This window comes from Enhydra lutris, unplaced genomic scaffold (genome assembly GCF_002288905.1).
Source record: "Enhydra lutris kenyoni isolate GAN:26980312 unplaced genomic scaffold, ASM228890v2 scaffoldscaffold86, whole genome shotgun sequence".
NCBI lineage: Eukaryota > Metazoa > Chordata > Mammalia > Carnivora > Mustelidae > Enhydra > Enhydra lutris.
In genome coordinates, this window is record NW_019154170.1 from 6,062,088 (window position 1) to 6,128,798 (window position 66,711).

Consider the following 66,711-nt stretch of genomic DNA (forward strand, 5'->3'; position numbering starts at 1 on the left):
TGAGCGCCATGTCCTCGGGGTCCCTCCGCATCGTGGCAGGGGTCAGGGGCCCCCCTCCGAGGCTGGACCGTGTTCCTGCCTGGGGACGACGGCACCGTGTGTGTCTTCCATCTGTGGACGGACGCTGGGTGCTTCTCCCTGTAGGTTGCTGTGTCTCGTGCTAGCGTGAGCACAGGTGGGCACGTATCTCTCCCGGTCCCTGATTCCTGCTCTCTTGGGGACACACCCAGTACTGGAATCTCTGGGTCACACGGTTGTTCTATGTTTCATTTTTTGAGGAACTTGTTGGTTGTGTAAAGGTGACTGGTCATACTGAATACAGAAAGGACTGTTGTGCTCCTGTGACTGCTCTGTCTGCTCCCCCGTCCACATCCAGGGACACTTACAGGTGGCCCTGGCACCCTGGCAGGGGGCAGGGTGGGAGGGGATGTGGCCATTATGTGCCCATGGGACATGCAAGTCTCCCCTCCACCTGGTGGCCCGGCAGAGGGGGCGGTGCAGGAAACACCGTCCCTTGTTCTTGGCCGGGGGAGCTGGCCGTGTCTGGCCTGCTCAGCAACCCCTGCCTTGGGTTCGGGCAACCGGCAGGCGCCCCAGCGGCCAAAACAATCCCAGCACCTCGCATGGCACGGGCCCAGGGGCTCCGGACCCCGTGTCCCCGACTGAGTCCCTCTGGGGACAGACTGGCACACGACAGAGCTGCGCGGGTTGCAGAGCCCAGAACTGGAGGAACTGGGGGTGGATGTCACGTGGCCCCAAGAACCTGTGCCTCAGAGCCCAGTCTGGGTGACAGGCGGGTGGCCCTGTGGATGTGACCTGCCGGCCCCTTCTCCCCCAGGCAATAGGGCCAGACCACAAGGGCCCCTTTCAGACTCAGGCTGGGGAAGCTGCTTCCTGTTTCTGAGGGTTGCACCGGACAGAGCAGGGATCAAGGACAGAGAGGAGTGTGTGTGGGGGAGAGAGACAGAGGAAGACAAAGTTGGGGGAGGACGTCACTGTGCTGCAGTCACTCTGTGTTTTGGGGGAACCTTCACAGGCCACAGGGCTGGAGACATTCTGGGCTCCGAAGACAGTCTACTGAGACCACGAGAGCTGGTCCCATCATGGGACGGTCTCAATCCTGGGACAATGGTGGGGGGGGGTGTCTTCCAACCCAGATGACTCATGAATATGCCCCTCGGGGCCACGACCCATATGCAAAGAAGTGTAGCAGGATTGGGAAGGGTGACAGAAGGGGTCACAGGGGAGCCCAGACCTTCTGCACCTCAGCTGGGTGCCTAGTACATGACCTGTGCAACAGTCCCAGGCAGCCCTGAGCAGAGGCAAAAGAAGGTTAGCTGAAGAGGGGGACCAGGAGACTGTGTAGTGTGCAGAGTAACAGTCCCATAGACATCCCCATCCTGGTCCTGGGATATGCCACCTCCTGCGGCAGAGAGGACTTTGTCACTGCCCCGAGGTGAGGGTGACCTTGGGTTCCCATAGAGGCCGGCGTCCTCGCCAGATTCTCACGAGAGGGAGGCAGAGTACGGGGGTCCCAGAGACGGGCAGACCCTGTGCGGCGGGGGGGGGGGGGGGGGGGGGGGCGTGGGCCAGGAAAGGGCAGGAGCCGGGTCTTCCTGGGACCCCAGGGGGCACTAGCCCTGCCCACGCCGGGGTTTTAGGACTCCCAAGCCCAGAACTGTGAGAGAATCGGTGTGAGAGGTCATCTGTCACAGCAGCTGTGCGAGGCTCTCACATCCTGAGCTCGGGGATGGAGGTACAGGCCTTATTGGCACTGGTGAGCTGACATGACAGGAAATGGTGGGGGAGCCCATGAGACTCATCACAGGGCTGTGTTTGAGGCCCTGAAACTGCCTTCCTGAGGGTGGACGGGGCCCACATCTGGTTCTCAGAACCAGGTCAGAGCTGCAGAAGTCCCAAAGGAAGCTCTGGTCAGTGAGGTGCACTCTGCAGGGCTCAGACAATTCCTGTGGACACAGACCTTGCCTCCCCCCTCAGACTGGGGCTGTGCCTCTTCTCTCGGCCTGTCTCTGTTCTGCCCTGCAGCAGCACCCCCCGCCAGCCCTGCCCTGGGGGGCCACCACAGTCCTGCTCCTGCCCTGCTGCCCCAGGCCCTCGCCCACCGCACCCGCCTCGCCCACCGCACCCGCCTCGCCTGCCTGCGTGGGCCGTCTGAAGCTGGATCTCGTGAAACAGCTGCCTCAGTTTCCAGCAGCAGCTGCGCAGAGCAGTAGTGGGAGAGGCCTGGAGGCTGAGGCGGGGAGTGAGCTGAGAGCCGGGTCCCATTGCTCTCCCTGGGTGTGGAGGGGAAGGCCACGCAGAGGGCCGCAGCAGAGCTGGGACCGGGGCCCAGCATCCACAGCCTTGCCCAGAATGACCATGTCCCAGGAGTGAGCCCCACACCACAGAGCCAGAGCCGCACCCCTGCACCATCCCCTGGCGCTGGGAGGCTCACACCTGCTGCGCATACGACCGGCATTGTGGCTGACGCTGGGGGGCCAGCCAGGCAAGGGACCGGCGGCCTCACCCATGTGACACGCACTGAGGCTGGGGTGGTCAGGACAGGCCGGGTGCCCACCCAGACATCACTCCACAGTGGGCAGGCTCCAGGCATTTGGGGTATGGAGCAGACGGCCCTTTTCTCCACCAGGTACGGGGCCATCCCCACGGGGCCCCATGATGTCCGCATCTTGCTGGGCAAGCCTCGGGGCTGGGGCTCAGGGGTGGGTGGCACAGAGACCCTCAGATTGGGTGCTCCCCCCTCAGACCCGCAGCTCCTGAGGGGCCAGGACCCGGGTCTCCTTCCTCACCAGCCTCACCGCAGTGGACGAGCAGGAACACTCACATCGGCACCAGGGGCTGCCGTCCTCCCCTTCTGGACCAGGGGTGTTCAGTCTGAGAAGCACCGTGGACACAGGTCCTCTTTCATCCCCAGCTTTAGATACAGAAAGCAGAGCAACTGCTCCAGGACGATAAAAACAGGAAAGAAAACCCTCCATCTGAAAACACAACCACCCTTGGGACTGGCAGCTTGGGACCCGTGCTTGACCAGTGGTGGGTTTCAACAGGGACCTATATCCTGAGGGACAGGGGCTCTGGGGACGGTCCCAGCAGCACCCATGGGGCAGGGTGCGGGCAAGGGTGTCCCGTCCCCTGCTCAGTCCTGGCTCTCGCTGGCATAGATGCCCGCTTCCCAGCGCCTCGCCATGGCACTCTTGTGGTGGGTCACCCGCGTGGTTTCTAGGACCTGTAAGAGGAGACACAGAATCTCCATCGGGATCCCGAACCCCCAGAAGTCTTCCCCCACTGCCAGCTTGGAGGAGGGATCTAGAGCAGGGCAAAGCAGGCCCACTCCCCTCCTCCGTTTCAGACCCTCTACCTCTGGGAACAGAGCCAAGGAATGTGCTAACCCACGCTGAGACCCACAGCAGCTCAGCTGCTGGGGTCTGGCATTCTGGACCCAGTACAAACACAGATTCCACAAATCCACAGACAGGCTGTCTCCGAGGAGTCCCTCTCTCAGAGAACATGCCTTTGTCCCCGGCCGGACCCACCCCAAGCCTTCACTGTGGGGTAAAGGGGTGGCATGCAGAGCTTGCTCACACTCTGTGCCCACGGCCCCCAAGGCAGGTCCCAGCAAAGCCCACCCCAGGCGGCCACAAAGGACCCGCGTGCAGAAGAAAAGCTGGGGGGCTGCACGCCCCAGGCAGGGGCCCTGTCCCCAGAGGCACACTCACCTCCAAGTCGATGAGGTCTGAGGCGCTGATGCCGGCATACTGCAGGAAGGGGACACGCATCAGCCTTGGCCCCACGCCCCGCCCCAGAGCCTGCTGGGTGGCACAGTCCCGCGAGTGCCCGCCATCACCCCAAACTCAACGTGGTGTGCCACGCACTCCCCCTCAGTGATGGCCTGAAGCCCCATTCCCAACCCTTTTCTCTCTGGAAACGTTGCCATTGTGATAAAGACGGTCACGGTCAGCTGAGCTGTCGTGCCCAAGCCCCGTGCCCAGGCTCACAGGGGGGCCTTCTTACCGTCCTGTGCACTTTACAGCAGGGAGCCCACGGTTCAGAGAGGGGCAAGGGTTGGCCCAGTGTCTGGCACCAGCAAGCGGCAGAACTGGGACTGGAGCCTGGACTAGGGGACCAGGCTGTGAGCCTTGGCGGGGGCTAGAGCTGGTGGTGTTCTCCGCGGGCCAGAGATCCCACCCAGGGAGGCCGTGGCCTCAGCCCTGGGAGGGCGATGCCTTGAGACCACTGCCGTGGACACAGGCGATAGGAAGGATGGCGGCGCTGCTACATCTCATCCCCTGCTGCAGACTGACCTGGGGCCGCGTGCGTAGGCGGCCCCTGGCGGTGGAAGCCTGGGTGTGTGGAGACACCCATTATACCCAGTCTGCGGCACTTCCAGGCGCGGGAGACTGAGGCACAGCCTCCCACAGGGCAGTGAGGGAGGCCGGCTTCAACCCAGGTCACACCTGAGGCTCCCTCAAGCGACCTGTGGTCCTAATGGGGTGCCAGACTTCCGCCAGGCCTGGGGGGCTGGCCGGGGCTCGAGACTCACCCGCTGCTCCTTCCTTCTCCTCTGCTCTGGACCCCTGTCGGTGGGGTCCTCCGCTGTCCACACCAGGCCCGAGTGCAGGTGCACGGGGCTGAAGAAGTGGGTCCCCGACACTGCGTAGCTGCCCGAGATGCCTGCGGGGAAAGAAGAGCCATCAGGGAGGGTCCTCGGGCCGTGAAGGCACAAGGCCTGGGAGACTCAGGGTCTCTGGCCAAGGACCCGCGTCAGGAGACAGGCAAGCCGACAGACAGACAAAGCGACAGCGAGCCTGGGAAAGGTACAGACTGACCAGAATAAGCGGTCAGGAGACACTGGGTGGACAGACAGGCCCCCTGCCGCACGAACACAGACCGCGACCCAGAGGGCACGGCGTCCGCAGACCGTCTGCCCCGAGAGACCCGCATCCACTCTGACAAAGCCAGACCCCAGGCAAAGCTGGCGTCTCCGGCGGAGTCCAGGGCGTCGGCACCCACCAGCATGCAGAGTGGGCTGGGGGAGTGGACGCGACCCCCGGCCCCGGGACTCCCCACGCCACGCCCCTCCCGACGCGCCCACCCGCGCCCTCCAGCCTCCCAGGCAGGAGCAGAGCCGCCGCTGCCCGCGCCGCCGTCCTCACCCGAGGCCGCGGAGGAGCTCCCGGAGTCCTGGTCGTCGCCGTGGACGGGGGGCGGGGAGAACACCTCTGGGCACAGGGCAGGGCGCCGCTCCTCCGCCGCCTCCCGCTCGCGCTGCAGGACGCTCTCCACCTCCCGCTGCAGCAGCTCCGACGACCGGGGCCTTGGCCGCCCCGGCGCTGGGGTGCCCCCCGTCTCCCAGCCTCGGCCCTCGGCCCGCGGGGGCACATCAGGGACCCGGAACCGCAGCGGGCTCAGGTGGAAATACTCCCAGCGGACGACACCCCCGTACGCTCGCCCGCGCCCCTGGGGGGGCCGTGGGCACTCGCGCTGCGTGCCGGGGGGGGTTCCAGGGGCCTCCAAGGGCCGCCTCGGAGACCCCGCGGCCCCGACGGAGCCCGCAGCCTCGGCCTCGTCCGCAGAGAGATCGCGGGGCTGGGCGCGCGCCTGGACGGCGGGGACGCCCCGGCTGCCGGCGCGCAGGAACGGCTGGTAGGCGTCCGCCGGGATGCGGTTCACCTTCCTCACCTGGGGGCCGGGGTCAGCCGCGCGGCCGGCCGAGGCCAGGTCCAGGATGGAATCCGAGCTGAAGGCTCTCCGGAGCCCAGACTGGGTGGCCGCCGGCCCCTCCCGCCGCCGGTGGTCCTCCTCCCGCCGCGTCCCCTGCGCCAAGTCCCACTGCACGTAGAGGGACGGGCGCCCTCGCTCCCGCCGTGGGGCCGCGGTCAGGTTCACCGTGGTCAGCAGCAGCGGCCGCGTGGGGATCTCCACCAGCTCCTGCTGGCTGCTCGCCTGTCGCAGCCCCCTCTGCTCTCTCAGGTCCGCTTCCCGCTCCTGGGCTAGCCGGATCTCCCGCTCGATGGGGGTCTCCTTGGCGAGCTGCGGGGACCCCGCCTGGGCCACGGAGGCTGCGTCATGCGCAGCCTGGACGCCAGATGCAGCCGGAAGGCCCCCGACCCTCTTCTCTGGAGGGAGCACCTCCCTCTCCCGGGGGTGCGGCGGGACAGCGCACAAGCTGCCCTGGAGTGGCCCACTTGAGGCCCTGGGGGCCTGGCCGCCGCCAGGTGGAGCACGAGCAGGGGCCACGCGAGCTGCAGGGTGCAGAGGGCCCCCGGCGCTGGCCTGCTCTAGGTTCAGAAACTGCTGCCTCGCCGCCCGGAAGTCAATCTGCCCCCTGTCCACGGCGCTCTCCTCCAGGGGCCCAGGCTGCGGCTGGGGGCTTCTGGGCTCCGGGAGGCCAGGGGTGCCATGGAGCGTGGCCACCGTGCTGCTCTTCCTGAGGGCCTGGCCCTGGATGACCACCCAGCGTTCCTGCTCCAGGTCCCCTGGCCGCCAAGGCTGGGCGTCCCTGGCGTCCAGGTGGCAGGCCTTCGCCTCCTCATCCTTGTCGCCCTCCCGCCAGAGCGTCCACGGGGATGGCCGGCCAGCGAAGGCACGTGAGCTAGAGGACGCCCCCGTCCTGGCCTCATTCAGCCGGGCCTCTTGGTGGGCGGGCCACGCCTGTGGCTTGTCCTGGCCCCAGCCGCTGGCCTCTGGCCCCGCATCCACCACCTCAAACGTGCAGCTGGTGTCCCCACTGGGGTCCAAGCCAGCCAGGCGAGTTGAGCGAGCAATGCTGAAGATGGGGTATCTGGTCACTCGGTCCATGTCCTGGCGGTCTCAGCTCCCCGAGGCTCCCAGGGGCGGAGGTGCTCTGGGCTCGCTGAGGAAGAAGAAGGAAACAAGGGCCAACAGGTCAGGAGACAGAACTTCTCTTGGGGAGAGGCTCGATTTCCAGTCCCTTCAAGGGCAAAGTCCTGGCCAAGGGGCCTCTGTGATTGGTTCCGGGATGGGTGAATGAGCCGGCCTCGCCAATCAGAGCGCTCTACCCTCTGGCCTCTGTGATTGGCTCAGGGATGGACATATGACCCAAACTGTCCTAGACCTGAAATCCTCATCTGAACCTTGGCAATTACCATGGAAAACAGGACCCTGACCCACCCTGGCTTGGGGCACTGGGAATGTTTAAGCTCGGGGATCCAGCCACACCTGGATCCCACTCCTGTACTGACTCGCCCGTCTGCCCCCGAGTGTCTGATGTTTGTGGGTGCCCCACTCCTGCCACTGCCCTCCCCGCCCAGCTCGCCATGGCCAGACCCAAAGCCGTCCCTAGGCGGCCTCCCCGGGCCCCTGCGGGCACACGCTCTGCCTCTCTTCCAGACGCACACTGTGAGGCTTCTTCTTGATGTGATGCTTAGTAAGAGGGCCTGCCCCTTACTAAGAGATGTCAGGGGAATCTGAGACTCAGAGAGATGTGGTCGGTAGCGGGGACTCCCGCTCCCGGTTCCTCCCCCTACCCTGCTTAGAAGGACACTTTGTCCAGTCCCACTCAGTCCCCCACCTCCGTGCCATAAAGCTGGGACAAGCTAGTGAACACCTTGGACCTTGTCCTGCTGGACCGGGAAGGCCTGGAGCCTCTGGGCCACACCCCAATCCAGTGCCCCAGGGGGGACTGCACCCCTTCCAGCATTGGAGTTCTGCTGAGCACAGCTCCAGGAGCCCTGTCCGCCAAGGTCACGCACATGCTCTCAAAGCTCTGGGGCTCCTGGCCTCTCCTGCAATTCTCGAGACCTTTGTCTGGCCCCCGCACGAACCCCCAAACTTTACAGGCATTCCTACCCCACATCCGACCCGCCTCCTCCCACAACTCCCTCTGCCTGGAAGGCTTCATTTCTATTCCTCTACAGCCTTCTTACTGGCAGCCTGCAGGACACCTCCTCCAGGGAGCCCCCCCACCCCGGATTGCCCCAGCAGAGGGGCAGAGGCAGAGCATGTGCCCTTGGAGCCTGTTGTCTGAACATCATCTGCAGCCTGGCTCAGCACCAAGTTAGGCATCCCCTTCCGCAGCTGAGGAGAGAAGACTGGCCGTTCCCAGCTCTCCGAGCAGCCCTGTCCTTGCGCCCACCCTCGGTTCTGTCAGAGCTGCTCTGGCATCGGCTGTCTCTTGGCCAACTTGCTTGTAAAGGCTGTGGTTCTAAAAAGGAAAACGCAGCCCCTCCCTGAGCTGGAGAAGTGGCATTAAGCACCAGGAAATCCATCCTGGGAACGATGTTGGAACTGGCACGCATCACATCGGCTTTTGTGTGTATCAAATACTGAAACTATACTTGGAAAACCAGTAGTTAGAGACAAGCAGGCCTGGGTCATAAGCCCCAGCCAAGGGGACGGAGCCCCTGCCCCCACAAGCACACAGCCCCCATGGAGGTATGCTCCCTGCAACTCACAGGGTGGGTACACCTCTGAAAGGGGGTAAGCTTCTTCGAGTTTTGTCTTCTCCCGCTGGAGGCCATCAGCCCAGGTCCCTCCCGCTAGTGGACCAGACGAGCCTTTCCCTGCAGCCCAGAGTCTGGCACACAGCATGGATTTCATCAGGATTGCTGCGTAAGGCGTGGTCTCTGCACACACAGCTCCTCCCGGGTGCCCAGGACGGGGAGTCGGGCTCGTTTCTGCCACAGACCTGGCTGCCCCCCAGGGCCTCCCCTCCAGCCCCGAGCCCCATGCTGACCCTGAGGGCTGGGCAGGAGTGTGCCCAGGCCCCGGATATCCTCAGGGAGGGCAGGCGTGGGAGGGGGTGACGCAGGAGTGTTTGCTGAGTAAGCAAGCGAACGTTCACCCAGCAGGATCTATATGCTACACAGGACATCGGCTCCGGGCAGAACCACCACCTGCCGGGAGGGTGTCTGGCTCCTGGTGGAGTCGGGTGGAGTACAGGTGGGGATGCTGCTTTTTCCTGGTCCGTTCCTGCTGGGTGATTCACCAAGGCCACTGGGGTGGGGCTCGGGCGGGGGCTCGGGCTTGCGTCCTTGGGAGGCCCTCTGCTCCCCGTGGGCCTCAGTGTCCACACTTGGACTGTAGGTAGAGCCCACGGCCCTTGGCTCTGTGCTGAGACCTGCCATGCACAGTCAGTGCCCTGAACCCAGTATACAGTAGGTGCCGCCTAAATGCTTTCATGGTGGTTGTTAATATCATTATTATTCAAACCCTGGACCCACCACGGATCTCAGGCAGGATCCCCCTCCTACAACACCTCAGTCTCCTTGTGTGTGAGTTGGGAGGACGCTGCACCCACACGGGGCCGGAGGAGCAAGGAGGCCTAGGTGGGATGAACCCCAGGGAGGCCCCCAGAGGCTCCTCACAGGGGAGTGGTAACAACAGTTCCAGAGCCCCCGAGCGGCCTTCCCGGAGCTGCCCCTGCACAGAGCACCACACGCCAGCACCCAGGCAGCTCCTCTTAGGGCCCTGGGACGGGAGCAGAGAGAGCTGAGGCCCAGAGAGGGGAAGGTGCTCACCCAAGGTCACGTAGGGACAGAAGGGCAGGTCCTGAAGCCCGAGGCTCTGTTCCAGTCGGTCACCTCCGCTTCCAGGAAGCTCCCCAGACCCACCCCGCCGGACACTGATACCAGACCCGAGTGCAGTTTATGGCCCCTAGAGCCACGCACCTGCCTCCTGCTCTGGAGCAAACTCCCTTTGGAGGTGCGGAGGCTCACACAGGGCAAGGTCTCACGGCAAAGTGGGGTGCAGGCACTCGGGCCTGGGCAGAGCCTCCAACACCTGGAGACCCCGGGACTCTGAACGGAGTGTCTGCCCCAGGCCCACAGGCTCCCAGCCGGACCCCCTCCCAGGCCAAGCCTGCCCCACCCACCACCCCTGTGTCCTGACCCTGGACCTCATGGGAGGGGTCACCCATCAGGCAAGATCTCCACCCCCAAGTTTCTGGCTCGTGCTGATGGCTGTTCCTGCAGGGTTCTCAGGACCAGGGAGGATGCAATCAGATCCCTTCATTGGAGGCTCGAGGCTCAAGGTTCTTGGGTTTGGGGGCCGGAAGCCCAGGGCAGACACTGAGGCCCCAGCAAGGTTCTGGGACTGAGCCTCTGCTCCCCCACGTGGGGGTGAGGCAGGAAGGATAGAGACCCCCTAAGACCTCAGAGGCACCAGGGGTGCAGAGCAAGGGAGGCACCCCAGCCCCTGAGAGCATAACTGGAGGGGGTGGGGTGGGGAATGGGGGATGGGTCCCCGAGGACCCCACAGGGTACCAGCTGGCAATGCGCCCCTATGCCGGAAACAAACCCCGCCCCCCACGGGACCCCCCCCAGCCCCCACGGGGTCCCCGCCCCATCCCCGCGTGGCGGGATCCCTGCCCCACCCCCACCCCATGCAGGACCCCCGCCCCGCCCTGCCACATCCCGGGCCTCACCTGCGCGCTCCTGGCCCCCAGCAGCCCGAGCCTGGCTCTGACCCTGCCGACAGGCGACAGGCGCAGAGACGCTGGGTGCCGCCCCGCCCACAGGTTGCCAGGGGACAGGGCCCCGCCAGGGGAAAGCGGGTGCACCCTCCTCCCAGGCTCCACCTGGGCTCGGGAAACAAAGTCCAGAGGAGGAAGGAGAAAGACGATACCCAGGCAGGGCGGAAGGCAGGCAGCATGCCCATGGCCCGCCGTCCCTCAGCCTCCAGGGCCTCCAGCCCCATGGAGCCGGAACTCACAGAGGCCTCTTTCTTGCTGCTGCCAAGCTCTCCAGGGTCCCAGAGAGGGGTGTCACTGCCCAGAGTCCCACAGTGGGGCCCGTCCAGCCCCCTGCCCCCCATGCCACCTGGCTCAGCCCATCCTGTGGGGCTACTACCCCGGAGATCCCTTTCGGGTGCAGGCCCAGCCTGCTGGTCTGTGGGGGGGCCATGAGGGGTTCTGCCCGGCCTGGATTCAAACCCCACTAAGCCTCCCTGAGCCTGTTCCCTCCTCTGAGATGAGGACATTACAGGGCTGGGAAGGTCCCCCCGGCCACCTCGACATGAAAGACCAAATGAGGACATCAAAAGTGCCAGAAAACGTTTGCAGGATGGGCAAAGCCCAGGCCCCGCTGATGGACGGGGCACCGAGGCTCGGCGTGGGCAGGGGGTCCTGCCTGATTCTCCGTCAAGGACCGCAGAAGCCCAGCCTCTCTGGGGAGTAGACCCAGCGGCCCAGCGGTCAGTCCACAGTGGGGACAGGAGAGGGACACACACACTGTGAACGGGACCCTCATCCCCTGCTCTGGGGCTCTGTCCTGACTGCCTTGTGGCTGGCTCTGGGGACCCTCTGACCCTCCATCTCCTCTTTCATCAAATGGGAGGACTGGGATTTGAACTGGAGCCCCTCATCCCATCCACTCCCCCCTGTTGCTTATACAGGGAAAGTGCGGCCCCAAAGGGCAGAGACTGGGTCACCCCGCTCACTGGGACAGTGGAGGAGACAAGGACAACCATCTTGCCCCTGGGGTGGGGCAGCTGCCCTCTCAGGGTTCATGAAGCCCGTGGTACAGAGAGGCAAACTGAGGCACAGAGAGGGCGGAGAACGTCCAAGCTCAGCTGGGGAGACAGAATCGGGGGATGGCAGCCGCTGTAAACTGTCCCCCCACCATGCCCCCCCGCTCGTTTCCCAGGGACTGGTTTCTCGGCAGAGCTGGGGGGAAAGCTGGGAATCCAGCAAGGGGCTGCCGTGGGCGGGGCGGGTTAGGGAAGTTAGCAGAGAACCAGTGCTGTCCCCGCCCGGTCCCACTTACCTCCAGGCCTCACCTGCCCAGGTGCTGCTCAGATGGACACCGGGACAGGTGGGCACCCACTGACGCCCCCCACCCCCACCCCTGGCCCTAGGGTGAGCCCGAGGGGGCCCGGGGACTGCAGATGGAGGGAGAAGCCAGCTCCAGGGGGGCCCCTTCCCCGGCCTGGCCGCCCTCGTGGGGCCGCACCCCTGGCCTGGCCACACCCTCCCGCCCAGGTGAAAGCCAAGGACTGCGGGGCTGTTCACACGGTTTATTTGCTTCTCTGGGAAAGTCAAGAACATCAGGGCCTTGTCACACATCAAAGCAGAGGGGCACTTCCGCGGACGCTCACAGCTCAAGGACTCAAGGAGGAGGGGGTCCCACGGCCACTGCCCAGGGTCACCTCAGAGACGGCCTCCCCCCGCCACCGAGGGGCAGAGCTGAGTCGGGGTCCAGGCTGCGGCCGGAGGTGGGCCCTGCACCTGCCCTTGGCAGCAGGCGGGAGGCCCCGGGGGCGGGCCGAGAAGGGGCCTCACGGCCACAGCCACAGGTGTGGGTCTGTGAGCGTGCGCACAGGTGTGCCTCTGGGGGCGAGTGTGGCTGCATCCGGGGGGACCCCTCACCCCTCCCGGCCAGAGGGGGACAGGCTCACGTCGGGCGGGGCGGCGCAGGGGACTCTGCTGAGGAAGCCCCCTGCCCCGGGCTGCGTGCGCCCGCCGCTGCCCAAAATGTGCCAAGCCCAGTGGAGCTGGCAGTGGCCTGATCTCTGGGGTACGGCTGGAGGGACCCAGCGCCCTGGTCCAAGCAGGTCCTGGGCCGCCCCCCCCAGGGTCCCCAAATTAGCACCAGGAGGAAGGAGGGCCCAATGGGAGTCGGAGCTAGGACAGGAAGTGGCTCATGGGGGCCTGCCTTATGCAAGGGGCAGCTCTAAGGGCCCGGCCTGCAGGACACAGTGCAGGGGTCACGGACCCCTCTTGCCTGGGGGGGATGTTGGGGGGGCTCTCCCTTCCCAGGCTCCATCACCCACTGGCCAAGCCCCAAGAGGGCATGGGGGGAGGGGCGCATCAGGCTGGGGATGCCTAGAGGGGCCTTGCTCCTCTCCACGACCTTGAACCTGACCTCTGACCAAGACTCCCCAGAGAGGCATGGCCTTACCCCAACTGTCCAAGCTATGGACACCAGAGCTTTGGCCGAGAAGCCCCACTCTCAGGGGCTAAGCGGGGACAGAGTGCGCTCCCAGGAACCCTCAGCTCTCCGGGTCCCTTTCTGGCAGGACGTCCCCTCGGGGACCTCATTGGAGGTGGCAGGAAGGCACAGGCAGGAGGCCCAGAGGGTGGCTGGCTGGCCCGGGGCTGCGTCGAGGTCCCCAGTCACCCCGGCCAGGACCGCTGGGGCTGGGGGCCGTTTTGTGGAGCTGCCGTGACGTGGGGGGGCCCTTCATTTCGGGGAAAGCGGGTCTGTCCATGTCTCTCTCCTACCAGACGTAGGTGCACGGCTCAGTGGCTTGGGGGTGTCAGGGTGGTGATGGGGTGGGGGACCCCGTTCCTCTCTCTCCAGCAGAAGAAACCTCGGAAGAAACATGTGACAACCGCACATCCTGGGGCCCGTGACTGCGGGTGGAGGGGGGCAGATGCCGGGGCCGGGCTGGTGGGGGGCTGTGGTATGGAGGGCGGGGCTGGGGGGCTGGGGGCCGGGGGGCTCACATGACGGAGCAGCATTTACAACGCTGCTTCTTCGCGTCGAGGTCCTGGGGGTCGCTGGCGGGGGCCTCGGGCCCCACCTGGTTCTCTTCCCTGGAGCCCGCGGTGGTGGGGGGCTCTGTGGCGCTGCCGTTGGGCGGGGTGGGCTCCTTGGGCTCCGCCGCGTCCTCGATGACCACCAGCTCAGCCGTGATGGTGTCCTGAAGACCCAGCACCTTCTGGCTCTCGGCCTCGTCCTCCACGTTCTGGTAACCCATGAAGATCAAGGTGACCGGGGGCTCCTGGCCGGGCCGGATGCCTGGCGGGCCGGACGTGGCCTCTCCCGGCTGCGCCTGTACTCCGGGGATCTCCCGCCTGGACGGTGTGGTCTGCACGGGCTCCTTGGACACCCCCCGGGTCTCCGCCGTCCCAGCCGTGGACCCGGCCTCGCTCAGCGTGACCTCGTCCGCCTTGTGAAGGAGGTCATCTACCTCGGAGGAGCTCAACGGGCAGACCCCGTTCTCCGCGGTCCCGTCCACGGCATGGACCACTGGCGGGGGCGGGAGAGACAGAAAGAGAGAGAGTGAGCGGGCTCTCAGAGGTGGAGGCCTGGCAAGGCTGCGGGCCACCCTCCAGGCTGAGAGAAATGAGAAACTGAGTCACACCTTTAAAACCAGCTGCCCCCAAGCTCCACAGAGGACAGTGTCCAGGCCCAGGCGCCGGTCAGAGACCAGGGGGACTGGAATCCAGATCGGGGACTGTGTGCGCCCACATTTTGCGGCATTTCCACATTGCCCGCAACTGGGTCCCGCACGGCCCCCCAGCAAACCCAGTCTGCTTCCCCCACTGCGAAGATGGCCCGGCGCCGGAAAAGGCCGAAGCCAGCCTACGGTCACACCGCTAGCCAGGCCGGGCCGCTGCTCTGTCTCCGGAGCTAAGTGCGTCTCCCTCCATGAGGAATTTCGGGGACTGTGACAGCTTCCTTCCTTGGGTCCCTGTGGTTTAGCTTGGTCACTCAGTGTCCGGTTCCCCAGGAAACGCGCTGCAGGCCAGGTCTGCTTTACTCTGTCCCTGGAACCAGTGCTGGCCTTCTCTTTTTATTTTATTTTTTTAAAGATTTTATTTATTTATCTGACAGAGAGAGAGAGATCACAAGTAGGCAGAGAGCAGGCAGAGAGAGAGGGGGGAAGCAGGCTCCCCGCTGAGCAGAGAGCCCGATGTGGAACTCGATCCCAGGACTCCAGAATCATGACCTGAGCCCAAGGCAGAAGCCTAACCCACTGAGCCACCCAGGCACCCTGGCCTTCTCTTTCACATGTAAGCACTTTATAATTCCCATGTTGATGGCCTGTCTCTTGAAACCAAGGTTCATGGAGAAGGGTATTTTTAAATTTGGGGAGGAAGGGGACTCCGGTCCAGGAACACAGGGCATAAGATAGAAACTTCATAATGTTCCTTACGGCCGCCTCTGCGACCTCGGGCACAATCACTTTCTGAAATGGCTCTCCCTGTGTTTGAAAGGAAGGCACAGTCTCCCCTAGGCAGTTCTGTGTGTGCAAGGAATCTTGCTCAATGTCTTTTCCAAACCTCCCCAACTGCCCCATGGGGTCTGATCTGCCGTGTCCTGAGGGCTGGGTTTTGACGCCAGCAGGAGAACTGGCCACACTCTGACACCAGCCCAACAAACTCCTAGAAACACAGCTGCTCGCCTGTGGGAGGGAGGGACACACTGGCCCTCGGGACTTGCCTCCTCCTGGGCCAAGGGTCAGGGCTCCAGTTCCTGGCTGCTGGCCAAAAGGAAAGTACTTTCTACTTTCAGTTCCCAAACCCCTGGGGAAGGGTGTCCATACCTCAAGGCTTTGCAGCAACTCTGGGCTGGAGGCCCAGAGGGTGGGGTGTTCCCAGATTACACAGAATCAGGCTGAGTATTTCCCCCTGGCCACTGCCCCCAAATAGGAACCCAAGCCCTCGGCTGCCATGGAAACGGATCACGTCCCCATTGCTAAGCAACCAGACTCCAGTCTGGCGGGTCCAGAGTCCCCCAGGGCTGGGCCAGGCTGCACTGAGTGGCCGAGTCCTCTGCCTCTAGCCCTATGAGGTCGTTCTTGCGCAGGAGATGAGGTAGCTGAGACTTGTCCAGGGTCACACAGCTAGTGAGAGCTGGAACCGGGGTACCACTCAGGTCTATGTCCCCAAACCATGGCTGACACTAGGCCCCCTTCAAAGCATCCTACATGCTGCAGAGACCCACCAGCCTCTAAGAACATGAGGCCTTGGGAACCAAAACCACGGTGAGCTCTCATTCCACAGCCACCACGGTGCCTACAGTGATAATGATAACTTAAAGATAGTAACAAGTGCTGCTGAGGATGTGGGGAGATGGGGACCGTCACACACAGCTGGGAAGGGGAATGGGGCCACTGCTGCAGAAGCCAACCCTGGCAGTTCCTCAAAAGGTTAAAACAGAATCCCATACGACCCAGAAATCCCATGCCTAGATATCACCCAAGAGAAATGAAAACATACGCCCACATAAAAACGTGTACAGCATTCTCTAACCAAAAGGTGGAAACATCCCAGACAGCCATCAGCTGATGACTGGATAAACAAAACGCGACCCACCCAAACAGTGGCATATTATTTGGTCATAAAATATGAACGTGGATGGACGCCGACCCACGACGCTCAGGGAGGGAACCAGACACAGGAGGCCACGTGGGGTGTGAGTCCACGTGTGTGACACGCCCAGACCAGGCTAATCCACAGGCAGGAAGGGGGTTAGTGGACGCTATGGTGGGGATAGGAGGTGATGGAGTTTCTGTTTGGGGAAGAAAAATGTTCTGGAATTGGCGAGAGTGCACGACCTGGTGAATAAAGCCCACTGAACTGAACGCTGAATTGCGTGTTCTGGGCCCTCCCACTCCATACGCCGTGTTCTTGTACAGACGGCATTTGCGGACTTGCTAATGGACTCCGCAGCGGACGCTATGATTTCATGCTCGGCTTGGGTGCTTACGTCCACGAGCGCCACTGCGTGAAGAGAGCAGATGTTTGCCTCAATTTTCAATGTACCTTTCTAATGTCTTCTTAAAACATATTTTAACTAAAGCGGGCTTGTCTCCTTCTTCTGCCATCATAGTAAATATTGCCCTCCCTGGGTTTACTTATAAACTACCCTTACAGGCCAAGCCAAAATGACCAAAGTTTAACTGCTGAACTACTTATAAAATCTCCGTCCAAATACTGATGGATAACACAGTTTAAATGAAAGTTTTACTTACCTAAAAACAAAAAAGAGTGAATTTTATATATGTGAATTATATATAGGCAGAGAGATAGAGAGACAGACACACACTGGGGCTTTGGACTAAGGTCGCCCTGCTCCTCCCAGTCAGGTTTCCTTGTGGGTGTCTCTCACTCCCTGTCCCCCTCCCAGCTGCCAGAGGGAACCCCAAAAACCAAACCAGATCTCAGCACCAAGCCCCCTGCTCACCCCTCCCTCCAGGGCTTCACCTGACCCCTCCCCCCACCCCACATCAGCCCCACAGGCTCCCTTCAGTTCCTCTAGTCCAGCAAACTCCATCCCACCACAGGGCCTTTGCACATGCTGTGGTCTCTATGAGACACCCCATTTCTTTGCACACTGCTGCGCATTCAGTGAGCTCCTGCTCACTTCCTCTGAGGAGCCACCCCCCGGCCCCTCCCTGTCCTGCTAGAACCTCCCAAGGTCCCCTGTGCATCTCTGGGGGTTTTGTCACCTTCGTCGAAACAATACTTATTCAAATTATTTGTGAACCTCAGGCTGCAAGGCTCTCCCAGGACAGAGCTAAATGCCACTCTGATTTGAGTCCCAGAGCCCAGCCCAGAACCTGGCGCTCAGCCAAGCTTGAGGACAAGTTCCTGGAGTGAACGAAAGACGGGGCTGCAGGTCCAGCCGGGAACAGCCTCTACGCCAACAGTGGGCTACGGCCATGGGACCCTGCCCTGAACAGTGTCTCCAAATCAGGGTGGAGGTGACGCTCTGGCTCAGGCTGTGGGAAGGGGGTGGGGTGGGGGGGGGTGGGGGCTGCATACCTTTGGTCTCGTCTTCGTAGACCTTGATGCCCTGAGGGAGCGGCTCCCGAGGGAGCAAGGTGGTGCTGGACAGCACCCGGGTCTCCCCAGTCACCTTGTCCTTCTCCACCGTGATCTCAACCGAGTACATGGCTGGCACGAGAGGCACGGGTTACCCGAGGCCACCTGCCCACGTGCCCCCCGCCGGCTACAGGCAAGCCAGGGAAGGGGAGCCAGCAGCGCGGAGCCAAGCAGTGGGGACGCCCTCTCCACGGCACCCCCACCTCCACACCCCCCACAGCTTTCCAGCACCACGGGCGTCTGCCTGAGATCCTCTGCTTGGCACTCAAGGCCCGTGCTCGCGATCCCCTCCCGTCTGGAAAGCCTCAGACTCTTCCCGTTTCCTCGGAGCCGCAGAGTAAGTCGGAGGAAGGCAGGCCTTGACCACAGGCACAGCCCAGTGTGAGCTGGGGTCAGCAGGCACGCGCTCCCAGCTGGGTCTCAGCCCCGGACCCCCCGGCTCAGCCTGTGTCTGCTTCGCACCTTCCTTCCATCAGCGCCCGTGACCCGGTCCCCAGCTCTTGCGCTACGAAGGGTGCATGAGACCCTCCGGAGCGTCAGGACAGTCGGGACCATGGTTCAGGAACCACTGCACTCCATAGAGATCATCACTGCAAAGCTCACGTGAAGAGACGGTCCGACAGCAAACCCACCCCCGGGCGCTGACCAAAGCCTCCAGGACCTCACCCTGAGCCCCAGGATCCCACCCTCTCCTCCACGCCTGCCCTTGGGGTCCCCTGGGAGCCTCTGAGTCAGCGCGTCCAAGCCTCGCTCCCAATCTGCCCTTGTAAGCTGCCCCTCCTGGGTCTTCCCAGCCTGGTCAAGGCAATTCCCTCCTCCTTCTCTCTCACCCCCCATGTCATCTGCAAATCCTGTGGGTTCTGCCTTAGAAACACCTGGAACCCGCCCACATCTTGCCCCCCTGGGGGTCCCCTGTCCAGGCCACCTTCCCCCCCCCCCCCCCCCCCGAAACCGGGCCGGCCCCCCCCCCCCCGCCCCCCCTTGCTTCCCGCTACACCCACGGCCTGTTCCCCCCGCTTGCCGCCAGAGGGCGCCAGTGCGCACCGAGTGGGGCTGGTCCCTGCTCTGCCTGAAACCCTCGGGGGCTCCCTGGTGCCTCGGGGTAGAGGCCCCAGTCCTCTTGTCACCTCCTCCCTCTCTCCCCCTCACTCATTCCACGGCCTCCAGGTTCCTCCTCCAACAAGGCAGGTATGGTCCAGCCCAGGGCCTTTGCATGTGCTGTGCCCTCCCCCTGACACACCTATCCCCCCACCCCACCCCTGCCCCCGACGCCTTGCTCCCTCACTTCTTTTGGAGCCTTGCTCAAACGTCACCTGCTAAGTTTGACCCCCCTGAGCCCTCTGATTAACCTGCACCCCCCTCCAGCTCTGCACGTTGCTGTCTTTTCTCCACCAGTTTATGGCATAGGGCATTGTCCTTATCAGGACGTTAGCTCCCTCAGGCTGTAGCCCTCACACCTTGCATACAGCAGGTGCTCAATAAGTGCTTACTGAATGACTGACCAAATGAATGTTACTTAATTCCACATCCCTACACAGCCTAACACCCTCACCTCCATACAGTTGGGTGGGTTGTGCACCACACAAGGTCGTTGGCTAAGGGTCGGCGCAGGGTTGGTCTAAATGGCACAGAGGCCCCGAAGACACCCGCTTCTCTGGCAGATGCTACCCTCTGCCTCCTGCCTCCTAGGGCAAAGTGGCCTGAACCTGCACAAGACCCTGGGCCACCCCTGCCACCCTCTCCTTCCTGGGTGTCCTGGTGTCCCGGCCACCACGTCCCCAAGATGGTCTTCACCTCCCTAAGTTTCGTGCCTGCACAGCTCATGCCAGTACCCCGGTACAGCAATTAGGTTCTGCCTGCTGTGCTCACCGGTCCCTTCTCTGGGCTAGTGCCAGCAGGTAGGGACTGGAGGGGCTCTTGTCTTGTGGCAGAGCCGGGATCCAAACTGCAGCTCCGGGAAGCTTAGCACTAACCCGTCTCCCTCGGCTTCCCGGAAGCACAGAAAAGTCTGAGTCCCCCCTGGTCCCCTCCAGGAACAGGGTGCTCCCTCCCTATCCTGAGGCAGCCTGGGGACAGCGGAGGAGGGAAGATCTGCCGTGGGCGTGTGTGAGCTGCTGTGCGAGTGTGTGCAGGTGTGTGCAAGCATGTGCGGGCGTGTGCAAGCATGTGTGGGCAGGTGTGTGGCCCCTGCCAGGCCCCGGGAGTGAGCAGCAAGGTTAGGGGGATGCCACGAGGGGTGCTGGGTTAGGGCGCTGCCATGCGAGGGGGCCCATCTTCTCAGGGAAGCTGGGCCAGCACGTGGCCATGGAGCCAAAGCAGAGGGGGCCTGGGGCCAGCCACCACCCCCAGGACCACAGCTCCTGCTGAGGGCATGTCTGCGTCTGACCTCGCACCCGCCTCTCCGGGCTCCCCAGGACCAGGGCTTAGCCCAGGACAGCAGCGGGTCCGGGGATGACCCACCTGCCTTCATCAGGGTGGAGCCTTCCACCGGCCTCACGGGCGTGTTGGAGACTCGCTTCTCTGCTCAGTAAGCAAAGGGTGGAGAGAGATGGGGGTCAGAAGGGAGAAGATTGCCCAGGCCCCCAGACATCTACACACCTGCAGACACCCCCAGGCCCCCCCAGACCCCCAGACACTGTCCCAGATGCCTGGGCCTCCCCTGATGCACACATGCACCCAGACCCCCCCCCACGCGTGCATACCCAGAACCCCCAAACACAACCAGTCCCCAGTCCATTTCCATCTCTCAGCCCAGATGATTTTCTCAAAATCCCTGAGAGGCCTGTGTGAATTTTTTTTAATGATTAATCTTTAATTCCACAGTGAGACACTCCCCTGAATAATTAACACACAACAAATCAGGCCGAAGACACTCTGACCACCACACCCAACCCTGGCTGGCGGTTTTCCCTCCGCGCCTTAGATGTGAAAATAGATGAGTTTGAAATACATTTTAAAAATATAACTTAATACTTTCACATGTTCTATAAGCTATTACCTTTAAATTAAGTATATTTAAACGTCCTACAAGTTTGCGAGATGCCTGCAAACGCGTATTATCTTCCTGGAATGACTGCTGAGGAAGGGGAAAACGGATCCCAGACTTCACACTTTTGGCTCTTTTTTTTGGTCTGTTTCCTGCATAACCACCTTCCACATCTGTGCAGGGGGGACCGCACAGTGCCCCCTTCCCAGAACGGCTGAGACCTTAATTTCCGGACCCCTCAGAGCCCATTTTGCAGACGTGAGAACCGAGGCCTGCCCACCTGTGCAGCTGCCCAGAGCGGCTGGACGTGGGGCAGAGGCGGGGCCGGGAGAGAGCGGCACCTGCTGCAGACGGGGGACACCCAGGGCCTCGGGCCTCTCGGGCTAAGACCTCGGGTCCCTCACCGTACCAGCTCCACCCCAGGGTCGCTGCCCCACCTGAGGGAAGTGATGACGTGGGGCTGGGATGGGCTTGGGTCCGGGGCTCGGGGGAAGCAACGGCACCCGGTCCCTGTCGCCGCTGGTTTTATCAGCAACCGGAGCGTCAGGCGTCAGGGGCCTGCCTCATGCCCACCACCCCACTCTGGCCGCAGGACGGAGGCCCCCCGAAGCCTACCTTTGGGCGTGCCCACCGGGGCCTGCAAGAAAGAAGGGAGAGAGGTCAGGGGTGCCGGCGCTCCCTTCCCGCTGACGGAGGTCCCCACCCATGCGCGGAGCGGTGCGGGGAGGGCTCGGCTTTGCCCCCGGAGGCCCCATCGCGGGGGCCGTCTCCTGAAGGGATCCCCCAGCCCTGTCCTAGCCTGTGACAGCCAGGTCACATCCCTGCCCTGCTCAGAAGCTTCCCGTGGCTCCCGAGTGCTCCCCAAACAAAGCCAAAACCCTTCTAGATGACCCCTAGGGCCCTGGGTCCACAGACCCCCGCCTATAAGCCCTCCCCCCCAAAATCGCTGGCCAGCCTCACTGTTCCTGGGACACATTCCCGCCCTGGGGCCTTTGTGTGTGACGTCCCCTGTACCGTGGCTTCTGCCTGGCCAGCTCTCCACTCAGCCCCCCGACCACAATCAAAGTCCCCCCAGTCATGTCTCTGTCCCTTGAGGAACTGTCTCTGGCTCCTTCGGGACGTGGGCATCTCAAGGACAGGGACCCCACAGTCTGTGCTCCATCAACCTCAGGGAAAGCCCCCTCTCATCTTGAGTCCATGCCTGGAGAACTCCTATTCAGTTTTTAAAACCCACCTCCTCCAGGAAGCCTGCCTAGAGCTCCCATGCATCAGCTTCCTCCCCAGGAACTCCACGGTGCCCTTGGGTTTACCCATCCCGGCCCACCATCCTCCCTGCGTTTCTGATCGCCTGATACCACGTCCCTCTGCTCAACTGACGTGAGTCAGGGAGTCTGGGCCCAGCCCACATTGCCCCAGTTTGCCCCACACCAGGCCTTGGCAGATAGCGAGAGCAGGACCAGGGCTGCCAGGGGAACAGCTGGACAGGGCTCAGACACACAGCTTCGATGTCAGTCGTCACAATGCCCCAGGGGCCCCTGCCCCAGCTCTGGGGTCGGGGAGGGCCAGGGAGCGCCAGGGAGACCTGGGGGCCCCGGGAACATCAGCGCCCCCTCACCTGCTGAGCCTCCAACACCACGTCTGCCTTCTGGTCCTTGGCTGGGCTCGGGGCAGCGGGCCTCTCCCCGGCGGCGGCAGCGGGCAGGCCTGCGCCCTCCAGCACCTCGATCTCCTTCTGCAGCCTGGGGGTGGGGCACGGGAGCGACGGTCCTCACTGGGCACTTGTGGGCACCCGCACCGCTCGGGGCTCCTGGCCGCAAGGTCTCCCCACAACCCGTGAGGTGGTCTCACCCTCCCCCTCGCAACTGGGGAAACTGAGACGCAGAGCGGCAGCTGCACGGGCCAGCCAGCAGCGGGGCTAGTGTGACCCCAGGCCGGCCCGTCCACGGGCACCTCACTGCCACAGTTCGCTTCTCTGTTGGTTTCCAACCCGCTCTCCTGCTTTCCGCTCAGAAGTGTGTATTTTTACGGGAAGCTTTATTTCTCCGGGGAAACTAGAAAAACCATGTCACCTTCCAAATACGAGACAATAACGGCGCATGTGACCCGGCGGGAACAGAACAAAGATCTCCAGTCCCCTTGCAGCCAGTGCCCACCGGAGGCTTGGGGCCACAGGCCTGTTGGGCCCTGGGGGTGAGTCTGAGGCCGCTACGGAAGGGAGCGACACCGGCCACCCTTAGGGTCAGCCGGCAGGGTTTCCTGGAGCAGATGTCCAGGCAGGGGCACCAACCAGGGAAAATGCCAGTGGCAGGGGCACCCGAGGAGTGGGCTTCCCTGGGAGGAAGAAAGCCAAGCCCCAAAGCCCTCCGTGTATGCCAGACACAGGGTAGGACTCGCAGCAGGGCCCCTCCGGCATCAAGGCACCCGAGTTTAGGTGGGTGCCCCCCACCCAGGGCTACAGCCAGCAGGGCGGGACTAGAAGCAGCCGCCCAGTCCAGCCCCCATGGGCAGTGATCTCCACCAGCTCTCTGTCCCGCTGGCCCACAGTCCTCTCTGCCCGGTCAGTCTTGGCCTGTCTGACCCCCTCACCCCTGCTCTGGCCCTGGTGGACGCAGGGAAACAGGCCTGGGAAGGAAAGTCCCAGCTGACACCTGCCCCCTCTTCTTCCAAACCCGACCCACCAGGATCCCCAGGTCTTCCCAGCAGGTGTGCCTCGTACCCAGCCGGGCGGAGGGCCAGCGTGCCTCGGGGTCCCGGCCTCTTGCGCCTTCCTTGGCCAAGTGGACATCTGGAATTTTGGCCGCCACTTCCCTCCACCCTGACCCTGCTGCCCTTGGGCTGAGCCTGGACCTCTGCCGGCCTGGAAACTCCAGTCCTTTTGTCCAGCTCCGGGGCCGGCAGGGGGCGGGGACCTGTCACTCTCCCCGGGCCTGCTGCAGACCCAGCTGCCCAGCTGTGGGGCATCAGGACCAAGCGGGGGAAGACTCACCCATTGGGCTGGTGCCAGGAAGGCCCCAGGGAGGCGGCGGCCGGCCACTCCCATCCTCCCGGGCTCTGGCACCCACTCTGCTGGGTGGTTAGAAGAAGGGGTCCCACCAGGCAGCCCCCAGCCCCCTCAAGCCCAGCGTCGATGCTCACAGCCCCGTCCAAGTGAACGGGGCCCTTCCCTGCTCCCACCTGCACAGGAGCCTCCCCCCGGGCCAAACCCCATCCCGGCACGAGGGTGGGCACGAGGGTGGGCACCCCCCAGCCCGCGCACTCCGTAGCCGCCGCAGGGCCCCGCGCAGCCCGCGCCGCACCTGCCGATAGACTCCTCCAGGAGCCGCGCCCTCTGCTCGTCCTCCTGCATCTGCCTCCTCAGGCCCTCGTCGCCCTCCGAGGCCGTGGACGGCGTCCCCTCCAGCAGCCAGCGTTCCCGCAGCGCCTTGGACTGGGGGCACAGGGCTAGAGGTCAGAATCGGGCTCAGGGGCCGCCCTGCCCGCCCCCGCCCGAGGCCCGGTGCCTGGTCCCCAGGGCACTGCCGCCCCCCCACCCCGCCACCCCCGCCAGGCCGGCTCCATGTTGGGGGGGACCTTCAGGTGCTGCAGCTGCCGACGGTCGTCCTCCAGCTGCCGGCGCTTCGCCTCCGCCTCGGCCTGCCGCTTCCGCTTCTCCTGGCGACGGGGATGGGCATGGAGGTCAGGACGAGGCCGGGGGCACGCCGACCCCCCAAAGTACTGGAGGCTCTGCCCACATGAACCCTGCTTCTCTGTGGAGTGGCCCGTTGGACCCTCCCCAGCCCCCTGCCTCCCCGTAGCCCCTCTTGACCCCTGTCCCCCACACCCTGCTGCCCCCCAGCCCCCTGCCCCCCCGCTAGCCCCCAGTTCCCCCCCACCCCCCAGCTCCAGCATAAGGGGCAGGGTTCTAGATCTATACCTCAGCCTGTACCCCCCAACGCACAGAGGGTCTTCATGAGCTAGCGGTGTAAGGGCCACATTCGGAGGAGGCCTGTAGGCTTCCTCTTCCTTTCGTGGGGAGGCACCAGCAGGCACTGGTTCCCCGGGGGCCTTGCCACACCCTGGCTCTGGGTCCCCAAGGCCCTGGACTGGGTGAGGGCTGCCCGACCCCTGTCCACATTGCTAGGGGCCAGGAAACTCACTGCAATGGCTTGGAGCCGCTCCTGCTGAGATGTGGTCTCTGTGGCCAGGACCCTGCGGGGAGGGGATGCAAGGTCACGGTGGGGTCCACCCCTTCCTGCCCTCCACAGAGCTGGTTTGAATCCCAATCCCAGCCCGCCTTCCAGCTGGGTGGCCTCCCCGGCTCCCCTCTGCAAAGTGGGGTCCCTCCCCTACCTCAGAGGCAGTGCCATTCTCTCCACCTGGCCTTATGACCTCACGAAGTAACCCCCACAAACCCCTCCACGGCCCCCTGGGGCTCCCTGGGAACAGGGCCTGAGGACAGGAGGACAGGAGGACAAGTCCCAGAGACTTGGGAAGGGTTTGGGGAGGCGAGAGGCTTGAGCTGGGCCAAGAAAGAGGCGGAGGGACTCGAGCAGTCAGAGGTTGATCAGGAAGATGGACGACGATCAGGACAGCCCCCGCTTCGCGCTCCCACCCACCAAGCACCTCTCGTCCAGCCCTGGGAGGGACACGCGCACCCGGCCCCACCAGACCCACCGCCCTGCCCCTGGGACGTCCTCTCTCCAGAAGCTGCTTCCCTGGAGTCTGCCTGGAGCCCCAAGACACAGAAAGGGCTCCGAGCAACCTGAGAACACGCAGGAAGAAGAGGCAAACCCGAATTCGGCCCCAGACTCCCTCTCCTGTCCACTGCATGCTTCCCAAAAGCCACGCGGTGTGGTTTTTGCCTCAAAGCCGCGTGGACTAGGAGCTTGATAATGTCAGAGGCAAGGAAGGGACAGGCCCTGTGGGGGCAGGCAGCAGGCCCAGGGCCAGGAGGGAGGGTGAATCCTTCCTGCCCTTCCCCTCCCCTCGGCTCCCCTGAACCCCACTACCCACATGGCAGGCCTGGGAGGAGACTGCAAACCTGGCCGCTCCCTTCCATGGTCTCTCACGGGGTCCCTGGGAATGGCACACAGTAGGTGCTCAGTGAAACCTGTGCAGCCCTGAGCGACTGCATACAAGGCACCTGATAGTAACCTCGGCCTCCAGGGCAGGGGGACCAGACGCGGCCTGAAGAGGAGGCGGGGTCTGGAAGTCTGTTCTCAGCCCAAATCCTGAATGACCCCAAGGCCACTCACGCAGGCCTCAACAGTCTCCCGGGGGCAGGGCCTGGTGCCCACAAGGAGGGGCTCTGAGCAGTGGGAACCAGACCCCTCACGTCCCCCTACCCACTCCAAGCCCCTTATCTGCACAGGGACTAAAATTACAGACCCCCCCTTGGTTCTGCTGCACACACCCCTGCCAGCCCTTGGCCCTGGATCGGGATTAGGAACCATTCTGTGGCCTCCAAAGACCCCCCACTCCTTCTAGGCCTTGGTTCTCCTTCTGCACAAACAGCAGGAACAGACGCCCCAGCTCCTGTTCTGTGCCCCCTGCCCCTGTGGTTCAGAAAGGAAACAGAGGCCCAAAGTCACATGTTGTGCTGGGCCCACTCTTGGGCCTCAGCCCTCCCCCCAGCCCAGGTGGCTGCTCCCGGTGGACATCCTCACGAACTGCGATGACCCTCCACCCACTCCACTTGGGTTCAGTTTCCTGGCCTAGCTGAGACCCACAAAATCATCTGGATCTCACGCCCCAGACAGGCGACCCCACCCAGCTCTTCCCTTCCTGGCGGGTGGCACCTGCCCCCTTTGTGCTTCCCAGGGACCCCAGCACCGGTCACACCCTCTGTGGCTTCCGTCTCTCCTTCCTCAGGGAGGCTGTGTTCAGTTGGGTGGAGCTCAGGAAAGGCTTGATCCAGCAATCCAGCTTGGAGGCCCTTCCTAAAGGGCCTGGTCCGCTACATTTCTGAGTCGGCCACACCATCCTGTGTAATCCAGGCAAGGTGACACCCCCAGTGTTCCCTATAGAGACCCACCCTCCACTTTTTGCAAACCTCACATTTTCCATCCCATGCCTCTACCGTAGCCTGCTACCTCCCTGGCCCCTGACAGCCCCTACCCACCCCCCCAACCAGAGCCAGGTTCTCAAAACAAGAATCAGAACGACTCATTCTCCTGCTCTTAAGTCTCCCTGGCTCCCATCACCTCTTGAAAGAAATGCTAGTGCAGCCCAGCCCTACCCACTTCTCTGTCCTCACCTCCTCTGTTCTCCCGCTTGCCTACTCTGTTCCAGCCACCAGGATCTTCCGGCCACACCTGAACAGCACCAAGCTCGTTCCTTACTTAGGATCATTGCATTACTGTCCCTCCTGCCTGATATGCTCTTTCCTTGGCTGGGAAGTGAAGCCCAGAGAGGGCAAGTCACTTGCCCACAGTCACACAGCTGGGAAGGGGCAGAGCTGGAACTAGAACCACAACAGCCCAGCTCTGGGCCACACCACATGCGGAACCTTTCCCAGCTGGCCCTTTCCCAGCTGTCACGTGGCCTCCAGGGACCCAGCGGGGACGGAGGCAGAGCTGGGGGAGGGGCATGGAGCGCCTGAGACCCCAGTGCACACAGGGCCCTGCAGGGCAGAGGCCCAGCGGCCCAGCAGGCAGGTGGTCACTGAGGCAGGACACAGGGACACAGGGACAGCTCTGGCCAGCCTGCTGGGCTGCAGACAACAAGGCAGGCAGTGTCCTCGCCTGGGTGGTGTGTCCCTGCCGGCTGAACCAGGTCAGGGGAAGGTCAGGCGGGCAGTGAGAAGCAGCGCACGGGGCCCAGGAAGAGAATTCCATCCCTCCGGTCAACGTCCCTGTCCCAGCCGGAAGGGCACAGGCAGTGTGCCCCACTCCCCAGGCCTGAGGGCGCCAAAGTGGCCCCGCCCCAGGCGCCACCCCCCCTGGTGGGGCCCATGGGAGGCGGTCGCCCTAGCAACTGCGCCGTCCCCATGGCAACGCGGAGGCCGGCATGCAGGGGGGTTGGGCCGGCGCAGAGCATCTCCCGCCCCCAGCCGGGCGCTGGGGGGCTAAGGGTTTCCTGCCCTGGGCCTCAGGGGCTGCTGGGGAGGGTGGGATGCAGAGAGGTAATGGGGCCTACCCACCTCCCACGCCTGGGGTGCTTCCCGCCCTAGTGTCAGGGGACAGGACTCTCCCCAGGGCAGTTCCGGACCTGCCCCTGGGGCCAGGTAGCTCTGGTCAAGCCAAGATAATGCTCAGCATCGTAAGTCCAAAAAATAAAACAAAGTACAACCACAGAATCCTAGTTAAACATCAGTAAAGTAAGAACACTGCAGCCCCGCACTCGCCGCCTTCCACGGACAGTCCCGGCCCGGTTTCCAGGATGGGAGCTGGAGGGCAGAAGGGGGTGCGTGTGTAAAGGACCATTGCTGAGCCCATCAGGAGGGGTGTGCGGGGCAGGTGGGACCATCATCCCCGTCCTGTCAACGCGGGACCTGAAGCTGCCCCACGGGGAAGCGGGGGCCCGAGTCGGCCAGGCGGGCTCCTGCACGTGCGCGGTGTACACACGGCCCTCAGAGCACTCAGACCTCAGGGTCCCCCTGAGGCCCTGCCCGGCGCCCAAGGGTGGGGGGACGCTCCCATTGTCAGTGGATGGCTGAGGCGCTCGCCAGGGCTTAGGGAGAGAATCAGAGCCCGGATCACGAGACGCGCTGGGCAGAGATACTGAGGTGTGGCGGCTGTCCTCACAGGCTGTGTGACCCAGGGCCAACCAGCCTGTCTCTGAGCCTCCACAGGCTCTGCCGGGCAACAGGCCGCCTCGCGGCTGCTGAGGAGAGACAGGCCCTCCAGGAGGCCCGCCCTCCGCGCACTCCTGTCCTTGCCTGATTATTTTTATAGAGCTTGGAGCAAATTCTGGGCTCGAGCCCCAGTGTGGGTGGCTCAGGACTGGGGAGGGTGTGGGCTGAGCGCGCCTGAGATAATCCTGGCTTCAGGAGATGAGCTAATGAGGCCCAAACCCAACGGCCCTGCAGAGGCCTCAGCCTTGGGACCCATTTAGTTTTTAAAGGCACCAGAGAGGTCACCCAACCAGCCCAAGGTCACCCAGTAGGCAGGATGAGGTGGGTCTGAGGCCGGAGGCGGGTGCTTGTGGGGTCGAGCCCGTCCTTCCAGAGCCCATGCCAGGCAGCCCCAGCAGCATGAGGGGTCTGGGCCGGACTGGCACTGAGCCCAACACCAGCAACATGCCTGGGCTAACTCAAAGGAAAGAGCTGACTGTGCCCTTGGCCATGGGGGCAGGGAAGGGGAGCAGAGCCTCGCCGAGGTGGGGGGTAAGGGAGGGAGCCCCATGGCCCTTGCTCCACTGGGGTGGCTGGAATGGGGGGATCTGAAGGTCACTGCTGGCTCCCAGCTCCCTGTGGGGGCCTTCATCTGCCCTTAGCCCCAGAACCTTCCTTCCTCCAAACCATCCTGCATAAACCTCAACCTCTCATCCGTTTGCCCCTCTTCCTCTACCGGCCCCCTGCCTTCCGCTGTCCTTCCTCCACCTCCAAGCTCAGGTCAAGGGCCACTGCCTCTTCCAGGAAGCCTTCCCGATGATCTCCTCCCCCTCCTCCCCTCACTGGGGAGGAATTCTCTTCCTCCGAGACCCTGAGCACTCAGCACAGGTGACCACTGCCGTCACCGGTAAGATGACCAGCTCAGGAGGCATGCACGGGCTTTCCAGAATACTCAAGGCAGAGAAGCATCACCTCCATGGTGGAGACTGAGATCAGAGCAGACCACAGACCCAGAAGAGCAAACCTGTTGCCTATTAACCACGAGGGCGGGTGAACCCTGCCCTGGGCCCTCACGAAGGAAGGGCAGCGGGGCATGAATGGGAACGAGGGCTCCAGCGGCTTTCTCCAGCTTCAAGCAAGGTGGGCCTCAGTCAGCTGCAGAGACCAGCCCCAGAGCTCCAAGGTCCCCACCGGCCCCTCTCCCCTCCAACATTCCAGGCATGCTCCCACCAGAGGACCTTTGCACTGGCTGTGTCCTCTGCCTGGTGTGCTCTCTCCCGGGCCTCACTAACTCCCTCAGGCCTTCCCTCAGAGTCTCCTCCTCACGGAGGCTTCCTCTGTGCCCCCAGTCCTTTCCCAGGCTCACCACCAACCGACACCCTACAGCCATTTCACTTATTTTGTCTCCTATTTCCCTACAAGGACAGTGTCTCCTTCTGTCCCCACCATGTCCCCAGCACCCAGGACACAGCAGGATGCTGTGAATGTGTGAATGATACACATTCAATAAATGTTCACTGGACCGGGGAGTCAGTTAGGGTCCCCACCCAAGAACTCCCTCCCCTGTCACATTCCCATCCCCACCCTTGTGGACCACCTGTCCTATGATCACTTCCTTTTTTTTGAAGAAACCTACTGTCACCTCTTACATTCATCTAAAACAGGACGTGGCCCCCACATCCAGCAGAGGACAAGGGACAAGCCCCGACCACTTCAGAAGTGACTACACAATTAACGTATAAAACAGCCCTAATGTCCCTTGATAGATAAACAGATAAACACAGGTCCCCATGCGTGGGAGCGTCCCCGGCCACCAGCAGCAGCGAGGCGCCCACGCGCTGCCCCAGGGATGGACCCCAAGCCCGCGGTGCTCAGGGAGGGGACCAGACACAGAAGGGCACACGGGGTGTGAGTCCACGTGTGTGATGCACCCAGACCAGGCCCCTCCATGGACGGGAAGGGGGCTCGTGGGAGCTGGGGCCTGGGGAGGGGGTGACAGCTGATGGGACGGCTAATGGGGGGTGACGGCTGGGTGTGACAGAATGTTCTAGACCTAGACAGAGCCGAGGGTTGTACGGCCGTGTAAACACCCTGGATTATATATTGCCAGCAGGTGGACCATGTGGTGTATGAACTGAATCTCAGTTAAAGTGAGAACACACACGTACATCCGTACAGCAGGAACGCGGACCCTCTCACGCTGGGCTGGGCTGCGGCCAAAGCTGGGGTCCATCCCACCCCGCGGGGCGTCGTGAGATCACGCCAGCCCTGCCCTGAACTCCGCCTGGTTTGAGCACAAACCAACCGGGGCAGGGCCTTCTTACTCTGTGACAGACGTCACCAGAAGTCCCCCCGCCAAGCTCCTGCCCCTCACTTGGCCTTCACAGCCCCACAGGGCTGTCCCCTTCCATGTACCCTCTGCTCTCCCAGGCCGGGCTCCCATCCCACCACTACCCTTCCGTCCACGCAGCAACTCCCACCCACTCTGATTCCTGCCTGTCTTTCCCACCACCAAGCCCGGCTTGGGCTCCCCTCCGAATTCCCAGCCTGATCCAGACTATCCCGTGATGGGCTCAGATGGTCCCTGAGTTCCTGCCTTGAGCCCTTGAGCAGAAGACAAACACCTCAGCCTGACATCCCACTCCCCGGACACCGAGACCTGCACTCCACCATCCCATGCCATGTGGGGTCCCTCTGCAGCCCGGCCAAAGGGTCCCTGTCCCTGTGTGTCCAGGGACTGCGCCACCTCTCCCTGACCTGGGGGCAGCTCTGACTTCAGGTCTCTGCTGCCCAGACATGGGGTCTACCCCCATAGCCCCGGCGCTTTTCTCCAAGCCGCCCCCACAGTAAGTGTCCACACTGAGCCCGACTTGCTCCTCAGACCCCAGAGCCTGGGTCAGAACCTCACCCCCGCCTCCCGAGGGCACCATCCATGGCTGCCCATGGCTCCCCGACTGGGCCCTCCGGGCCTTTGCACAGGCCAGTCCCTCCGCCAGGCACGCCCTTCTGCCCACCGACGTACACCTTTCCTTCTTTCTTTTTCAAGATTTACTTACTAGAGAGGGTGTCCATATGTGCAAGCGGCGGGAGGGGCCGAGGGAGCGGGAGAGTCTCAAGCAGCCCCGCGCTGAGCGCCAGGCCAACCCCGGGCTCCGCCACGACCCTGCGATCAGGACCGAAACCAAGAGTGCGATGCCTAACGGGCTGAGCCCCACAGGCGCCCCTAGGTACACCCTTAAATACTTTGCACAGAAACAGTCTGTGAAGGGAGGGACCAGGAAACCCTCCCCAGACCACAGAGAAGGCCGTCCACGGGCTCCCGCAGGGCCTGCTCCTACACACGGGTGGCGGCTCAGCAGGGGTGCTGCGGAAATGACCCGACAGCTCTCCTCTATGCAGAAGCCAGAAAGAAATAGGGTCCCAGACTTGGAAAAAGATATGATTTTTTTAGAAGAACATCAACTCATTCCCCAGCACGAGCATCCTGAAGACGGACCTCACCACAGGGCTGGGGAAGAGCTCCTGCCGGGGCACTCGCGCCTGCCTGCTCCTCTCCCTGCGTCCTGTCCGGGAGGGGACGCGGTGCACTCACGTCCCCACGCACCAGATTCACCAAGGAAAGTGAGTGACATGCTCAAAGGCTCATGGAGGGGTCAGGACTCCACCTGTCCATGCACTACTCCCAAATCAGCAGACACAGAAGGGGTCCCTGGGGGTGAACAGGTACAAGGCAGATGCTTTTAGGGGCGAAAGCCACCTTCCATGTGGCCGACGAGACAAACCAGGGTGAAAAGCCAATGTCAGGATACCTAGGAACGCCCAGACCACAGCCCCGCGGGACACAGGAAGGTGCAAAGACTCCTCCACGCCCCCAGCTCTGGCAGCTGGAAGAACCCAGAAGCAAATATGTCCCAGTTGTGTGGCCCCAGGTGTGTCAAGATCACCTCTCTGTACCTCACTTTCCCTACCTTGTAGGGCTGCTGTGAAGATCCAGCAAGTTCACACGGACAAAGCACTCAGAACAGGGCCCATTACACAGCAGGTGCTTCCTAAATGTTAACCACCTTCTTGAGTTCTTGCCACCACCTCCACTGCCGCTGAGTGTTCTTTCCCTTCAAATCCACTTGCTGTTCCCACGAATCCCCCTTGTTTCAGAAGGAAATGCTACACTGTTACCAACACTGAGAAACAGAAGGGGCTCCCACAAGCATCGGAGTAAAAACATTACAAAACAGATACAACGAGAATAAACTCTTATTAGGTTCAGTTACCAGGGGACTGGGCTGCCTTTTTAACAGGCTCCATCTCCCGTGAAACAGGGAGATGACCAAGTGGGAGAGAGGCGCTAAGGACCCACTTTGCACCCAGCCGAGACCACCTCCTGGAGGATGTCCAGGCCTGGGCAGGGAAGGGACGGGATCTGGGAAGGAATGTGCTCTCCCGCTCTGGCCCTGAGGTCTGAGACTTGAGCAGAGGAGGGCGGGATTTTGAGCATCTGAGAAAGGCTGCTCAGAGCTAACTTAGCCTTAATTACCAGCCAACCCCTGAGGCTCCTGGGGTAGCAGCCCCTCGCCCTGGGGCCCACAGCAAATCCTTCCCAGAGCAGGATTTCCACCCAGCGGCTCTCAGGCGAGTCTGTCATTCTGCCCCACCTCAGCAGCCTGCCCTCTGCCTCCCTGGAGTTACTCAAGAATCACTGTTAAGGGGCGCCTGGGTGGCTGGGTCAGCAAAGCATCCGACTCCGGATTTCGGCTCAGGCCGTGATGCCGGGTCCTGGGATCGAGCCCTCAGTTGGGCTCCTGGCTCAGCGTGGAGTCTGCTTGTCGTTCTCCCTCTGTCCCCCCCCACCCCTGCCACCCAACTTGCATTCATAAGCTCGCTCTCTCAGATAAATAAAATCTTTAAAAAAAAAATTGTTGGGGCGCCTGGGTGGCTCAGTGGGTTGGGGCCTCTGCCTTTGGCTCGGGTCGTGGTCCCCGGGTCCTGGGATCAGGCCCCGCGTCGGGCTCTCTGCTCAGCAGGGAGCCTGCTTCACCCCCCCTCTCTGCCTGCCTCTCTGCCTACTTGTGATCTCTGTCGAATAAATAAATAAAATCTTTAAAAAAAAACTGTTAAATCTTCAAATTGTTAAATTAACAAAAACTAATTTAATCTTTAATTTAATGCTTACATTAACAAAATTTTGTGAAATTCTTAAGTTTGTTCTTAAAACAAACTCGTCAGCATCACCATAAGCCACAACCACCTCTGGCAACTCTGATGGCAAAAACCCATGGGAAGGGAATGAGGGGTTCGGTCCCCGCAGCTGCTGCCTCCAGGCCTAAGCCCGCTCTGCCCTCTGGAAAAGGAGCGCGGGCGAGAGCGAGGGGTAGGAGCTCCATCGGGATGGCACCAGATGGAGCCAGTCCCCACCCATCATCAGCCCAAGCACCCCAGACAGAGGCCTTCTTTCCTGGCTACTCAGTCCCTGCCCAGGTCTGCACCCAGAAAATCCAGTGATCCGTGCGGCGCAGAGCCCGTGGCATTATGTGCCAAGAGGCACAGGGGCAAGGCAGCAAGCACCCAGGGGTCTCTGCGTGTGCTGAGTGACGCTGGGGCAGTGTGTGCCCCCCTCTGGGCTTCAGTATCGCCATGGAGAATGAAGGCGATAGCAAGAAAGGAAACAGCAGAGTCCGACAAGACTATCCCTTCATTCTTTGGCTCTGCGTGGACATTTTCCTAGTTCTTCACCCCTTGTCCCCTCAGCAGCCCCCTCCCCACTCCCGCACTCCACTCAGGGTCTGCTGTCAGGAGGCCTGGAGGCTCCCGTGGGCCTGGGGAGCAGAGCAGATAAACAAGTCGGGGAACCTAGCGCAGACACATCCGGGCCCTGGCTCCCCTGAGCCCTGGCTGGGCTCCCGGGGCCGGGTGGGGGAGCAAACTGGGCTTTTGTCTGGGTTTTCAAAAGCAGAGGACATCGGGTGTCGCCTTCCTGGGGAGGGCGGGAGGCAGCGGCTCCCACCCAGCCGAGGGTGTGGCGGGTTGCGGGTCACGGGCGAATCTCTGGAGAGGAGTCGTTGGCTCACACCCAGTGAGAAGGGCAGGAGGAGACAGTCCGGTGGGCTGGCTGGACCTCCACGTCCAGGCCTCTGGCCAGGGTGGGGACCTGGTCCACAGCAAGGTGCCTGCCAGGCCTCGGCACACAGTTGGGGGCCTCCAGGATCCCAGACCCCACTTCCCATCCCCTGGCGTCGTAAACACACCCAGCAACCTTCCAGCGCCCACCTGTGGGAGTGGGGCCTGGTGGTCACCCTGATGCCAGGAAGAGAGTGGACTCTGCCTGGAATGCCCGGGCACCCTCACGGACAGCGCCTGTGTGAGAGCTCTCTGCCCCCCAGCAGCTCCACACCGAACCGCACAAGGACCCAGGCCCACCCCACCTGCACCACAGCCAGCCAGGTTCTTGGCTACACCATTTGGGGGCCCATCCTGGGGACACTTTCCTTGGGAAAGGACCGGACCCAGGCTCGCCGGCTGGAAAGCACCTGGACCTCCAGACCCACACACATCCCGGACAAGGAAGGCTACAGAACAGCCCCCTCTCTCTGGCAGTTCTCAGGGCAGTGTCTGGCGGCTGGACCCAGGCAGGAGCAGAGGCCCCTGACAGCGCCGTGGCCCTGAGAGAGAGCAGCCAGCCAGAGCCCGGACTGGCGCGTTCAGGGTACAGGGAGGGCGAGCTCCGGCTTGGAGATGGGGGGCGGCGGTGAGCTCAAGGCCGGCGCGAGGCAGTAGGGAGGGGTCGGTCCATCACCCCTGGACTCCCGCTCTGGAGCCCACAGGTGGCCCAGGGTCGAGGCTAGCCCGGGGGCGCGGGCGGACACCCGGGCCTCCCCCTCCCCAGCGCCCTGGGCAGCTCCCCGCCGCTGCGGCCCGAGTCCCCGTTAGCCCGTGGGCCGCCGGGGTCGGAGGTGGGGGAGGCCTCAGGAAGGGCGCGGCCCAACCTGAGCGCTTCCCCAGCCGAGCTGGGGTCCCGGAGGCCCCTCGCCGCCTCCCTCTCCGCGCGGGGGCCGCGATGAGCCCTACGCGGCGCTGGAGTGGAGGGGGGCCTCGCCCCTCCCTCGCCCCCTCCTCCCCGCCCCGGCCCCCCAGCCCTCCGCCTCCGGCCCGAGCGCGCCTACTCACTCCATTTCCCCACGGAGGTCCGGGTGGGTCGGCGATGCTGGGCGGGGGCGGGCGCGGGGCGGGCGCGGGGGGCGCGGGGGCCGGGCGGGGGGCTGCGGGGGGCTGGCGGACTAAGGCCTGGCGGCCGGGGCTGCGCGGCGCGGGGGCGGCGGCACCGGCTCGGGCATCGCCCCGCGCGCGGCTGTTTATTGTCCGGGCGGCGGCGGGCGCAGGGGGTGGGCTGGGCGCGCGCGTCGCCGCCGCCGCCGCCGCCGCCGCCGCCGCCGCGCGTCCTGCGCTCGCTCCCCGCGCGCTCCCTGCCGGCTCCCGGCGCCGCGGCCCCGCGCCCGCCCCCTGCCGGCAGCCGCCCGCCCCGCAGCGCCCCCCGCGCGGCGCCCGGGAGTGAGGGGGGGGGCGCCGCGCACCCCCGCCGTGCAGCCCTCGTCCCAGGGCGGCCGCCGCTCCGGGCCTGCCGAGCCCAGGTGCCCCCCGCTCCCGCCCAGCTCGTGGCCCGGAGGGGGCGCGGCGGCGGGGGGGCGGGCACACAGCCCTAGCGAGCGAAGGACGGCTGGGGTCGGGGAGGGGGTGTCCAGGCCGCTGCTGCAACCTGAAGGTCCGGGAGAAGAGCGTCCAGGTGGAGGGCGCCGGCCAGAGCCAAGATACGCTGGTGGGGCTGAGCCGGACCTGTCGGGGGAGGAATGAAAACACTGCCTTTGCCGAGCGCTGGGCAATCAAAATTGATCCATTTAATCCGCCCCCCAGCTCCCGTGGCCACAATGCAGGTCCCTGCGGCCAGAGGGAGTGAAGGGGCAGTGGAGAGAGCCCACCGAGCGCAGGCCTTGTCCCAAGAGCACTGGGGAGCCATAGCAGACTTCAGAGCAGGAGAGGGGTCAGCCTGTTTTATTTTTGTGAAGGCCCTTCCCGCGGCCAGGTGGGGAGTGGATTAAGGACAGCAAAGAGGGGAGACTTGGGAGGCTGAGAAGGGGACTCCCAGGGACAGGATGGAGGCTGGACCCGGCTGAGGCAGGAGGATTCTGGACAGATCTTGAAAGGGGAACCGGCAGGACTGCCACCAGATGGGATGTGGGATAACAGGTATGAGAGTCCCCCTGTCTCCTGGGGAGCCCCCGGAAGGACACAATGACATGGACAGGGTTGGAGGGATGACAAGGGTGACATTGGGTGGAAATCTGGACACCTACATTGGGGTTCAGTGTGAGGCCCAGGGGTAGCAGTGGGGTTCCCCAGCCTGGGGAGGCCTGGGCAAGGTGAGGCCACCCTGGTTCCTTATAGTCTATCCTGAGCTCATCACGTTGCAAGTGTCACCAGGTAGACCCCACAGGCTGGGAGTGAGGCAGGACCTGTCCCCACCGACATGCAGACAGTGGCCCCGACGTCCCGGGTAGGAACCCGGGACACGAGAACACTAGTCCCTGGCCCTGAACACATATGGGGTCTGGAGTGGGGGAAAGTAGAGTCTTCAATAAAAGGAGGTGTGTGCGCAGAGGGAAATAACCTCAAATGAGCCTTGAATGGGGAGGGTCTTTGCCTCTTCCTCTTTGCTGGGAATGTGTACCCCTTCCGCACGAGCACAGTGAGGTGAACTCACACACCGAGAACACACGGAAAAGCCCCGAGAAGTCTCAGGGGTCCCAGGCAGAGAGCCTGTGTGCCCCTGGGTCTATTTCTTAACCTCTCTGGGCTTCCTTCCCCCACCTCCTAGGGCTGCCGGAGGGTGCGAGCGTGCCGGGCACACAAGCTCAGGTTCAGCACTTCTGTGGAGGGCCAGATAGTCGATGTGTTCAGCATTGCGGGCCCCGTGGTCTCTGTCATGAGGAGTCAGCTCTGCCCTTGCAGCGTCCCGGCCACCAGAGCAAGACACAAATGCATCCGTGCGGCCGTGTGCCAATAAAGCTTTATTTACAGAGCAGGTGCCAGGCCAGGTTTGACACCACACCAGGTGCTCAGCAAGAGTGGGGGGGAGTGGTTTCATCACCGCCCTTCTGCCTCCAAGTCCATGGAGCCCACATAGATTTCTCTGGCACCTGCTGTGCCCCTGACCCATTAGGTGCCTGGACACAGAAGCCTCGCCCTGGGACATGGGTGTTTGGGATCTGGAGGTTTGAGGGATTGGTGGGTGCGTTTTTCACAAGAACAGGAGGGAAAGGAGGAGAGTGTACTCCTGGGGAGGGCTGATGGGAGCAATGGTCCCCATCCCCATATTCCTGTGCCTTCCCTGCCCTAACCTTCCCAGGGTGCCCACCTCCCTCAGATCAAAAGCAAGGTCCTTGCAGGGTCCCCGAACACGGGCTCCAATACCCACGGTCTCGGGCAAGTTCCAGGGGACCAGCCTGGAGGCGACGCCCCAGGAGACAGGGACACGGGGCGGGGCAGAGACAGTGAGCAGGCAGCCTGGGCGGCAGGGGAGGCAGGCCTCGGCCAGTAGGTGGGCCAGGGCGTCCTGGGGGCCAGAGCCGAGCTTTCTCTCAGAGAGACCGGAGAGGCCGCGTCACGCATATCCCCTCCTCTCCCTTCAGTGCCCACCGGCAGCCCCCATCCCAGTCTGGATCACTGTACCCTCGGCTGGCCCCTCACTGGGCCATGTGCCCCCACGGTTTCCATGATGACATCCCCCCCTCAACACGCACACACCACTTCCTTGGCCATCTCTGCTCATCCTGGGTGTGGCCACCCCCAGGGCTTGGCCCAGCACCCCTGTCCTGCCGTGAGCTCCAGCCTGCGCCGGACATCCCCTGGGACCCTGGGACTTCGGGGGGGTTCTCACCCCCCAAAGTCCCCTCCTCCCCTGTCCCTGAGTCAGAGACGCCCTTACCTCCCCGGGCTCTGATCCCAGCTCAGGCCTTGTGTCCACGCCGCCCCCGTCACCAGCCCCGCAGTTTCCCGAGTCTCCCTGCCTCTCCTGTGCACGGGACAGCTCTGTCCTAACCTATCCCCATTAGACACCTGCTGTGGCTCTCCAGGGACCTGTGGCCTACCTCCCAGGTCCAGCGGAGCCCTGCCAAGCCTTGCCCTCCCTTCATTCTCCACGCCCCACATCCAGACGCCCCACGTCAGCACCCGCCGCGCCTGCTTCTGGGAGCATCTCCCGCTCTTGCCCATGGTTACTGGGTCTCCCCAGTTCCCAGCTTTAGAGTCCTACCCCCTTCCCTGTCCTTCTCTGGCCACCCTTGTGCCACTTAATACTTCTGGCAGACGGTGTCATCCACCTGGTCCCCCAGGCACGGACCCGTCTTCCCAGCACACACAGCAGGTGCTCAGCAAACACCCACGGGATGACTGGTTTCCAATCTCCCACGGTCCACTTTGAAGTCCTCATAGGGCAGAGGGCACCAATGCCATGCGCAGATGGGCACATGGGGACTCTGCAAGGGGGGCCTCGGGCACCTAGGCCCTTGCTGACCCCCCTCCGACACTCAGAGATGCCCCAGTCACCTGCCAGAGGTGGGGGTGGCTCTAGGGACCCCAGTAATGGCCAAGCTTCTTCCCTCAAAGCCCTCCCCAGGAGGAAAGCAGGAGATATGAGGGTGGACAAGGTGGACAGAGCTGGTGGGGCTCTGACCCCCAGCTTCAGTTTACCCACTGGTTCCCCATGTGCGAGGGACTCACCCCTGCACACCCCTTCCTCAGTTCTCTGCCAGGCCTCTGGGTGCGGGGCCGGGAGAGGTCTAAGAGAGGTAGACGGGTGCATGCGGCCCCTCGCTCGAGAGGGCCCGGAGTCGAGAGGGGCGCTCGCAGGACACGGGACATCACTGGGGGACTGTGTTTACTCCTGAGGCAGCCCGGCATCTGCCGCAAGAAATGAGAAGTGATGTCCTTGGAGCGCTCCTTACAATAACGGACAGAAGTAACGTGTGTGGGTTAAACTAGTGGCCGCGAGGGATCAGCGCCGCTACGAGGCTCTCAAGGGCACCCCCACCTGGGCCAGCCGCTCACGAGCTCTCAGTCCCATAACTTCAACTCTCACAAGCCCCCTGAAGGGGCCGGGAAGGGCTGAGCCAGACAGAAGAGGCTCCGGGGCACCCCCTCCCAGCTTCATGGCCCGAACCCCAGGCCCAGCTCAGGTCAGGCCCTGCACAGAGCCACATGTCAGGAGCCACGACCGCCACTGTCTTCTTGGCCTGCGCCATGGCCCTGGGAGCCCCAGCCTTCGCAGGTGAGAGATGCGGGACTGTTCTCAGTCTCACAAAGCGCGATGCTCTGGCTGAGTCAGCTTTGGGTCCCATCTGCCATTGGGCAGAATCGAAATGCGCTCCTGGGGAGGCTGTGTCCTCTGCACCTGAAAAAGGTGCTCAGAAAAAGAAAGTCATCTGAGAAGTGCCTGGGTGGCTCAGTGGGTTAAAGCCTCTGCCTTCGGCTCAGGTCATGGTCCCCAGGGTCCTGGGATCGAGCCCTCCATCGGGCTCTTTGCTCAACAGGGAGCCTGCTTCCTCCTCTCTCTCTGCCTGCCTCTCTGCCTGCTTGTGATCTCTGTCTGTCGAATAAATAAATAAATGAAATCTTTAAAAAGAAAATAAAAGAAATTAATCTGACCCTGAGTTAAACTCCTCTACATATAAAGAGCACCAGCAAATCAATAACAAAAGTAAGCGTTCAGTAAAGGGAGCTATGAGTATCACTGCTGCCATCACCACCGTTACTGCGGCGGAGTCCGCTCCTACTGGGAGAGCCACCCAAATCCTCCGTGGGAAGACCCTTCAAAGACTCGGGTCCACAGTCTGGGTTTCAGACCCTCTGCTGTGCAGCCCAGACAAGTCAGGCTCCCCTCTCTGGGCCTCCGTTTGGGAAATGGAAAAGCTGAGCCCCAGCCTGCCTGCTCCTCGGGGCGTTGGGGAGCTTGGCTGCTTCGGACCAGGAAGGACGGTTATGTGTCACAAGCGTTCCCCAGATGGGAAGGAAATGGGCCTGGCTGGGGGCGGAATCAGCCTTTGTCAGAGGCAGCAGCCCAGCCTCGTAGTTCCCTCGCTGTGCAACTGCGGCCAAGCCACTTACCCTCTCTGTGCATCGGTTTCTCCACCGGTCATGGGAATAGAAACAACACCAACGTTCCCAAGTGGCTGTAGGACCCCTGCAGCATGGGGTGATGCGCATGTCAGCCCCCCAAGGGAGTGTGGCCTGGGACGACAGCCCCAGTGGCCCAGAGCAGAGTCCCCCATGGCCCCCGAAGACACATCCCCTTCCAGCGGCAGCTGGGCTCTGGGTTGCCACACAGGGTCCAACCCGAGCAGAGACCGCTGTCACAGGGAACTTCCCGCAGGGTCTTGGGGTCATGGTGGCTTCTTCCACTGCTCTGACCTGTCCCCACAGACACAGCGGCTTAGAATGACTTTCCCTTATTACCCAAGCAGTGGGCCTCGCCGCACTGACCTCCGGGGGCCAGGCTGCTGGCTGGGCCGCTCCCTCCGAGCCCGCCTGCTCCACCCCTGCCCCACTGCCTTCGAGGCTCTGGGTCTCATCTGTAAAATGGGAATGACAGCACACAGCAAACCCATGAGATCGGGAACTGGGGCGGGCCAGATATGGCCCCAAAGACGTCCCCGTCCCGGTCCCGGGACCCAGGATATCTCCCCTCCTGCAGCGGAGGGGACCTTGTCAGGGCCCCGAGGTGGGAGTGACCCTGGATTCCCGGGGGACCCAGCGTCCTCACCAGGTCCTCATGAGAGGGAGGCAGAGGGCAGGGGTCCCAGAGACGGGCAGACCCCAAGCTGCTGGTGGGGAGGATGGTGCTGGGGCCGTGGGCCAGGAAAGGGCAGGAGCCAGGTCTCCCTGGGGTCCCGGGGGACCAGCTCTGCCCATGCCGGGGTTTTAGGACTCCTGAGCCCAGAACCATCAGAGAATTGGTGTGTGCTGGTGCGATCCACTGGATGTGCCAGGTGAGTGGGAGGCCGGGCAGCCTCTGGGGTCCACGGCTCCTCACTCCTGTGGCTCTGTCCCACGGGACCAGGGAGGTGGGCTCACGGGGGGCCACGAGATGGTGGCCCCCCGTGAGCCCCTTCATGGCGGCCCTGCAGCTGGTGAAGTCATCTTCCCGTGGCGCCCTGGCCACGTGCTTGCTGGGCCAGAGAGGGGCTGGGGCGGGCTGCAGGCCTGGCATGCTCCAGCCTAGCACACGGTCCCCTTACCGCCCCGAACAGGAAGGTCAGTGTCCCCTGTGCTGTGGGGAGGGCGGACCGCTCACCAGGCTCCCAACACCAGCAAGCTGGACAGTCACCACCTCCAGCGCCCAAAGGGGGCCAGGCCGGCACACGAGGGAAGGGCGCCATGGAGGAGGGTGTGTGAGCCCACCCTCGGCCAGGGGCTCGGGACAAAGCCCGAGTGCACAGCCACATGTCTGCCGCTCATGCCGCTGCTCCTGCTGTCATCCCCGTCTCTCTCCGTCTCTGCCCCCAAGGGTCTCTCCCCACCCCTGCCCCCCAGCTCGCCTCCCCATCTGCCCACACACACTTGCCAGGCTAGACACCCCCACCCCCACGCCCAGGGTGCCTCAGGCCACGACGACCCCCAGCACTGGTAGAGGCCAGCGCACACATCCATGGTCATCGGGGCCCGGACACCCGTGGAGCGTCTGGTGGGGAGCCATCCTGAGGGATGTGCTCTGCACCTTTGCTGACCCTGGGGACTTTGAGGCGTGGACAGGGTGAGCCTGGAACACCCTCCGGGTGGAAACACCGGCCCCCGTGCCTCAGTTTCCCCACCCGACCCCCCAGGCACTCTCTTCTGCTGGGCCCTCCATGCTGTGCAGGCTGAGAGGTACCAGTGGGGGCGGCAGGGCCAGTGCTCTGGTCTTAGCACAGCCTCTGCAAGGGGACGTGTGTCCCGAGGCTTCCCCAGGCCCCGCTGCTAGCACCCGGCTCCCAAGCCCTCAGAAGCCTCTGCCTTGCAGGCCAGGGGATCCCTGTCTATGTCCGTGTCCTCCGGTCGGCTCAAGTGTGCATTAGCCATGACCCCAGATCACCAGCCCATACCCCGTGTCCCTGCAGAACATCAGCACCGTGGGACAGGGGGCTGTGTCCCTGTCTCAGTCTCACCGCAGGCTCCTGCCACAGGCTGGTATACAGTCAGCACTTGATAAATGCAACCCGGCAGCAATAGTCACAGGCCCTGAGGTCTGTGTGGGGCTGCCGACGGGGGGCCAGGCAGCGTGGAGGCCAGACCCCGTTCACCTCCACCCCGGGAGGCAGCCGTGGGCACGGTGCTGCTGGGTGAACTGAGGCACAGAGGGTGAGTGACCGCTGTCGTCACAGGACCCCACAGAGCCGGGCTTTGCCCCTGGCAGGCAGCCTCTCCATCCGCCTGCTCTTCCCCTCGCTGCCCCATTTCCTGAACTCCTGTGGCTTCTCGGAAGCAGCAGGGCAGAACTGGGCGTTGCTGATGGGGCCTGGCCGACCTCTGACCACAGGCCACATCCAGGTTCCCCCTTCCCGGGCCGTTGGTGAGGGTGGGGGCCGTGTCTTGTTGAGCTCTGGAAGGAGCCGCGGGCCTGCGACTACCATGGGCCCCAGGGCAGGGGAGCGGGGTTGCCTGCTGCTGACCGTGGCTGTGGTCCTCACGCTGCCTCTGAGGCCTGCAGGTGAGAGCCCCTGACCGGCTGGATCGTGGCCCCACTTGTCTTCGGGGCCGGGGGCTGGGGTGGAGGCCCCAGGCCCCGGCTTTCTGGGATCCAGACCCCTCCCAGCATGCTTGGGGACCTTCCCCGGGCTCCCTGCCCCCTGCCCATCTCGACCCGCTGGCCCCCACCGCCCCCCACCCCAGCAGGGGCCCCAGCTGTCCATTCCCACCACCCCTCTTCCTGCCCCATCCTGACGCAGTCCCGCCCCACCCGCAGGCTCCTGGGGCGCCCGGATCATTGGGGGTCACGAAGTGACACCCCACTCCCGGCCTTACATGGTGTCTGTGAAATTTGAGGGCCAGCACCACTGTGGGGGCTTCCTGCTCCGAGCCCGCTGGGTGGTCTCCGCAGCCCACTGCTTCAGCCACAGGTGAGCCCACAAGGGGGGGCCCTGCCCCCACCTCCACCGCGGGGGGCGGCTCACCTGATGGCAGCGGGGGCGGGGAGGCTCGGGGTGTGAGGACCACAGCCCGGTGTCCACCCCCAGAACCTTGTTCTGATACCAACGCATGTCTCTGCCCCACGATTTGTGAACACCGTGACTGCGGTGGGAATGGAGACATGCAGGGTCGCGATTGCGGGGCTCTGGTCAGAGTCCCAGAGGCCACCGAGGCCGCGGTCTCGCTCTTAAGCCCCCTGCTCCCACAGGGACCCCCGAGTGGGCCTGGTGGTGCTGGGGGCTCACGTCCTGCGTGCCCCGGAGCCTACACAGCAAGTGTTTGGCATCTCAGCCGTCATCAGGCACCCGGACTACCAGCCCGGCGTCCACGCCAATGACATCTGTCTGCTGCTGGTGAGCTGGGGGGCGGGGAACCGGACTCAGGTCTGGCCTGTCCAAGGCCTCCCCCATGATGGCCCAATGGATATGTTCGAAAACCAGCTGGAAGGATCCCATGAGCACCCAAGTCGGGTCACATCCCTCCTCTGCCCTCCGTGCCTCCCACACCCTCCCCTCAGAGCCCCACTCAGGGTGGACTGAGCAGTCAACACCTCAGCATGCTCAAACCCCCGGGGCTTTGCACAGGCCGTGGCTCCCTCCAGGACACTGCTCCCACAGACCCCACCCGGCTCTCTCCTTCCCTCAACTCTCTCAAGTCTGCTCGAGTATCCCCTTCTCAGGAGGGCCCCTCTGCAAGCTGCCCCTGCCCCCACCGTCTCCCCACCCCTTCCCTCCGGCCCACCTTTCTTGGGTCACCGCCTCCACCTCCAGACTTGGAGGACAGGGGTTTTTATCTCCCTAGTGGCCACTGACAGCCCACAGGAGGCCTGCACATTCAGAAGACATGAGACTCTGATGCACCAGATACTCCAATCCCTGCCCCCCAGGCCCGTTGTGGGTTTTCTGGGCAGGAAGAAGCTCCTCCCATAAGTGTGGGCTTCCCTCCCTGCTACCACAGCGTGCATCCCTTTGGAGTCCCCATGGACCCCTCCTGCTTGGGGGCCGCCCCCATATCTCCCACTCAGGTGCCCAAATTCAATTCCAGGCACCCCAGGAAATTTAAAGGGAAAACACTTCAAACCTGCTCTCCAAATGTGGAGAAAAGTCAAAACCGGGGGACACTCAGCACCACAGAAACAGGTCCCTGGGAACACCAGGGCTTGGGGTGCCGTGTTCTCTTGGCAAAACGAGAAGGGGACAGCGAGTGTCAGCGGCAAACCTCGCATATCGCTCATCTGTGAAACCCCAAAACCTGGAATCCACAGCTCACCCATCCTATTATGCAGCAGGGGAAACTGAGGCTGGGGTATGGTCAGCGGCATGGCTAAGGCTAGGGAGTGAGTACCAAAACCAGGGGCCCAAGTCATTCATTCCATAAACACTGATTGAGCCCGATGTGTGCCGGGCACTGGGGTTAAAGCTGTGAACAAAAGCCCCAGGGCTGCTCCCCTTAGACCCTCTGGTCCAACACGGTGGCAGCTGAGTAAAATGGCCCTGAGGGGGCACAGGGGAGAACAGAGGAGGCTCTGTCCTATCCTGGGAGTCTAGGAAGTCTCCCCTGAGGAGGTAACATCTAAGCTGAGACCTGAAGCCTGGAGAGGAAAGGTGTTTCAGCCTGAAGGGCGGCGGGGGCGGGGGGGGGGGGGGGGGCGCAGGGCGGGACTAGGGACCAGCAGGAAATTCATTCTGCCTGGAGGGGAGGGCCCAACGGTGAGCCAAGAGGTATTGTCCCAAGAACAACAGGGAGCCACAAGAGGGCTTCCAAGCAGAGGAAATGCTGGTTCGAAGAGCACTTCTTTCCAGCCGCGGGGGAGGCCAGTGGCCTGGTCTGAGAGGGTGAGGCCTGATGGGAAGGGCCTCCTGACAGCCTGATGATGGCTGCTACTGATTTCCATCCTTGAGGCCAAGAAGAGACCAGGTGTCATGATGGGTAAACTGAGGTAGGGACACTGATGGGTGGTTGGGGGTAACCCTTAACTCAGAGGTTTCTCTGCAGCTGAACCGCTCTGCTGTCCTGGGTCCCGCAGTAGGGCTGCTGAAGCTGCCGCGGAGAGACGCCAGGCCACTCAAGGCTGGGGCACGGTGCCAGGTGGCGGGCTGGGGCTCCGTATCAGACTTTGAGGACCTGCCGCCCGGGCTGATGGAGGCTGAGGTCCGCATTCTGAGCCTGGACGTCTGCAACAGCTCTTGGAGGGGCCAGCTGAGCCCTGCCATGCTCTGCACCCAAAGTGGGGACCGCCGGCGGCGTGGCTTCTGCTCAGTAAGACACTGTCTCTACCCTGCCTGCCTAGGGTATGGGGAAAATGGATGAGGCCTACAGAGGGGGCGAGAGGTGGGCAGAGGCTTGGGAACTAAGTGCCAGCTCACCTTTGAGACCAGTTGAGACCTCACCTGACACCCTGGAAGGACAAAGAATTTTCCAAGGTCACAGGGCTGTCATGTACAGCCGTGCAGGTTGTACACTGCACAGAGAGCCGCAGATTTGTGTACCCATAAGCAGTGTTCAGTAGCAGGGCAGTATACATCGCAAACAGTCCCTGCTGAGACCCTGTGTGGACTAATGACAGCCCTGGCCCTGATGCTGAGGGAGAAACTCAACCTGGAGGATTTTTTATTCCAGGCGAAGAGTATAGTGATTCAAAACACAGACTCTGGAGTCCAGCTGCCTGGATCCAAATCCAGACTGTGCCACTTCCCAGGTGTGTGGCCTTGGAGAAGTCACCTCACTTCTCTGGACCTTTCTCCATCTGTAAAACTGCCACACTAGTAGTACCTCCTTCATAGGGTCAGAGCTGATTCTAGATTACAGTTAGGGTGATGGGACTGGAGAGGGGAAGGGAGGGGAGAAAGTGGGAATTTTAGGGTAAGTATTCAGGAAGGCTTCTCTGAGGGGAGCACCTTTTGAACTGAGATTTGAAGGAGTCTTGAGGAGATCTGAGGGAAGGTATGCCAGGCAGGGAGACCCATCTCAGGGCTACCATGTACAGCTGTGCTGATCACCTACTGCACAAAGTTCCGCAGACTTGTATTGTTACACCAGCAGCGTTGGGTGGGGACAGTAACAGGTCTCAAGGGTATGGAAACAGCCCAGAGACTGGAGCAAGCTTGGTTTACTTCAGGAACAGCCTGCAAGGTCGGTGGGGCCAAAACCCAGGGAAAGGAGGGTAGACAGATGGGTGAGAGCTGGATGCTCATGGCCCCTGAAGGCTGTAAGTGTGGTTTTTGCTGGAAGAGCACTAGGCGGCCATGGAAGATTTCGAGGCAGGGAGGGTTCTGGTCAGATTTGCGCATAGAAGCCCCTTTAGGGAAAGAGGCCTAGAGATGGACCCCTGACCTTGCCTTTCCTCCCACCCCCCCCAGGCCGACTCTGGGGGGCCCCTGGTGTGCAGGAACCGGGCCCATGGCCTTGTCTCTTTCTCCGGACTCTGGTGTGGCGACCCCAAGACCCCCGATGTGTACACACAGGTGTCTGCCTTTGTGAGCTGGATATGGGATGTGGTTCAAAGGCCCTGGCCCAGCCCCCTGCGCAGCCAACGGAACCACAACAGCACTGGGGATACAGACGGGATGGCGAATGATTCAGACAGCTCCTTCCCCAGAAATCCCATGGCCTGGCACGTCATCCACAGGCCCCCACAGGCCCCGGGGAAGCCTGGTGTGTATGGGGTTGGGGTGGGGTAGGAGACAGCATCCGTTCCAAACGCAAAGGGCCAAAATGACCAAATAAAACGTTAACCGAATAACCAGACGGGACAGCTCATCTCCAGGGTGCGTCCACTCCTTCGAGCTTCTCTTGTGCCTCACCGTGGCTGAGGGTCTGGCTTTGCCACTGCCTCCCTGAGTGACCCGGACCCACTTGCTTCAGGACCCAGGCCCCTCACCACCCTCCCCCAGCCCCCAGCCAGGGCAGCAGCCTCCTGGCCTCTGCCCATGCAGTGCCCCCAACGTGGACCTCCTTCAGCCCCCAGCTAACCACAGCCACCTTGATCCCCTCTTTCATCTCCTGCCCTAGAAAGGCTTCCTTCCTCACCCTGCCCCCCCACCCCGGGGCCACACATCATTGTCCTCAGCTGTCTCCCTGGCTGCTGCTCACAGCCCAGACGTACACACTGAGGCCCAGAGACAGGAGGGGTCTCCCCCACTCACCACACTAACAGCACCCCAGGTGCCTGGGTGGTAGCCCACTACCAAAGGGGGCAGTGCAGAGGCTGAGAGAGAGAGAGAGAGAGAGAGGAAGAGGGAGGGAGGGGAGCAAACCAAGGCTTGGACACTCCAGAGTGGAGTCTTTATTTCTTTGGTGAGGCAGGACCCCAGGCTGGGGGAGATGGCCTTGTCGGGAGCCCAAGGGCACTTCTCAGGGTCACAGGTAAGGCACTTCTGAGGCGCTAGGGGAGGGTGAGCACAGCTGGCCCCGTGTGTCTCTCCCCCAAACTTGGAGCTGTGCTCTTGCCTGCTGGGGGCTCCTGATGTGTGGCCTGAGCCTCTGGCCCCCATACAGTCACGGGGTGGGATTACCCAGCAACAGCCCAGACAGAAGGCAGAGACTCTACCCAAGGCCAGCACCTGCCTGGTGTCAAGACTCCCGAGCCGGCTGCAGGGTGAGGAAGGTCCAGCTGGGCACTGGGCTGAGGCTCCGCCAAGGACCAGTCTCATGGGACCAGGGGTTCTGATCCAGACCTCATCTGCGGATGGGACTGCCAAAACTAGTGTGCTGCTCAGACACGCAGCTCCAGGAGGCAGGGTATGGAGTGGGTCCTGGCACACACACCCCACCCCAGGGCCTGTGGGTGAGCAGGGGCTCCTGTGCCCACGCGGTCCTGCCCTAAGTGCACTGGGCACCACTGGACATAACGCTCTGGCCCGAGGCCCGTGTCAGGAGACACAGATAGCGGCCCCTCCCTTCACCCTGTCCAGGGGACAAGCTGGGTTTTCCTAAGGGGCCACCACAGGACGTAATCGGGAAACAAGGGCAGGATGGCAGGTAGCCCCGGCGTCCTCGAGCTGGCTGGGGACGATGGCTGCTTCCTCGGCCTGTCTTGAGGCCTGGGCAGGTTCTGAGGCTCACTTACACACCCAGGCCTTAGTCCCAGTCTGTAGTCTAGAAGGCTGGGGTGCTTCTTCACTAATTGTCGGCAGGAGTGAGTCCCCAGCCCTCTCCGTGGCAGCGATAATTAAGTTATCCCCTAGAGCAGAAGCAGCGGGGGTCCTCCTGGGCAGCTCCGAGCCACAGTCCCAGGCCTCCTCCCCCAATCCTTCCAACGTATCGTCAGGGGGCTCCCGGTCCAGGCTCTGGGGAGCGTCCATGGAACATAAATTAGACTCGGCTGCAGCAATAAATAAAGCGGGGAGGCCTTGAACGCCAGGCCCAAGTCGGCCACACAGGCTCACACGAAGTTCTCCTCCTCCTCCTCCGACTCTGCGTTTGACGGCCCAGGGGCGCCTGCAGAGCGGGGGGGAAGAAAAGAAAAATGGGGGCGCGGAGAGGGGCGGGACGCTGGACCCCGCCACCGCTCCCCGCTCCGCGCCGCACCTGCACAGCTGCCCGGGTGGCGCACGCCGATAGAGCGGCCCAGGAAGCAGGTGGCCTGGCGGAGGTGACACGAGGACATGTAGGTGACGTTGTTGTTGCCGCAAAGCTCCTGGCCGGGGCTGGAGGGCGCGGGACAGGGCGCCGCGCGACACACCACGCAGTGAGCACTACCCGTCTGGTCCACCACGCACGACTGCGGCCGCGGGCACAGCACGTGCGCGCACGACTCTGCGAGCGGGGCGCGGGGGCGGGTCAGGGGCGCGGTCGGGCCGCAGGCAGGCTCCACCCAGACCCCGCCCCCGGGCGAAAACCACACCCCTTCCGCGCGCCTCGCCCGCACTTCGGCCGCACCCAAGCCCCGCCCCTCTGGCCGCGTCCGCAAGCCCCGCCCTGAGTCACGCACTCCTATCTTCCACCCCACGTGAGCCCCAGACCTCCCCTTCCAAAACCGCACCCCGGTTTTCCTCATTCCGGCCGACCCAAAGCTGACCCAATCCAGAGGCGCCCTCCCGGGAAGCCAGCTATTAGGCCCCGCCCCGCCCGCCGGCCCCGCCCCGCCCGCCGGCCCCGCCCCGCCCGCCGGCCCCGCTCCCACGTACTGCGGCAGCGTCCCGGGTACATGACGCGCAGGTCCGGGTGGCCGCGGCAGCGCGCGGCGCGCAGCTCGCACTCGTCGCGGTAGGTGGCGCCGTCCGAGCCGCAGACCTGCAGGCGCGCCGGGAGCCCCGCGCAGTCGGGCGCGCACTCGCAGCGCGGGCGGCCCCCCTGCATGCGGCATGCCTTGCCGGGGCCGCACTCCACGCCCTCGCACGAATCTGCGGACACAGGGCACGCGCGCATGGGATGGGGGCGCGTGGCCGAGGCCGGAGGTCCGCGGAGCCCCGGTCCCCTCTTCGGAGGCTGGAGGCCGCGCGGAGCCGGGGCCGGGCCGGAGCCGGGGAGCACAGGCGAGGGCGGCTGGTTCGGGCTGTGCGTGCGGGATCCGTTGGGGACGAGATCAGCCCTGGGCCGGGTGGGGCGGGAGTCGAGGCTGGGGCTCTGGAGGCGGGGCTCAGAGTGGGCGGGAACGGGGCGGTGGGGGGGGTGTCTGCCCGGAATCGGGGGGTTCGGGAACGAGCTTCCAGGGCCCGGTCCCGCTCGCGCTCCGCAGCTGGGCCACCCGCTCGGGCTGGCGCCTGTTCCCTGATCTACGCGCCGGGAAGGGACGGCCGGCGGGGGCCCCGGCTGCGTCAGCGGAGGGGGGCCCCGCTGGGTCCGTGCGCGGGTCTGGGGAGGACGGGCAGCGTCCGTTCCCCGGGCCTGCCAGGACCAACCCCGAGGAGGCGTCGGGGAGGGCGGGGCGTTGGCACTGGGCCCTGAGGCTCATTTCCTGGGGAGGGGGCTTCCCACATCCCGGGCCTGATGAACCAGGGGTTACCCCTGCCCCCCCCCATTTCTCAGGCAGGGAAACAGGCCTGGGCAGGGCAATTCTCTCTCTGAGGTCTCCAACTCCACCCAGCACCCCTCTCCCCGGACCTTGGGAAATGCAGACCAGACTCAGCCCCAGCCCCACTGATGGGCGGCTCCCCTTACAGACCTTCCCAGGCTCATTGCAGTCTCCCAGCCACCCCCACCCCACGAGGTGATGCCGTCTTGTCAGCATTTTACAAAAGGGAGAAACTGAGGCCCCGTCACAGCTGTGAGTGGACGCGAGCCAAGGGCTCCTCCAAACGAAAACTCCAGGCCAGACCCCAGATGGCCCCCTCCCCAGTTCTGTTGCTTGTGGTCCTGGAGGGCAGACTCGAGCTCTTGAGTTCAGCCTCAATTTCCCCGTGTGTAAAGTGAGGCTGACTGGGGAAGCGTGCGCATAAAATGAGAGTGTGTGCTGGCGCCCCCATGTCACCCCTGCCAGGGCATGTGGGCCGCACCTGGGCACCTCCCATACTGCTTGCCCACACACACATCTGGAAACACTCCCCCTGGGTGGCTTCACAAGCAGGAACGGAAGTGGGAGAACTGAGTTGCCTTCCCCAAGGCCAGATGAGATGGGGGGGCGGGATGACCTGGACCTTATGCCTAGGCCCGCCGATTTTTTAGGTCTGCTCCCTCCAGAACCGCCGCTGGGTCCTCCCAGAGCCCAGCGGCGGTTCCGGAGGGAGCCAGGGCAGATGGCAGTGAGCCAAGACCACCCAGCCAGACTGATCAGACTGGTCACATCCCAGTGACCAGCTGGGCTCTCAGCTTGGCCCCCAGCGGCAGTCTCCTCCCTGCACTGGCCCCACCCACTAGGGCCCGATCCCATACTGTCTCCAGCTAGCAAACTCCTTATGACGCCCCAGCACCCTAGTACTAATGCCCCCCTCCTTCAAGCCATGGCCCCACACCACCTCTGGGCCCCTGCATGTCCGGCCCAGACCACAGGCCCGGGAGGGCCCCAGCCCCTCTCCAAGGCCGAGCACGTGTCTTGGCTCATTCATGCATTCGGCCCTCAAGGAGTTCCTAGTCTGATGGAGGAGGCAGCCGAGAACACTTCTCAGAACATGGTCCAGAAGGCGCATGCTTGTTAAAACACGCATCTCTCGTCCCAGCACAGATCCTTGGAATCTCAGGGGCTATGGGCAGACGAAGTGTTGGGAACACTGACTGGGGGACGAGGCGACAGAGCCAAGCGGCCGGTCGAGAAAGCCCACCGTCCCCAGAGTCAGGTGTGAGTCCAGTGCATTTCTCCCAGGTGGGGTGCAGGAGGGAAAGCTCACCCCGGCAGGCCAGAAACGAGGCTGGGGAGCCCTCAGAGTTTCTTCCTGAGTCCTCAGATGATGGAGGCTGAGGCCGGGGAACCTCAAGTCCCCAGCCTCTCTCTGAACCCTGGATTCCCTCCACAAACACTCAGCCTCCTTCTGCATACCCTTGAGATGGGGAGCTCATTCCCAGTTGTCCCCCAGTGACCCTGACCTGTGGCTGACGCCCATGGTCTCACCTTTGCAGGGGAGGCAGTGGACGAGGCCCAGGAAGCCCAGGAGGCTGATCTTGTTCCCCGGGTGAGTGAAGTTGGACCAAGCAGTGTCAATGCTGCTGGAGGCACAGCACTCCGCTTGGCTGACGTCGGTCTTCAGCACCAGGCTGCACGTGGCCTCTCGACCCTGCTGCAGCCAGCACACGCCACCTGTGCACCGGAGGGCGGTCACTGCCACACCAGGGGTGCCCTCCTGCACCACTCCCAACACCCAGCTCCCGGCCCTGGGGGCTGCATACAGTTGGTGCTCAGTAACTACAGAGGGATGATTTGCTCCCAAGCTGGGAAGGAGGGCCAGAGACCTGCACTGGGTGCTCCCATCCCAGCTCAGCTCTGGATCCTTTTGCCATCCTTCTGGGATTCCTTGTCTTCTCGGAGCTCCACCCCCCACACAACCCCAACTCGTGGTGGGAAGCTCTTCCCACCTTCTGTCGCTCCAGGCCCCCAGGCCCAGGCCTGGCATCCTGCCCAACCAGCCAAACGCCCAGAGCTGGACGTGTCAGGGTCAGTGGGCCCTGCAGCCGCCTCTCCGCCTCTGCCCTCTGTCTAGACAGCACCCGAGGGCACGCAGAGCCCCCCTCGCCTGGCAGCCCCCCCCTTGCCTGGCCCGCCTCTTACTCACTCCAACTTGGGAACATTCCCCTTGCATGAGCTCACCATCTCCCTGGGGACACGGCCTTCGGGGAGGGGGCTCAGCTCTCCCCTTCGAGCGGGGCTGGGGTGGGGCTGCTGGCTGGGGTGGACAGGCAGAGAGGCCTCAGTTTCTGCACTCTAAATGGGGGCAGGAGAGGCCACAGCCCCCAGCCCAGAGAGTTCACTGGTTCCCAGGCGCTGTGCTGAGCGCCTTACAGGGACCCGCTCTGGGAGCTCAGCACCTTGGCACCCATCTTACAAAATGAGAAACTGAGGCCAGGACTGGGGCTGTTCCTTGCCCAGCATCCCCCAACAAGCGGCTGCTGTGGGATTCCAACAGCCCATTTATCTAAGCCAAACCTGGGGAAGATATGAGACCTCAGGTGGAAGTCCTGGGTCCAGCCACCCAGCCCCACCTCTCCGGGTCTTCAGGACTCAAGTGGTTCAGGTTCGAGTCCTGAGTTTGCCACTTATAAGCTGGGTGACCCTGCACCTCAGTTTCCCCATCTGGGAAATGGGCATGATGAGCGCACACGCACAGTTGGGCTATGGTATGCATTCTCGGAGGGTTAGACACAGCACCCAATAAATGTCAGCAGTCATTGTGACTACTCCTCTTGACCATTGTGAAAGAGCCACATCTGCTGACCTCGTGGTGACCCTTCTTCAGGCCCTTTGGGGCTGGGGGAGGGGAGCCCCAAGCCCTCCCAGACTGAACCTGAGGAGGCCTCCCATCACCAGCCGCCACCGCCGCCGCGCCCCCCCCCCACATCTCCCCCAAGGCCAGCATTCCCGGGCAGGCCCACGTGGGTGGCCCACCCCGTCCGCCCCTTCCGGCCGCCCCACTCACCGGGCGCGGGGTCCCCCGAGCCCACGGAGCCCACGAAGCCCACGGCCCAAGCTAGGGCCCCCCAGGGCAGTGGCCACAGTGGCCCCGGCGTCCCGGGACGCATGGCGGACGCAGAGACGGCGTCGGACGCGCGGGCGGGCGGCTGGGAGGGCGGCGGCACCGACTTCGCAGCGCGCGGCGGCCGGGCGCTCCCTATAAAGGTCCCGCGGGCTGCGGGCGGGGCGGGGCCGGGGCGGGGCGGGGCGCGAGGCCGTGTCGCGCCCGGTGTGTGCAAGGGCTGGGCCTGGCCACCCCGAGGACAGCTGCGGGGGTGGGGCGGGGGTCAGCCCCGGGAGCCCGAGGCTCGGGGAAGGTGTCCCTGTGGCCAGCGCCAGGGGGGCCAGACCGTGATTTACGGGGCTTACCCTGCGTTTACGGGGAGGGGGTGTCTTCAGCCGGAGGGCTGCGGCTGAGGAGCTGGAGACCCACGGGGAGCGGGTCTGCGGATCCGTGTATCACGTCGTGGTTTGCAAGTGGTCGCTCATGCGGCCCAGGCGCGATCTGGGCCCCTAACCTCCTCCCCGGCCCTAGGCGCCCACACACTCCAGAGACCTCAGCCGCAGCAACACCCACCCACTCACGCCCCGGGGCCCCTGGCCGCTGGAGCCCGTGGGCTCGGCTGGGTGCGAGCAGGCACGGGTGGGCGGGGGCTGGCTGGCCGCGGAGGCGGAGGGGTGCGGGGTGCGGCAGCAGGAGACCCAGAGCCACAAATGGCCCCGGCGTCGGGGACATAGGGGAGCCTTAAGCAGCACTTGCAGAGTGTGCCCCCGTCCCCCAGCCTGGTCTTTGGGAGATGGCACCAACCCCCACCCCCACCCCCAGACCTTTGCACGTTGTCCTCCCAGGCCACATCGGAAAGCCCTTACTGGCTTCGGGTTTTTTCCTCTCCTCAGGTCCTGTGCTCCTTGTACCCGGAGCCCTCCGCCTCCGGGAGTCCCAGCCTTCCCACAATCTGTGACAGTGACGCCGCACAGCAGCATGGTCCTGGAAAGAACTGAATCCACTGGGGGGCGGGTCAGCCCGATGTTCCTCCTCTTTGGGAGTTCATCCCTCCTATCTGTGGGTCTCCCTGCCCCCAATTGTCAGGGCCCTCTCCGAATGTTCATGGGTCCTGTACAGCCCCTCTCTGTTTGAATTTGTAAGAAATCAAGACAGTCTCCTATGGCAAGGGTTGTTGGGGGTGCTGGGGTGCCAGAATGACCAAGGCTGACCCAGTCTTGTCATCACCAAGCCCGCGGTTTGTAAGGGCTGGAAAAACAAAATACAGAGACGAACAAGTTAATAGATAACTTTGAAGAGTGGCAATGCTTTCAGGAACATAAAAAAGACGAGAGCGATGGGGTCTTTCACGGGCGGTGACCTGCTGTTGCTGCATCACCCCCTCCCCGCCCCCAGCCCCAGGTGCGGAAGCCAAAGATTCCAGACCTCCCACGTGCATGCGATCTGCCACCGAGTAGGCCACGCCGGGACCCCTTCCTCCATGTCAGCAGCTCATCTTGCCCCATGTGCCCCCACCAGTGGCCAGGGGCCACGCTCCTGCCCAGTGGCACTGAGGGAGGACACCCAGCCGTCTTGGCCTGTCCTTGATCTCTGACTGTGTGAGGGGATTCTCCCCTGGCTGGGGGGTGGGGCAGGGATGGGACCTGATGTTCTCATCAAGGGTGTGCCAGAGCCAGACACTGCGACCTTGGCCGAGACCTGGCCCTGCCATGGCTCAGCTGCCCCAGCCTGGGTGGTACACACCAAAGGGTTATTGTCAGCCTGGCGTGGGCTCTGAACTGAGAGTAGTTGCCAGCAGCTCCTGCCCCCACCCGACCTGGCATGTCTCCCCAACCCAGAGGCCATGTGCTAGGTGACCTAAAGCAAGTCACTGGCCCTCACTGAGGAGCCCTCTTTTCATGCCCTCCTCTCCACCCTGAACTGGCCTCAGCCCCATCCCTGGCAGCCCGCTTCCTACCACAGCTGTCTACCATAAGGCTCCTCCCCAGCTCAGACATCCACCAGGACTCCCCACGGCCCTAGGCTTCACTCCTCCAGACCCCACAGAAAACAGGCCATGACCATCCAGAGCGATCAGAGTTCTGATGGAGGGCGCTAGGCCTAGTGCAGACTGGGGAGGTCAAGGCTGACTTCTTAGAGGAGGAGGACATTTAAATCACACTAGACTAAACAATGGTGAGGAAAGGGGCACGGGGACAGAAGTGGTCGGATGTTCGTGCTATGGGTAAGACAAAGCCCGCCTCAAACGTTTGGTTGGGGAGAGGGTCCTGGATGGCACAGGTGGGCCCAGTGGAATCAGAGGGTCATCAAAAGCAGAGACCATTTCCCTCGGTGGTCAAAGAGATGCATGTGACCTGCCGTTGCCGGCCATGGACAAAGAGGGAGGACCCTCGAACCCAGGAGGGTTCCAGCCTCCAGAAGCTGGAAAAGCGTAAGTCAGTCAGAGAAGGACAAATAGCATACAATCGCAAACCATAAAAGTTTTCTTTTTTTTCCTGTTTTTGGTAGACTCCATGCCCAACATGGGACTTGAACTCAGAACCCTGAGACCAAGAGTTGCATGCTCTACAGACTGAGCCAGCCAAGCGCCCCTAAGAGACTGTTAACTGTAGAGAACAAAGTGAGAGTTGATGGAGGGAGGTGGTGGATGATGGGCATGAAGGAGGGCACTTGCTGGGGTGTCTGGGGGGCTCAGTTGGTTAAGTAGCTGCCTTTGGCCCAGGTCATGATCTCAGGGTCCTGGGATCGAGCCCTGTGTTGGGCTCCACGCTCAGTGGGGAGTCAGCTGGGGTTCTCTCTCTCCCTCCCCCTCTTCTTCCCCCAATTTTGCACTCTCATTCTTGCTCTCAAATAAAGAAAATCTTCAGAGAATTTAAAGAGTAGAAGCTGGAAAAGCAAGAACAGACCCCCCCACCCCCGAGACTCCAGAAGGAATTAGACTGTACCAATACCTTGATTTTAGTTCAGTGAGACCCATGTTGGACTTCTGACCTCCAGAACGAGAAGAGGAAAAGTTGTGTTGTTTTAAGTTGCCAAGTAGGGGGCAATTTGTCACAGAAGCAGTAGGCAGGCTGTACAAATTGGGCCTAGTGCCACAGCGATAGGGTCCCTGTTGGCTGGAGACAAACAGGGGAGTGAACACAAGCATGAAGGCAGGTGGCAGAGCAGAGGCCCTGGGAGCAGCAAGGCTGTGGGGCCTGCAAGGAGGTGACCTTGAGGCCTGCAGGGAGAAGGACCCTTCTGGTGGAAGCCTGGTACAGGATGTGCACCTTGGCCAGACCACGTGTGACCTCTCTGTGCCCCATTTTCTCATCTGTAAAATGGGCACAAATCCTGTTACTGCCGATTCCAGCCAGGATGCTAGGGACAGTGCATGGTGCACAGCAGGGGCGTGACATGTGTGTACAGATACTTATTGATTAGCAGATAGGTGTTTGTCCAGGGGAGATGCCTGATGAGTTTCCTTTGCCACTCACCGTGATGCCGTGAGACAGGCTTCCATTATACAGAGGGTGGAGGAAGGAAAGTGACTTTCTGGCAATCACAAAGCCCCACGTTTTTAAGACTGGCATCACTACCAGATAAGCAAGATTCCAGGACCCATGTGCTGAGCTGTGGGGCAATGCCCTCCTATTCCGGACTGGACAATGATGGCCAGCCCCCAGACTGTGGCTGGCATCGCCCCTCTTCTGGTCCCAGCACCAGATTTTCCTTGGAGTAATCACCTCCTGTGCTCCCAACCTGAAGGATCCCAGGAGTGGGCACCAACCCAGGCTGAACCAATTAGGGTCATCTAGCATTCAGCAAACCAGGAGGAGTCAGCTCTGAGATTTTTTTTTCTGGGAAAGAGACCCTCACTTCCTGCCTGAGCTGAGGGGTGTGAGCCTGAGCTGCTGGTGGCTCCTACCAAGGGCCAGGGAGAAGCCAGGCCAGGGAGACACTGAGCCAAGAGGGGCAGCAGAAATTCCCTGTACTGTGGTTGGAAGTCCTGGATCCAGCTGTGCCTGAACTCCTCCACCCCAAGAAGATGAAGTCCATTTAAGCTGAGTGTCCGTCACTTGCAGTGAACAAAACCAGCTTTCACTAAGCCCGCTTACATTTTATTCAAGTCGAGGCTTTAGGACCCAGAGCCGCGGATCCACAGGGGCTGTAGGAGTCACCCACACGGAAGTGCCCATCTTTGCCTCCAGGATATAACCCCAGAGCTCTCAGGGTCACCTCCTCCCACCGTCCTCAATCGGAAGGAGGCCTGCGACAGACCCCTCATCAACGAAAGGTCTGCTGGCCATGCGCGAGGACCGGCCGCGGTCAGGGCTCCGGCAAGCAGAGCCTCGCAGGTTCTCTCATGGGGCGTGTGATGCTGACAGCCACGGCAGCCACCGAAGCCTCGCGCGTGGCGGCCGCTCCCGGAGAGCCCGGTCGGAGCAGGGCCTGGTCAGCGCCTTCCTGGGGCCGCCCTCCGTCTCCGACGCCACGCGCGGCTCCCCGTGGCCCTCAGACGAAGACCTGGCTTTCCAGCCGGGTTCCAGGCCCTTTCCGCTCATCCAACCCCCCCCGCCGCGACTCCTCCACGCCCCGCCCAGGGCCCCCCCGCCCCCCCGCCCCCCCCCGAGCCGCCGCACCCGCCTCACTGAAGAGGGAACAGATTCTGCACAGGAAGCAGGCAGTGTTCTTTGCAGTTGAAGATAGGGCCCACCCCCAGGCCGGAGGCGAAAGCTGATAGGCCGAACGAATCGACGTAATGTCAGCCACTCCCCTCGCTAGCCATTGGCTTAGAGGCGACCATGTGACCCAGCTCTGGCAGACGATGGGAGAGAGAGCCTGCTGGGGCGGGGCCTGGGGGACCGCGGGCAGAGCGAGGGCGCACGTGACCGGCGGAAGCGGGATGTCTGTGTCCAGTTCGCTGCCCTAACAAATTAGGGCGCGTCCAGTCGCGCCTCCGTGTCTGCTCGCGGCGCTGGAGATCTGGAGTCTGCGGCGGCCTCCGCGGCCGACAGCGGGTGTGTCGGGGGTCGCAGTGAGCCGGGCACTGCTGGCCCCGCCGCCGCCCGGGGAGCGGGGGTGGGGGGACCCCCGGCCCGGCCCGGAAGCTGTCACCCTGGGCCCCCTGCGAGAGGGGGACCGTGGACGCAGTCCCGCCCCGGCGGCCGGGCACGGTTCACGGGGTGGCGTGAGCCACGAGCGCAAGCCCGCGGCCAGGCGGCTGGCTCAGCACAGTGAGGTCCCACGCGGGACGGGACAGCGCGCCGCCCTCCGCCGCGCGGTCCCCCCGTCGGTGCTTTTCCCGTGACCCCATCTCCCGCAGGGGGCGACCTCGTCCCCTCCTCCTCTCATTCATGCATCCATTCGTCCTCCCGGCCCATCCTCTGTGTTTGCCCTGGCGACCATACGGGGAACGCAAAGAGGAAGCCTGAGCGCTCCGTTGGCCTGATCCGAGCCCGTGCCAGTGTGTCAAGGTCACGGCCAAAGAATGTCCCAGCGGGATGCGGAACCGAGACCAAACCGTGGAGGTGAGCAGCCAGCGTGGATGAGGCTGCGGATGGGTCTGGGCTTCTTGTCTTTGGTGCTGATCACCCCGTTTGGTAAAGTGCTGTTGGTTCAGGTAAAGGAGTAGCCCGCTCTTGGAGGTACCCTGGGTGTGTATGAATCAAATGAAAAAATAGAAATAAAAAATATAGACCAACAAATATAAATGAAAAGGGAAAAAAAGACATAACTGAAAAAATACAAATAAAAGATTAAAAAGAAAACCCTGCAAAACTGCAAAAGTAGCCTGTTGCCCAGTGGGGCAGTGGCCTGCGTGCTCAGGTCTCTTGCCTGCAATGTGGGTAATCCCTTTCTCTGGCCCCAAAGTCCCCCAGGGCCTCTGAGGCTTGATTTGCACCTGAGTAGGCAAGTACCTGAGCACCCCTACCCCGGGGCCAGGACAGGGCCATGAATGCTACCAGCTCAACAAGTTGAGTGCCGCTCCAGTCCTAATTTACACGGAATCGTCCCACCAGAGAGGAGGTCCTAACACTCACACAGAAAATTAAATAGCTAGAAAAAAGCTCTGAACATGGTCACTCGCCCAAAATCAAAACCCACTCCAAAGCCGGAAAAAAAGGCTGACCCTGGTAGAGGGTTAGGAGAGGCCTTTCCCCGTGAATCGTCCCCACTCAGAGGTGAAAGAAAAGCTATTGTGTCCCAGGGGACAGAAGGAAACCCAGCAAGAGCCAGTCACCTGCCCAGGGGGGAAGCTCAGATGGTTGTTGACTGCTCTGGTAATTTCCCCTCTGCCATGAGGCTCCTGACTCAGCATGGGGCCGCGGAAGGAAAGGATGCTCTAGGCAGAGGGGAGGGCACACACAAAGGTCTAGTGATGAGACAGCTGCCCTTTACAGAGGCAACTGCCGGGGAGGCAGGAGGGAGACCCATTTTAGGGATGGAAGACTGTGTCGGAGGGGCTGTCTGTCCTTGTCCTGTAGTGTCTAAGAGGGGAGCACAATTGTGTTGTGGAAAGTCGGAGGGGGGAGGCATGGCCCTGTCCTGGAGGACTCTGTAGGGCCCAGGTGCCACCTACCTCCATAATCCACAGTCAAAGACTTTTCAAGGAAATGCTGGGAAATCCATCAGGAGTCCCCTGTGTTTCATTGTGCCAGGCCATCAGAGCACCCTCGCATCTGTCCCATCAGCAGCATGGCAGCCACCTGGCCACAAATGGGTACCTGAGGGCCCCAGAACCCCAGAGCCACTGGGTTATACGCAGACACTGCCTGAGCCGGCATTCCAATGCCCCAGTTCCAGGGTAGCCTGCAGGCAGGGGCCCGTGCAGAGGACACAGAGGCCCAATGGTCAGGGCTCCAGTCCAGGCCTTGCCGCATGAACTCGTGTGCGCCCTCAGTCTCAAATGTAAGGTGGGGGGGTTCTCAATTGCACTCACGTTGTCGTGCTTGCGAGAAGATTCAACTTCAGCTTCCCCCTCCCCACCTCCCTACCCCGCACCCTGCTTACTGAGCTCCTCGTCTTACAATATACAAAATCCCGCTTCCTGTTCCCGCTGCATTCCTGGAGCCCCAGCAGGGGCCGGCACCCAGCAGGGACTCACTAATTATTCACGTATTCAAGAATCTGTGGGACACTGACTTTAGGCTGAGTCGTGGTCTCAGGTTTCGGGCAATGCCATTGCTCCTCCTGGATTGCTGTAGGGGATGGCTCCAGGAGAAGGAAAGGGGGTGCTGGGCATCGGGGGGCAGTATGGGAGGGGACGCCCTCAGGAAGGGGTTGGGGCAGCCTCCGGAGAAGCAAGGAAAGAGAAGGGACAGTGGGAAGGGCACTCCCAGCAGAGGGCATGACCAGACAAGGGTCCTGAGGTGGGCTGCAGCTGGGCCCACCCAAGGGAGCCAGTGAGGCTGGGCTGGGAGGGGTGGGCTAGGGGCAAATGAACTCAGGGCAGGCAGCAAGGTCCCGTGAGGACCCGGGAGGCACCATGGGTACCCGTGTGTCCTTCAAGCCTCATGCAGCCCCAGAACCCTGAGGCAGGTTGTGCTATCTGCACCGAGAATGAAGTGACACTCCCCGGGCCACACAGCCAGCAATGCTCGGTGGGGCTCGAACACAGGCCTGCTGGTTCTGAGGCCTCTTGGGCGATACCTCATAGACTTCTGCAGAATGAAAGCATGAACGTGTTTGCAGAGTGAAATGAGCTAGGGCTGGGCATGAGACGCCTGAAGCAAACTGCCCTTCCCTGGACCTGGGGTTTCCTGGATTCCCAGTGATGGGACCAGCATGCACTCCAGTGGTCAGAGCAGGAATGCCTTCCAATCACCCCTGGACCTTGAGGGGGACAAGACTGGCTGGCAGACAAGTCCTTGTCCCTAGCCTCTTGCCATTCAAGATCCTTTATACATAGGCTCCGTTTTTAAATTTCTTGACACTCTGGTTCCAATGCCTCGCTTTTGTGGGAAGCCCAACTCCAACCTACTCCTATTTGTTCCTCAAAGCCCTGGCTCAAATGCCCCCTCCCCTAGGAAACCCTGACTGTCTCCCAAGGCAGAGCCAGCACCACCCCAGGAACCCATCCCCTGGCCCAGTCTCATGGGACTGGGGTGTCTCCTGGAGCCACGGAGCCATTTTCACTGTCTATTCTCCACCTTGTGTTCTCGTAGGCATCACAAGGTCCAGCACGCAGCAGGTGCTCCGTGAATGTTTTGTTGAGTGGATAAATCAATAAATGCATGATTGGGCTGGACTTAACCTCAGAATCGACCCAAGCCTGTGCTGGGTGATAATGAATTTTTGGCTGACTTATTTTGTGGGATGGGGCGGGAGGTAGGCTTCCTTCATTTTCCGAAACAAGGCCACCCCTGGCGGGCCTGACTCCCTTATCCCGTGGGTCACACTGTGGCACGGAGGCAGTCCTCCTTTGACCCCGGAACTGGCCTGTCCTCTGCACTCAGGGCACGAGTGTTTATGGAATACCTGTGTACCCGGCGCTGTCCTGAGGCCATCTGGGAACGAGACACAAGCGTCCCTTCTGTGGAGCCGGCCCTACAGTTTATCAGGTGGAAAGAAGTGCTATTGAGAAAGGCATCCTGGCAGGTGACACATTTGAGCAAAGGCTGGAGAAAAGCGAGAAGAAAGCCACGCTGGTGTGTGGGGTGCACCGGCCAAGGGGCACAGCCAGTGCAAAGGGCCGGAGGTGAGAGCGCGCCCGGCACCCCGCACCAGCGAGCACGGTGAGGGGACAGAAGGGCGGGCGCGGCGGTGGGAGACACCACGAGGGAAGTGAAAGCGACAGCCTGTTCCGGAGGAGAGCAGGGGCTCGACCCCACCCCAGGCACCGCCCGCCCCTTGGCCTCCTCGCCGCTTACAGCCGGGCCTCGCCCCCAGCCGCTCCCCGATCCGGGTTGCCAGGGAGACTCGGCCCCCGCCCCTCCCGGGCCCCCGCCCCTGGTCGTCCAGGCCCGGACCCCCCCACCCCTCCCGAAACCCCGCGCGAAAGGCGCCCGCGCTGAGTTTGTCCCTCGGCGGCTCCCGTTGCCCGGGCCGGCGCCTGCCGCGCGCGCCGCCAGCTTCGCTCCCGCGCGCTCTCCACCCCACGCCGTGCGTGCCTTGCGTGCCTTGCGTGAGCGTGCGCGGGCGCGTCGGCCGGCAAGGGAGCAGCAAACGGCCGGCGGCGGGCGCCGCGCGGGGGGCGGGCGGCGCGGAGGAGGCGGCAGTGGCCATGGCCGAGGCGTCGCCGCACCCCGGACGGTACTTCTGCCACTGCTGCTCGGTCGAGATCGTGCCGCGCCTGCCGGTGAGGCCCGGGCCGGGGCGGCGGGCGGGAGCGCTTGCTCTCGGCCTGAGGCGAGCGGGCTCCGACGGGGAAACTGAGGCCCGGGAGGCGTCGGCCCTGGTCTCTGCGGAGGGCCCGGAGGCGGGGTCCGCCGCCGGGGGCGCCGCGGTGCGGATGACCCCAGATGCGCGGCCTCCCGCCCCGGCAGGCCCCTCGGTCCCTGCTGGGGAAACTGAGGCCCGCGGAGGCCGCGTGACCTGCGCTCGGCGCGTCGCCCAGCAGGAGAGAGGTGGGGGGCCCCGGGGGCCGTTCCCGGAGCGCGTGGTCGGCGCTGCGGGCGCCTGGCTGCGGGCCGCCAGCTGGAGCCTTCCTTCCCGCTTTCCCGTGGTCGCGAATGGACGGGAAGGCGGTGGACCTGGGCCCGGCCTGACAGCTGCCCCGGGCGGCTCTTGGTGCCCCGGGCCTGCGTTTTTGGGCTTCCCTGGGGGGGGGGGGGGGGGGGGGCGCTGAGGCCGGCCTGTGGCCAGGTGTTGCTTTCTGCTCATTTAGGCCCACGTTTCCCAAACCGCGTGGTGCGGCAGGGGCTGCTTGTTAAAGGTACAGTTTCCCAGGCTCCTCATCCCGGAGGTCCAGAGTGGGACCCGTGTCCCCCTGCCCCAGGCTGGCAGGGAAAGCGGCGGTCTGGTCCGACCCTCTCCTCCTTGGAAGGTGCGGAAGGTGAAACCCTGGGAAGCTCAGGCCAGCGGTGGCCCTGACGTTTGCTCCTGGGCCGATCCCGCTGGGCAGGCAGAGGGAGGTGTGGGATCGGTGTCAGGACTTACTGAGCACCTCTCCGGGCTCTCCTCACACTTCTGCTCCGGCCAGGGTGCCCCCACAGTTGTCTGGCTGGTGGGTGGAGGCTGTTCCCATATCAGAGGCAGACTGGGGTCTGCCTTTCCAGCTGTGGGCACCCCTAGGAAGAGGGGGCCAGGGGGAGGCGTCTGTCCGCGTCATCCCAGCCACAGAGGAGGAAAGTGGGCTAAAGTCGGGGTTTGGAGCGGAGAGCAGTGTCTGCGCCCCCGAGCCTGGGAAAGGTAGGGAGGTGTGGCTTCCAGAGACGAGGGTCTCCCTCTTCCTCGGGAGAAGGAGGAATAAAAGGAAACCTCAGATGTGTGAGCACCTGCTGGGGGAGCTGAGACCTGCCCTACTCCCGCCCCTCCTGGAAGTCCCGCTTCTGCCTCTTTGGCTCGGCGTCTTTCTCCACCAGGGCGGGAAGGCGCTGGTCCCCTGACAGCTTGCCAGCCTAGCCTAATGGCATACAGCCCCTTGCAGCTGGTCTGAGCCCCGCGACGGCCCTGGGTCTCGGGCGTCCCCCACAGTGGCCTGCTTTGTGCTGGGGCCGGGCGGTCTGCACAGCTGTCCGCTCTGGGCCTCTCTCCCCTGGGGCCAACACAGGGCCTGGGTCCTGGCCAGGTGTGGCCACTGCCTCGCCCTGTGGCCTTGGACCTGGAGGACCCTGACCTTTTGTAGTTGTCACCAGGCTGGTGAGGACCTTCCTTAGCACGGAATCCAGTGATGTGGAGATATCCTTGGCCTTTGTCCTCAGAGTTCACAGGCTGGGCAGAGAGGCCGTGTTGGATACGTGATTGGCAGGTGTTTGGTTAGGACGCTGGTAGGTCCTGTAACAGCCAGTAGCAGTGAGGAGTGTGCCTGCTCGTGGGCCTGGGGTAGGGTTCCACGCGGCTCAGGAGACCGGCCGTTGATCCAAAGGGGGCACGCAGGGGGCGGAAACACAGGCTCCGTCGACGTGGTAGCAGGGGAAGGTGGCCCTGGGGTTCGCGTGCTGCAGGGCACTGGGGCTGGCTTTTGTGCAGTTCCTACCTTGGATTTTTGTCACCACTGAGGTCCCTCCAGAGGCCCTGAGACAGTGCTTGCTTTCAGGGACTTCTCTACAAGATCAGGCTGAGGTCGCCCCCAGCTGTGCCATGTCTCCACCATGTGGCTCTGGGCAAGGCTCTCCACTCCCTGGACCTCTGTTTCCTGGCCTGTGAGACAGGTTTGAGGAGCTAACCCGTGTCCGCTCCGTGGGGTCCAGTGGAAGCATGTGTGTGTGGAGGAGTGCCGGCCCTGACCCGCGGGGTGCACAGGGACAGGCTGGCGGCCTCACTGGGGCAGGGCATGTGGGAGCAGGAACCAGACAGGCTGGCTGGCTTGAAGGCCTCCGAGGCTGGCGCACAAGCCTGGACTCGATCCTTCCCAGGAGACGGCCGCGCTCGGGATGCAGCAGGGGTGCCGGCTTGGTTGGACGTGATTGCAGGGCTGTGGACGTGGCGCCTCTGAGGGCAGAGCCTGGCTGTGCCCGGCATCTGTAGGGCTTCCGGGAAGTCCCACCGGGTGGACAGAGCAGGTGGCAGCTTGGGGTCCTCACTCCCTGAGCTCCCTGTTGCAGGTGGTGCCTTAAGATGGCCCTCTTTCCACCTGTCACGTTGATGGTGACTGCTTTCCTTCTCAGAGATGTCCTGGGTGCGTGCTCAGACGGAGACCGGGCCTGGAGGGGTGCTGGGGCGAGGAGAGCCAGCCTGCCCTCACTCTCTTCACACATCCACTGCCCTTGCTCCTGGAGGGGCCTGGAGACATCCTGGCCTTCAGCTTTAAGCAGAATGAGTGGAGTCCTCCCCACAGAGCCCTGGGGCTGGGCCTGCCTCCCGGGCACCATGTGGCCTCGTTCTGGGCCCTCTGGCCAGCTGACAGCCGTGTTGGGCCCTGCCCATGGTGAGCTGTCCATTTGCAGCTCCAGAAACCGGGGCCCTGGGGAGGTTAAGGGTGGAACGGACTCCAGTGGCTTGCTGGACGCACGGAGCATGGAGTGGACGTCGGGCACCGGGGATGCCTAGGGAGCCCTGACATGTGGGCTGCCCCCATCCCGGGGAGCGTGGACCCCACCCTGCAGCCCCGAAGAGGGCTAATGTTTGCTCAGGCTCTGAAGTCAGCAGGGGCGGAAGCAGGCTGAGCCCCAAGGAGGTGGCTGGGTGCCGGGGTGAGCCGTGCCCTAGGGCACCCCAGGCCTCTGAGCCATGTGGCAGCTGAAGCGAGGGGACACCCCCAGCACAGTGGGCACATGTATCCTGTCATATGGGCTCCCGGCTAGCCGTGGAGTCTGAAGCACCCTGGGAAGGCGGAGGAAGGTGGGAATGGGGACCCCTGGGGGGAAGCGAGTGCTGGGCCGTGTGTGCACATCTTCGGCTCACAGCAGGCTTCATCCACGGCCGGGTCGTGGTATGGCTCTGCACCCAGGCGTCCAGCGGTGTGCACGGCGCTCACAGATGCTCAGGAGCAGATGGAGTGTGGACGTGGGACGTGGTGGTTGCTGCTTAGACCGCGAGAAGAAAGGGCAGGGGGGTTGGGGAGTGGTGAGGGGCAGGGTCTCCTTTCCTATGGGGTCTGGGCAGGTCCCTCTGCCCAGTGACTGCTGAGAACAGCTGCGTGGGGCAGCAGGTGGCTCCTGAGGTCCGTGGGCTGGTGGGGCACAGGCTGGGACACGGGGCTGCAGGGGCGTGGGAGGCCCATCACGGCTGTGTTTGGGCCTGAGTCTGTGTCCCTGTGGTGCGTCTGCACTGCAGTCGGAGTTGTGGCTCCTGCAGGGGGCCATGAGGGGCCCGGCCCACAGAGCCCAGCGTCACCCTAGAGCAGACCGTCCTGTGGGGCCTTGCCTGGCCATGCTGTGAAGGAGGTCGTAAATGAGGCCGGTGCCTGTTCCCGAGGGCTGTCCCAGCTGACCTGGGCTACCTGAGCAGGTCAGTCCCGTGTCTGCGCCCGCGTGTCCTCCTTGTCACTGAGGAGGGGCTGAGTCGCACCTCCTAGGCACGTGGGGGCTGAGCACAGGAGCAAGGCGCTCTGTGGATTGAGTGTCCGTCCTGTCCTCGGTGCTCTGGCCACCGCTGTTGGTGA

General features: G+C 63.1%; 5 protein-coding genes across 11 annotated transcripts in view; 2 read left to right on the forward strand and 3 right to left on the reverse strand.

Annotated features, from left to right (window-relative positions):
* Window positions 1–3,157: 3,157 nt before the first annotated feature.
* LOC111161659 (mitotic spindle positioning) lies at window positions 3,158–6,819 on the reverse strand. Its single transcript, XM_022525425.1, has 4 exons — window positions 5,175–6,819; window positions 4,562–4,692; window positions 3,738–3,776; window positions 3,158–3,247 (listed from the first exon to the last, which is right to left on the reverse strand). The coding sequence occupies exons 1-4, from the start codon at window positions 6,817–6,819 to the stop codon at window positions 3,158–3,160; spliced, it is 1,905 nt and encodes a 634-aa protein (XP_022381133.1).
* A 6,594-nt stretch (window positions 6,820–13,413) lies between these two features.
* On the reverse strand, window positions 13,414–35,478 carry LOC111161776 (paralemmin). 2 transcript variants are annotated; one of them, XM_022525719.1, is made up of 9 exons: window positions 35,437–35,478; window positions 24,659–24,710; window positions 24,093–24,173; window positions 23,819–23,949; window positions 22,138–22,261; window positions 21,138–21,159; window positions 19,997–20,056; window positions 17,477–17,608; window positions 13,414–13,952 (listed from the first exon to the last, which is right to left on the reverse strand). In XM_022525719.1, the coding sequence occupies exons 1-9, from the start codon at window positions 35,439–35,441 to the stop codon at window positions 13,423–13,425; spliced, it is 1,137 nt and encodes a 378-aa protein (XP_022381427.1). In that variant the 5' UTR covers window positions 35,442–35,478; the 3' UTR covers window positions 13,414–13,422. The 2 variants fall into 2 exon arrangements, with proteins under 2 accessions (XP_022381427.1, XP_022381428.1); XM_022525720.1 differs by lacking the exon at window positions 17,477–17,608 and having other exon boundaries at window positions 13,423–13,952.
* A 7,446-nt stretch (window positions 35,479–42,924) lies between these two features.
* On the forward strand, window positions 42,925–47,162 carry LOC111161873 (protease, serine 57). Its single transcript, XM_022525912.1, has 5 exons — window positions 42,925–43,003; window positions 43,259–43,412; window positions 43,691–43,835; window positions 45,478–45,741; window positions 46,842–47,162. The coding sequence occupies exons 1-5, from the start codon at window positions 42,925–42,927 to the stop codon at window positions 47,160–47,162; spliced, it is 963 nt and encodes a 320-aa protein (XP_022381620.1).
* A 577-nt stretch (window positions 47,163–47,739) lies between these two features.
* Window positions 47,740–53,589, reverse strand: LOC111161797 (follistatin like 3). 4 transcript variants are annotated; one of them, XM_022525760.1, is made up of 5 exons: window positions 53,487–53,589; window positions 51,968–52,153; window positions 49,611–49,826; window positions 49,012–49,239; window positions 47,740–48,921 (listed from the first exon to the last, which is right to left on the reverse strand). In XM_022525760.1, the coding sequence occupies exons 1-5, from the start codon at window positions 53,587–53,589 to the stop codon at window positions 48,866–48,868; spliced, it is 789 nt and encodes a 262-aa protein (XP_022381468.1). In that variant the 3' UTR covers window positions 47,740–48,865. The 4 variants fall into 4 exon arrangements, with proteins under 4 accessions (XP_022381468.1, XP_022381467.1, XP_022381466.1 ...); XM_022525759.1 differs by having other exon boundaries at window positions 47,740–49,239; XM_022525758.1 differs by lacking the exon at window positions 53,487–53,589 and having other exon boundaries at window positions 51,968–52,608.
* Window positions 53,590–62,654: 9,065 nt separating this feature from the next.
* The window catches only part of LOC111161828 (ring finger protein 126), a 10,460-nt gene continuing 6,403 nt past the window's right edge, over window positions 62,655–66,711 (forward strand). For 2 of the 3 annotated variants that reach the window (XM_022525821.1, XM_022525822.1), the window contains exon 1: window positions 62,655–62,805. In XM_022525821.1, coding sequence (XP_022381529.1) covers window positions 62,731–62,805 — 75 coding nt within the window. In that variant the 5' untranslated portion in view covers window positions 62,655–62,730. Of the gene's footprint in view, window positions 62,806–65,876 lie in introns of those variants that run through there. The other variant, XM_022525820.1, reaches the window with a different exon arrangement.

Bases quoted from the DNA above. Each gene is read 5' to 3' on its own strand.
- LOC111161659 (XM_022525425.1), bottom strand. From the start codon at position 6,819: ATGGACCGAGTGACCAGATACCCCATCTTCAGCATTGCTCGCTCAACT. The intron at 4,693-5,174 runs GTGAGGACGGCG...CTTTCCCCGCAG, and splicing joins GAGCTCCTCCGCGGCCTCGG to GCATCTCGGGCAGCTACGCA. The intron at 3,777-4,561 runs GTGAGTCTCGAG...CCCTTCCTGCAG, and splicing joins GGAGAAGGAAGGAGCAGCGG to TATGCCGGCATCAGCGCCTC.
- LOC111161797 (XM_022525757.1), bottom strand. From the start codon at position 52,466: ATGCCAGGCCTGGGCCTGGGGGCCTGGAGCGACAGAAGGTGGGAAGAG. The intron at 49,827-51,967 runs GTGAGACCATGG...CTGTGTCCGCAG, and splicing joins CCACTGCCTCCCCTGCAAAG to ATTCGTGCGAGGGCGTGGAG. The intron at 49,240-49,610 runs GTACGTGGGAGC...CCCCGCTCGCAG, and splicing joins GTACCCGGGACGCTGCCGCA to AGTCGTGCGCGCACGTGCTG.
- LOC111161873 (XM_022525912.1), top strand. From the start codon at position 42,925: ATGGGCCCCAGGGCAGGGGAGCGGGGTTGCCTGCTGCTGACCGTGGCT. The intron at 43,004-43,258 runs GTGAGAGCCCCT...CCCCACCCGCAG, and splicing joins GCTGCCTCTGAGGCCTGCAG to GCTCCTGGGGCGCCCGGATC. The intron at 45,742-46,841 runs GTAAGACACTGT...CACCCCCCCCAG, and splicing joins GGCGGCGTGGCTTCTGCTCA to GCCGACTCTGGGGGGCCCCT.
- LOC111161776 (XM_022525719.1), bottom strand. The intron at 21,160-22,137 runs GTGAGGGGGCGC...TCTTTCTTGCAG, and splicing joins TGGTGTTGGAGGCTCAGCAG to GCCCCGGTGGGCACGCCCAA. The intron at 17,609-19,996 runs GTGGGTCATCCC...CTCTCGTGCCAG, and splicing joins CTCCACCCTGATGAAGGCAG to CCATGTACTCGGTTGAGATC.